The sequence below is a fragment of the Rhamphochromis longiceps genome, linkage group LG10 (assembly GCF_057381845.1).
Source record: "Rhamphochromis longiceps isolate RC_006_pf linkage group LG10, R_longiceps_female_GT1.1, whole genome shotgun sequence".
Taxonomy (NCBI): Eukaryota; Metazoa; Chordata; class Actinopteri; order Cichliformes; family Cichlidae; genus Rhamphochromis; species Rhamphochromis longiceps.
In genome coordinates this window covers 31,605,215-31,675,535 of record NC_140566.1, presented here as the reverse complement: position 1 = coordinate 31,675,535, position 70,321 = coordinate 31,605,215, and the positions used below count along the sequence as shown (strand labels likewise).

The 70,321-nt window shown below is 38.9% G+C and overlaps 5 protein-coding genes and 2 long non-coding RNA genes across 9 annotated transcripts; 2 read left to right on the top strand and 5 right to left on the bottom strand.

Moving 5' to 3' along the window:
- Positions 1 to 5,129: 5,129 nt before the first annotated feature.
- On the bottom strand, positions 5,130 to 9,118 carry LOC146661219 (cornifelin-like). The gene is made up of 4 exons (XM_085421316.1): positions 8,972 to 9,118; positions 8,551 to 8,664; positions 7,365 to 7,522; positions 5,130 to 5,456 (listed from the first exon to the last, which is right to left on the bottom strand). Exons 2-4 carry the CDS (start codon positions 8,654 to 8,656, stop codon positions 5,334 to 5,336), a joined length of 387 nt encoding a protein of 128 aa, XP_085277442.1. The 5' UTR covers positions 8,657 to 8,664; positions 8,972 to 9,118; the 3' UTR covers positions 5,130 to 5,333.
- A 2,127-nt stretch (positions 9,119 to 11,245) lies between these two features.
- Positions 11,246 to 13,776, top strand: LOC146661218 (uncharacterized). The gene is made up of 3 exons (XR_014913473.1): positions 11,246 to 11,381; positions 12,985 to 13,141; positions 13,402 to 13,776. It is a non-coding gene; the product is annotated as an uncharacterized LOC146661218 (long non-coding RNA).
- Positions 13,777 to 14,295: 519 nt separating this feature from the next.
- Positions 14,296 to 15,326, bottom strand: LOC146661217 (cornifelin homolog B-like). Its single transcript, XM_085419701.1, has 3 exons — positions 15,221 to 15,326; positions 14,979 to 15,136; positions 14,296 to 14,466 (listed from the first exon to the last, which is right to left on the bottom strand). The coding sequence occupies exons 1-3, from the start codon at positions 15,324 to 15,326 to the stop codon at positions 14,344 to 14,346; spliced, it is 387 nt and encodes a 128-aa protein (XP_085275827.1). The 3' UTR covers positions 14,296 to 14,343.
- A 9,275-nt stretch (positions 15,327 to 24,601) lies between these two features.
- LOC146661216 (uncharacterized) lies at positions 24,602 to 28,039 on the top strand. Of its 2 annotated transcripts, none has more exons than XR_014913582.1 (3): positions 24,602 to 24,769; positions 25,920 to 26,050; positions 27,399 to 28,039. It is a non-coding gene; the product is annotated as an uncharacterized LOC146661216 (long non-coding RNA). The 2 variants fall into 2 exon arrangements; XR_014913581.1 differs by having other exon boundaries at positions 24,613 to 24,769; positions 25,920 to 26,045.
- Positions 28,040 to 30,018: 1,979 nt separating this feature from the next.
- LOC146661215 (heterogeneous nuclear ribonucleoprotein A/B-like) lies at positions 30,019 to 36,700 on the bottom strand. The gene is made up of 9 exons (XM_085421315.1): positions 36,549 to 36,700; positions 34,870 to 35,060; positions 34,562 to 34,730; positions 34,202 to 34,360; positions 33,556 to 33,687; positions 33,081 to 33,186; positions 32,725 to 32,871; positions 31,205 to 31,295; positions 30,019 to 30,376 (listed from the first exon to the last, which is right to left on the bottom strand). Exons 2-8 carry the CDS (start codon positions 35,034 to 35,036, stop codon positions 31,225 to 31,227), a joined length of 951 nt encoding a protein of 316 aa, XP_085277441.1. The 5' UTR covers positions 35,037 to 35,060; positions 36,549 to 36,700; the 3' UTR covers positions 30,019 to 30,376; positions 31,205 to 31,224.
- A 5,665-nt stretch (positions 36,701 to 42,365) lies between these two features.
- Positions 42,366 to 48,952, bottom strand: btg4 (B-cell translocation gene 4). The gene is made up of 4 exons (XM_085421314.1): positions 46,404 to 48,952; positions 44,703 to 44,840; positions 43,451 to 43,730; positions 42,366 to 43,137 (listed from the first exon to the last, which is right to left on the bottom strand). The coding sequence occupies exons 1-4, from the start codon at positions 46,574 to 46,576 to the stop codon at positions 42,934 to 42,936; spliced, it is 795 nt and encodes a 264-aa protein (XP_085277440.1). The 5' UTR covers positions 46,577 to 48,952; the 3' UTR covers positions 42,366 to 42,933.
- Positions 48,953 to 50,145: 1,193 nt separating this feature from the next.
- slc25a14 (solute carrier family 25 member 14) lies at positions 50,146 to 68,149 on the bottom strand. 2 transcript variants are annotated; one of them, XM_085421313.1, is made up of 9 exons: positions 68,011 to 68,149; positions 67,313 to 67,417; positions 65,833 to 65,971; positions 62,769 to 62,863; positions 56,737 to 56,822; positions 56,412 to 56,507; positions 56,027 to 56,151; positions 55,728 to 55,941; positions 50,160 to 53,642 (listed from the first exon to the last, which is right to left on the bottom strand). In XM_085421313.1, the coding sequence occupies exons 2-9, from the start codon at positions 67,374 to 67,376 to the stop codon at positions 53,601 to 53,603; spliced, it is 861 nt and encodes a 286-aa protein (XP_085277439.1). In that variant the 5' UTR covers positions 67,377 to 67,417; positions 68,011 to 68,149; the 3' UTR covers positions 50,160 to 53,600. The 2 variants fall into 2 exon arrangements, with proteins under 2 accessions (XP_085277438.1, XP_085277439.1); XM_085421312.1 differs by lacking the exon at positions 68,011 to 68,149 and having other exon boundaries at positions 50,146 to 53,642; positions 67,313 to 67,546.
- Positions 68,150 to 70,321: the final 2,172 nt, after the last annotated feature.

Genomic DNA, 70,321 nt, shown 5'->3' with positions numbered 1-70,321 from the left:
TAGTTAACCTTACCTCCCTTTCATTGAACTCTCCTCTGCTGCTACACCTCCCACCTCTGCCTTCTCTCATTTATCTCTGTGTCACAGGCAAACGCGTGCATCTACATGTACGTGCACAGCACCGCCACACTTCTAAAATGAATTCAAACAACTTTGCATTAGATGAGAAAATCTGGAAGATTGATATAGCAGGCAGAAGGTTAATATTGAATATTTTATGGCTTCTTCTTTCTTTACTTAATCATTTGTCATTTTTATCTGCTAGTACAATCACCTGTTGCATGATTAGATTTATTTAAAACACATATATCTCTTACTTAGCTGCTATTCTATGAATCGTAATATGAACAATACCCAAAGCCAGCCCACCCCACCAATGTAGCCCCGACCGTTGATTTAACACACTGCTGTTTTCACTCTGAATGGTTAAGGGAGGAGGTCAGGGTGGCCGATCAGGTGCAACGAGTTACTTAAACACTGGAGACAGTTGTCGAGTTTCATGTTACTTTGAGTCGTGTAGATGAACTTACTTAAATTATGATTATACAAACAAACCAAAAGATGTGCACAGATAATGAGCTCGAGGGATCGGTGTGACTAAAACTTCTTTCAAATTTATTGATTTTCTGTAAGAGATGATGTTGGTGAAAGACACTGATCCAAAATTTAAATCCTATGATGTTATAATACAAAATGTAATTCAATACAATTTAAAAAAAAATCTGTATCCTGATTACACAGGTGATCTGGTTTCACACAAAAAAAGTCTGCTTTTTTTGTTTATATTTTTTTTATTTTATATTTTTTTATTTATATTGTTTCACAGTTTCTGTTCCTTGTGTTAATCATTACTCCACAATTAATAGTTCAATTTTTTTCATCTGTCTGTGTGTGTCTACAGACTCCAGTACAAACAGCAAATATAATGATGTGCTGTATTATTTAATAGCATAGAATAGCCCTTTATTATCACTGTACATGTACAACAAAATTGTGTTTTTTGTTTTTTTGTAGATTTATGTAAAATGTAACTGATGCCGTGTTCAGACATTAGTATCAGGAGAAAACACTCATCTTTTTTGCTTTTTGGTCATAAACAGGTGACATTTTGCTGGTGTACTCTTTTACTTTGAAAAGGATGTAAACTCACATTTCACGACAGATGGCACATGCTCTGAAGATACAAAAGCTATTTTAAAATAAGAAAGTAGTATAAAAGTATAAAAGATGTGGCTTCCTGTGTAGCTATCAGGGGAACTGCTGGAGCATCGAGTCTCCACCAAAACCCGAGTTGAAATTATCTTGGGACATTTAAGACACCGTGAAAACCACCACACACACATACACAGCCCTCTGATTTTAATGGACACTGAGACATTGAGATAATTCTTGCCCTGCAAGCCCCTTTGCCCCCTGTTACCTCCCCTACACACACTCCGAGACACACACTCCCGCCGCATCATCACCAGCCTCTACCTATCCGTCTCTCCCTATCAGCTGCTCCCTGCTGCCGTTGTTTTGAGAGGTCAGAGCTGTTTGTTTGCTCGGAGGCCCATCGTCTGATAGCACGTCGGACTACGCCTCCCCCTCCTGCCTCATCTTAACCTTAGCTGTTATCAGCCGACTCCCCGGGCAACTCCAACCTTGTCTTTTAAAAGGAACACTTCCCCAGGAAATTATAGAGAGACCCGGGCAGATAGACTAGGTCTCTATCTCTTATGGTGGAAACCCCGGGACAAACTGGATGACACTCGGCAGCTTCGGGCTGATTCCAGTTTGTCCAGGTTCAAATCCGTCTCATGACCTCTGATTGTCATCTCAGGTTCTGCCCTCCAAGGAGTCACTGATTGAGCATAACTGGAGATTATCTGTAGCCTCGGTTTTTTATAGATAACCTAACAAGTAGCCTGTCCAGCCCTGCTGGTTGCTCGGGCAGACAGATTATTACAGCCCATACTTGGATTTCATTGTGACAGCACCCTCTATTTTCCACAGTGACCAGAAAAGGAGGACGTGAGACCAATTTGTCAAGCCACAAAATTACAGTCATACTGCACCAAAGTAATTAAGTAAACAATTAGAATAAATTAATTAATAGATAAAAATTAAATGACAGTAAAAATTCCTGTTTTTTTCTTGATTTGCTAGTGAAATGTTTGTTTGTTTAATGAGCTCACAATAAAAGTTTCTGTGACCTAAAAAAAACCTTACATGACCATCTGAGCAATGAGCTACCAGGACCTTTTCTCCTGTAATTTCACACCTTTATTTCTTACAGTGTAAGTCCAAAAGAGTCCCATTTCTTTCATTTACTACAGCATGACTTCTTTATAGTGTAAGCTGTTCAAATTGCACTTCTTCATCTTATGAGATGAAGAAGATATGTGAGGGAATAAATGTGTAGTTAAACTTCTCAGAGGATTTTCACTCGTCCGGCCCAAGTGCCAGTGCAACAAAAATATTTCAGTCTGTTCCCAATAAAAATTTAAAAAACCAGCAGTTCCAGGAATTTTGTATAATATAAGAAAAGACCAAATCCAAAAAAAACTTTGCAAAGCAAAAGATAATCATCAGCATGTGAGGGCCCGAAGGCATTTGGTTAAAATAGAAACCAGTGCATGCTAAAATAAAAGTAATTTTCTTTAGTTTTGCTCATTTATTCAATATTTCGTAACATAAACAATGACTCTCTGACATAAATCCCCTTCTGGGGCTCAGAAACCTCTCCCTCGCTACAGCGCCAAGTCATCTGGCTCGTCACAACTGGATGTGCAACCATCCGTGTGGCCTTAAGAGAAGAAGGGGAAAAAACTGTGATAAAATTACTTCCCCAACACTGGATCAAACCCTGCAGAAAGGGGAGCACCAGCCACCTGATTAGGGAACACCGAGGAAATGAGAGAAGCAAAGAGGTCCATTCTCTTCAGGAGTGGGAGGGGAAAACTTGGAAGAAAGAATGGGAGGGGATGAACAGAGGGGAGTTGTAAGTGGGATAAGTTGTCTACATGTGTGTGTGTGTGTGTGTGTGTAGGGGGAAGTATAGGGTGTGTGGGGTTAAAGTCACAGATTTTAAATCAGTTCTTTGGCCTTTAACGGGCGCAACAGAAGCCCAGTATGAGAGAGCAGAACAAAGAGGGCAGCACTGCCCTCGACCAATTAACATTCCTGCAGCCTTTATGAGCCGCCTGGACCCGCCCCTTCACTCACACCTCATAAAAGTCACAAACATCAATTCTTGCAAACCATAACTGTCATTATAATCCCATTAAAAACAAACCACTGAGCAATTTACAGTGAACACCAGGGCCACGTTTGCCAGGAGTGGGGAAGGATTGTCCCTGCTGGAACACAAATGGGACTAAACAAGTGGGAAAGTTTATTGGGAGTAATTTGACAAAATATGACATGATAGACTCCACAACTGAAGCAAAAGGGGCTAAAGCGCTATTTCTTCATCCTCCTTTGAATGTAATTGGTCTTGGCAAACACCGAGGTGACCATGCAGTGCAGATGTCACAAGTTTAAAGCTGAATCAATCAATTTGGACACGTTTAGAGCAGAAAAAGACCAAAACAAGCTGCTAAATACAAGCTAAAATGCCCTTGTGATGCATTTTAGGTCCAGCATCCTCTCTGTTTTACTGCTGTCATTGTTCAGCTGTGTTTATCGACCTTTGAGAAAAATCATCTGTCTCTTTGGCTGCTAAATTGTCCGGCTTGTCCTGTGAAATTAAAACCAAACAACAATCTAAAGGAGACTAAAACACTCGCTAATGATTCCAGGAGCCATAAATAAAGACTAAAGAAAAATACAAAGCAGCTAAATTTTTTCTTTACCATGTACAGAAAGTAGTAGCACAGATCTATGACCTGCTAAAGTCAGGTGGTTTATCCATAAGGCCTTTAAATGGATAACACAACAACAAAAATGGTGCTTTTAAAGCCAAAATAACAGGATTAAAGAGACTAAAAGGTTTTCTGGATCCATGAAACACCTGTTCATGCTCAGCTCAAGGCAGAGAAAGCCTACATTTAACATTTAAAACAAAATGCTAACTTGTTAATGGTGTTAACTATGACAATGCAGAAACCCATTATCAGGCTTCAGAAGGGAAAAATTACACTGAGACTTTGGGAAGACAAAATTCCGAGATAATTCCAACCATCCATTTTAATCCGCTTATCCAACTCAAAGTCGTGGGTATGAGATCATTTATAAATACAATTTTTGATCAAGTAAATTAAAATTATATCATATCTGTAACATACAGGAGTGAAAAAAAATCACTAAAAACTTGTATTTGTGTTATTTTTCTGTTACCTGAAGAAATCTTGAGGCAAGGATCATTTTCAAGGAAAGTAACAGTTTAGTTTAAACTTGTAATATTGCATCTTTTCCTGTAGACAAGCAAAATTATTCTATTCTAAACTTTATCTTTATTCTACATTGACTTACTGACAGTGATGAAATTGCTTGCAGCTTCATTTCTGACTTCCACAACTTTGCAGAGGTAAAACAAAGATTTATCAACTACACTGAAATATCTTACATTGTGTGGTGTTTTTATGACGTGTTTCTCCTCCTGAACACACAGGTGGCACAGCTTGTAAGGTGAAACATGAGTGGCGATGCTGTAGTCAGTCTGATCCTGTGTGACCCACTTTGACCTCAGCCTTAACGAGCTGTTGGACTCATTGTAAAGAGTTTGACTCCCTCTAGTGGCCGTGTCACTTTTTTACAAGTGTTTAAAGGAGCCCGCGTCACCTTCCTGTGCAGTGTGTCTTTAGCCTGAGGTGGAGTCTTACCCAGGCGCAGAGGACATTCACAGAATTAACTGCTTTCTGAACATACTGTGGTTATTTTTTATTGGTGATAAACGCAAATAAATAAATAAAACCTCCATGCTCTCTTTTTATTTCTGTGCTATTTGTTTATTTAATTGCAAGCAGGATAAAAAAAATACATTCTTCAGTTTTTTATACAAATTTTTGAATCCCAGTGCTTATTGTGAACGTAGATTGTGACTTGTTAAATGCAACCATTAGTGTTGTGTATGTAAGCAAACTCACAAGAAAAAAAAAGATTAAAATTCAAGACAAAGGTCATTATATATTTTTAACATTTATTAAGAGATTTCTATAATGTTTTAGTCAGCAAGCCATGATCCCGTCTCCCTTTAATAAAGTCATATTTACAGACACGTTTCTGTCAGTGACGTGAACACTACTCTTCCTCAAAGAAGTCATCGGTGTAAAATGTTACTGACATTCCACGCAGATGGTGTTGTATTAAGTAACCAGCAGCCCAGGTGGTGATGATGAAGAGCGAAGAGGTTATGTGTTTTTGGCACCAACCATAACAACTGAAACATTCCTACTCTTCATTTCTCTGGACATCTGACACCAGCTGCAGGCGCAACAGAAAGTCGAAAGCACACAATCCCGACACATGGTGCCCTGCAGATAAAATACAGACACGTTTGGTAATAAACAGTCAATCTGATCAGTTTTTACATTAATATGGAAATGATTTTTCCTGTGAAAAGAGATGAATCAGGTTTTTTGATGTGCGGTTACAGTTTGGTTGTGTTTTAGCAGTTTGGACTGAAAAGTCTTGCATTTTTAACCTTTTGCTTTTCACTCTGTTGAATTGGTTTTGGAGTTATTGTTCCTTAAGGTGAGTTTTCTACAGTTCCTGATTATTATGCTGCAATACACTGTTTACCTTTACCAGACTGACCAACAAAAGTCATCAAAACTCAAAAAGTTTCATTGAATTGGCCAGCAATTGTACAATATTCCACTTTCTGACCTAAAAAAAAAAAAAAGAAAAACAGTGCCGATGTAACGGGTGTATTAAAAAATAATTTATATTTCACCAAAGATCCATCCTGCAGTGTTATCTCGCTTTGTCAGTATTGGTTATGTATATGTGTTTATTTATATATGTTTATTTTCTGTATTTATATTTTGGGAGCTTTTATTTTGTTTGTGTGACCTTTGACTTCCCACGAAGTCACTTCCTGCGCTATTTTCCTCAGTCGCCTAGAGGCCCCGCTGAGGAGAGGTGAGCGTACGCTAGTGTTCTCAGTTACAGAGCAAATAAACACAGTTAAAGTAACTAAAAGTAATTCAAACACTGCTCGTTCCCTTTGTGCATTTTGTCTCATAGTTCTGTTAGATGTTTTAGTGTGAATTATTGTTTCTCTGTCGAGTACAGCACTTTATTGTAACATGCTAGTTAGCATGTCTCAGATGAGAGCATAGGAGCATGCACGTGGCTTCTCATGTGGTCCGCTATCCTTCTCTCTCCCTTGAAGGTGTTCATGCAGAAGTCCAGTAAAGTGAAGTTGCTGTACTGTTTTGTTTTTATTTTAAACAGGTATGTGAGCTCCCTCTTTTATTTTTGTGTCATGTGAACTGGTTATATCTTCTGTTTGTTTGTGATTCATGTTCACTGTTTCAACTTACTGTAAATATGTAAAATTGCCACTGGTAAATGAAGTCTCCCTAAAGTATAATTTTGTTGATGAGGTAATTGTCACTATATGTTCACGATGCAGTGCATTTTTGTTTGTTATATATGAATATAAATACATTTTAGCAGTATTATTTGGTAATTGGATTTGTTGTAATGTTGCACCTCAGTCGCCTAGAGGCCCCGCTGAGGAGAGGTGTTCATGCAGAAGTCCAGTAAAGTGAAGTTACTGTACTGTTTTGTTTTTATTTTAAACAGTTCTGGGAGAATAAATCCACCCAGCTGGCAAAGTGAGAGCTGACTCCTCTGGTCATTCGCACAACACAACGCAGAGAACTAACGGCAATAAGAGTTTAAGGCCAGACCGGCTACACCCATCTTTAGGGTTGAGCACCATCCAATCTACTTTGTAACTCTGCACATTTCAACATCCAGCTGTTTAATGGGATCATGAGCTCTTCCGAGACTATTTCATGCTTTTTATTTTCTAGTCATTCTGCTCAGGATCATCTTTCCTTCTAATGTTCTTGCTATCTGTCAGATGGATTTGTTTTGTTTTTGTAGCTTTACCTATTAACATCCACCAGGTCAGCACTGACCTTTTCAAGATCATACCCAAACCGAAATCTGATACTAGAAGGACAAATGCAGGTTTCAGACTTGATTTGAAAGCAAATATATTCTAGTTTCTAAAACTCTGCTTATTTGGCTCAGTTCTAGCTATAAGACCATTACCATTGACTTAATGACTATTAATAGGTCACCTGCTGTTACCTGCTTAAAGAAAAAAAATCTCTCAAATGAAAGCTCAGGGTCTGATGTATTTAATTATATTGGTCCAAACATCTCGGGAACTAACTGTATAAAGCTGAAAACATTGGCCTTACCCTGATGCGATAGCGCTGTCGCATGTTGACCCTCATGGACATGGTGATTCCCGGGATAAAACCACTGAAAATCTCCAGCAGGGGGAGGCAGAGAGGCTCACCATAATCTCTCGAAGTTATGCAGGCAAAGCAGGGCAAGCACCAGAAAGCACAACAGCCTGAAAGAGGCAAAGATACAGAGAAAAGCAAATGATATGGACTGCGAAACCAGGAAAACACTCAACTACACACACTCACGTAAAACCCTGAAATGCTTAATAAAGAAAACAGGACAATAAGCCGCGCTATTTATGTAGAATGTGTTAGAAAGACGTCTGATTTAAATCTATTTAAGGAAGTAGTATTATTATTGATTTAAACTGAAAATAAAATGTCTTATAGTTGTCCTATCATCATTTCGGTTTGGCCATTTAAGTAATAACTCAGAAGAAATAAGATCTAACATCATTATGATGCTGAAATTATACAAGGACACAGTGAGTTAATGTAGAAAAGAAAAAAAGGCGAGCATGTGCTCTTAAAAGACGCTAATCGTTATTAGAATAGAAATTCCCTTTTGTAGAGAATGAAATGAAAATGAATGCCAAACAAATCAGATCTTTGAAAATAGTGTAAACGGGGTTATTATGTCTTTGGAAAAAATAAGTGTGAGTGCTATAGTTGTGCATGTGGGTATGTACAAGTTATGAGTTAAATTTGAAAATAACACCTAAGTATGACGGAAGTACAATTATCTTTTGTCCTTTTTTTGTCTGATTAAAACAACCAATCACATGACGCACACCACGTGTTTGAAAATACAAATGAAAATATGAGGATGTTAATAAATCCTTTTTTTCTTTCTTGGACCAATGCCTTTCTCACCACATTAAAAAAAAACATACTACGGCCTTAATTCTTATGTAGGTGTGGCTTCCTGGATTTCATCAGGAGGTTCAGGTCCAGAAAACAAAAAACACTCTTTGATTCATTTTTATGTTATTTATAGATAATGAAATACGAAAACAGCATTTTTGTTTGTTTGTTGTTTGTTTTGATTTTGTTTCCTACTGTTTTAAAAATTTGATTATTAGGAATAAATATTTTCCCTTCGAGTGAGCAAAATAAGTTCCTTTGTCACATGTGTGACGATCACTGCAGAGCAAAAGTCCTCTATAAACTTTGAAGATAATTAAGAGACTCTTACACCCTGGCACATCTTGACAGCAGTCACAGATCCCACTTGACCACTCATCAGACTCTTGGGTATACATCATAGGCTGAGGTTGCCGAACAACCATTTTAGAAGTCATGATGGCGCCTAAAAGAAAGAGCAAGGTGAAAAATTCCAACTGCAAGTCCTCTTACAATCAGGTGTGTATTTCAGGAAAGCTGGTAAATGTTCACTATACTCCCAGCCTTTCTCAATAACCATTAAAGAGCTCCTCTGCTTTTAAATTGTTACTTGTCAACATGTTGGTTATTAATAGGCCTATAATATCATTACTTTCTTAAATTAAAACAGTAAACTGCTGCTCGTTATATTTATAATTTTACTGTGGTTAATATATAAAGTCTGAGCTCATGTGGATGGGAACGAAACTAAACGAATAAATAAAATGTCTTACCTTTTGTGTTTGACGATTAGAAAGCTCTGAGGTGGATGTTCGGTCACAGCTGATCTCTGAAAGCTCCGAGAAGCTCTCATGTCTTAAATCCTTTTAGAAAACATGAGATCACCTGACAGAAGAATCCGGACGCACCGGTTCACTCCGCAACTTTGTGTTAATATTGAAGTGAAGGTGCGGCAACTGGAAAGGTCATTGTCTAATGCGGAAAAAAATGATCCCACACTGCTTTCACTTCACCGGGGAAATATATGTGGTATTGCTGCATACTGAGGACTCCCATTACTGACGGAACGGAAGCTTTCTCTATTCATATGCATGTATTTCATATTCATATACATGTCTCAAGTGTGTGTGTTTTTTCTTTAAAGTGAGCGTGTTGGGGTTTTTTGTTTGTTTGTTTGTTTTGTTGTTGTTGTTGTTGTTGTTTGCATTCTCCAGTGACCTCGTGCCCTCTGAACTAAAAAGCTGTGGGCAGAAAAACGACAGGTCAAGTTGCCCTAACCCAAAGTTCGCGCCAGGCAATTCACTGTAATTAACACCGAAAAAACAACAACAGTAACAATAGAGGTTTTATGTTCCTTTATGTGATTGTTATGATTTCCATTAGGAGTGGTCATGCATTTGGAATGTGCTATTGTGAGATGAAGTGAGGAACTGGCGTGCGTGGATGAGTCAACGTTGCGGGCGTGACGCCAAAGCGTTGGCTCTGTCCTCACCGAAACCTTTGGAATCAGAGCTCCACATCTTTCTGATTTTCAGTAACACTGACATTCTGATGAAACAGCGATGAGCATCGCTGTGAAGGAGGCGGGAAGAGGATCTTAATATAAGATGCAAAGATACGCCTTATATGGGTTATGACAGGCGCCAAGGGCGTAACATCTGACTGGGCGGCTGGACTGGGTGAGCCGGAACATTGGACTTATCTGGGAAGTCAAAAACTAAAACAATTTTTTCTGTTAGGATTTCAACTGTAATTTGGCACCTTACAATAATAATGTGCTTTTTCTTTTTGTCTGCTTTTTTGTAGAAAAGTAGTTATGAAAAGTCATCGATAACAATAATGATTACATTTTAGCATTACAAATATAATTGTCCATACTGGTAAATTAACCTTCAATGAAATATGAGAAATATTTTGGTAATGATCAATACTGTTAATGTAGGCCAGCTGTGACATAAACCTTATATTTGGTGGTGGTCAAATAAACTTGTTCTGTATTTTCTCAGTCATTTTACACTCAAATGATTAAAAGAGTGGATTAAAAATTTATGAAAAGGTTTGATGTCAGAGGAAATACACTGCTCAAAAAAATTCAAGAGACACTTCTAAACTTCTGGGATATTGATTTGGTCGGCTAAGTAGCAGAGGGGGTCATTAATCAGTTCCAGCTGCTCTGGTGCTGATGAAGTTAATAGCAGGTGCACTAGAGGATACAACCCCCAAAACAGGAATGGTTTTTCATCTTTACTGATTGTTTTTTCACTAATTTTGCATTTGGCTAGGGTCAGTGTCACTACTTGTAACATGAAATGATACTTAGATACGACAGAGGTTGCACAGGGAATCCAACTCCTCCAGGATGGCACATAAATACATGCCATTGCCAGAAGGTTTGCTGTGCCTCCCAGCACAGACAAATACAGTAGGAGAGCTAGACTGGGCCGTAGAAGGCCCTTAACCCATCAGCAGGACTGGTATCTGCTCCTTTGTCCAAGTAGGAACAGGAACATTACCAGAGTTACTAAATGACCACTGGTGTAAATGTCTCTGACCAAACAGTAAAACGCAGACTTTGTGAGGGTGGCTTGAGGGCCGAACATCTTCTACTTGGCCCTGTGCTCACTGCCTAGCACCATGGAGCCCAGTTGGCATTTGCCATAGAATACCAGAATTGGCAGATCCACCACTGGTGTTGATCAAAAGCTGGAATCATGTTATTAATATAGTTGATTATTACTATTCACTATCATCTTAGCATGAACTGTGTGCATGTATGTGTGAGAGAGAAAGAGAGACTTAGCTATGTACTCTTGTTTACTTTGGTGGTAGGTGAAAAAAAGACAGCGAAACATCTGCCCCTGGGCCTGTCACAGAGTTGTTAAACCTGTGCAGGCAGACATCTTGTGTTTTCCAGGAAGTTGACTGAAATCTGGCATTTCGGGTTTTAACCCCATTTCCACACAAAGATTGGTAAAGAATTAAAACACGACAGACTGGTTTTCTCATCCATCTGTTTCAAACCAAGTAGCGATGTCTCTCAAAATGCAGCAAATACTCAGGCTTCGATCTGAAGTGTGTCTGAGTAATATTTACTTTAATAAGTAACTACAACCTCCGAGGTACTCACGTGGCACACGATAGAACGGTAACTTTAATCAAACATGTTTGCGTCAAGATCTGATGGTAAGCTGTGTTTTTTCTTCCTTATGCCAGATAGATCAGCTGTTTTCAGATTGCGACATCACACCTTGGCACAATTTGTATTAAGGGAGGATGAGTCCCTATCAGTTTTGTCCAGAGAACAGCTGCAAAAACGTTTTAAAAAAAACATATCGATTCGGTTAGGAACATAAAACTTGTGCTATTTGGTAAGTAGATTGGTGGGATACCTGCATTGAAGCCGTTTGTTATGACCTAATATTTGTGCTGCTCTTGCTGGAATGATTGTTACTGGAATGAACTGACTGCATCTTTCTTTGTAGATCAGTGCATTGTTAGTAGGTTATCTACAGAACTCTCCACTCACATAAGTGCGTTTTTGTGATGACTGGATGTCTGTGTACAGTACCAGATAAAGGTCACTCTTTCGAGGAAGCCAGTGTTCACATTTTGGAATGAGAAGACAGGTGGTTTGAAAGAGTAGTGAAAGAAGCCGTCTACGTGCACTGTGAACGGCAGTCAGACTGGGTGGCTTACGACACCAACTGTCTGCTACCTACAATGCAATCTTGATGTCTCTTCCCAGGTGCCTCAACCCCCACTCACATCTTGCCTCAGGGGACCTCAATAGGTCAAATGATAGGGTGAGTCAAAGTTTCACAGTGGTTTCACATGAAAACTCTGATGATAATCTTGGTTCATTTGATTAGGCATATTATTAATAATGGGTCAACAATCCTCTAGTAGGGGGACACCCCCCTAGCACTAGGTTTAAAATACCTGGGACTATTTGCTTTTAGAACTGAAGAACCTTCTTAGATGAGACGTGAAACATATTCTGAAGAAGTCTAGTTGCTTTGTGCCCAAGCTCCTTAGACAGTGTTGACTGGATTTGTGGCTTTACCAAAACTCCAGTTCCTTCCATAAAAATATGACCACACTGCATTTCATTTTAAACCTGAAAATGAAATTTTATGAAATCTGGATGGCATGAAGTAAAACGAACTCACTTTAAAGTGAATTTCAAGTCCATACATTAAACTGAACATCTAACAATCCTGACGTATGAGTACGGTTTCTGTTAAGTGGAAATGGGGTTCCACTGGGTCTTAGTTAGCATAAGATAGCATTTTCTGATATTCTCCCCTTCTAACTTACAATACAAACAGCTGTTGCATGTATCCTGAAATCATCAATAAGACTTTTAGGGTCAGAAATACTAGACATGATGCCGCACTCCAAATAACCTACTTTTCCAATTCAGCGTCGCGGGGGTGCTGGTGCCTATCTCAGCTGCCATGGAGTGAGAACCAGGGTAGACCCTGGACAGGCCATCAGTCTGTCTACCACAGAGAGACAGACAACCATTCACATATAAAACAGCACAAGGAATGAAAATGAATAAAAGATAATAACCAGAAGACGAAATAAATCATGCCAAAGAATCACTCGCAAGTATATTTATAGCTCAAAAATGACAATAGGTGACTTTAATGCTCTGCTGGACCCCATAATGGATAGTCCTGGCACTGAAAATTGAAAACACTACATGCAAGATTACAGTATGTACTTTGCTCTTTGCTATAGATGGAGGCGATCAAGAAAAATCATCTTTTAACTTCCCCAGATATATCAGAGACACAAATCCTCTCAAGAACAATCAGCAACCATGCACCTGCCTCAAGCTAAATTAAAGGGAAAAAATCTCCAATGAAAGTCAACCACCAGATGGCGCTGTATCACATCTCTGTTAAAGGGCCAAGACTTTGATATTCGTTCAAAGAGTGAGTGAAATCCTTAATAGAAACACACACACACACACACTTTACATTTTAAACACTTTATCAATTTTCAGAATTGACTCCCGATGTGTGACATTGACAGCTCATAGTCTCTTAAGAACTTACAGTTAAAATTGATTATAGTATCAGAAACTGCGCTACATAACATAAGAGACTACAATACTCTCTGCATCTTATATACATCAATGCATGTCCTCATATACTGAATGAACAGTTTTTTTTCCCTTTGTTTTTTCTTACAGGTGCATCAGTTTGTGATACATTGTGCTTTTCCATCTGTGCTTTATCCTTTTGTTATAATTCTGATTGAAACCTGCCAGAAGGGACAGGATTTAAAAAAAAAAAAAAAACATCGCACTGTGGAAGAACCTTCTGTCAGGATCATACATCACTGATAAAATGTCAGCTTCCTTCAAACAGAAAACAGCTGAATTTACCAAAAATATCAATATCAGTAAATTAGCACATGCTAGTTTGAAGGACTGGCACCCAACTAATTTCTGCCATTACTACTTTTGCTACTACTACTATCAAAATTAATTATTAAAAAAAGAAGAAAACAATAAAAGAAGTGGCATCCAGTGTTGTGTTCTGAGGTGTTACACTTTTAAAGCACTTATTAAAGGTAACCAAACCCTTTTTCTTTTATGTATTTTTGAAATTCACTTTCATACACTTGTATGTTTACCATCTGTTAACAGCGTGCTGTATGAACACAGAAAAATAAGAGTCATGTGCCTTTCACTTAATTTTATTGACAAAAAATGAAAGAACAGTGTTTGGATTTTTATGTCATTTAAGTTTATCTGTTTAAAATTTTCATTATGCCAGATAAAAATAAAATACAAACCTGACTAAAGTATGTGAGATTACACAAAAACACACTTTTAACACCCCCTTTAAACTCAAGTTAAAGTATTCTTTGGTTAATAAGTGGTCATTATAAACCCCTCGGTGAAGAATTTTTGTTCTCAAAGGGAAAAATGTAAAATAAAATTTAAAAGGCACTATTTTAGATAGTTAATGATAGTTTAATTACATTAAAAACAGTTTCCTTTTACTTCATTTCAGTTTCCTAACTTCAATAAGCTTGGATGGCTACAGTTGGATTTCTGTTTAAAGTGTATTGTGCTGCTAAGACTCCATGAGGATGGTGGCCCCAGACATGATGAAGAAGGAAGAGGTTACACGTTTTTAGTAGCAACCATAACGACTGGGAGTGCTCGTTTCTTCATCTCTCTGGACATCTGACACCAGACACAGGACATACAGAATGTCGAAAGCACACAGTCGTTACACATGGTGCCCTAAAAACAAAACACAGTGACGTTTGGTCAGCAAGTGGCTAACCAGGCCAGTTTTTTATGTTAATATGTAAGAGCTGAAAGACCCCAATGGCTTAGGTAAGAAATAGTCTTAAGCACAGTTTTATAGATAAAGAGCAGATTGCATAATGTTGACAGAATACATGTTGATCTATAAAAATTATTCAGACACAGAATGATTTAAGAAAATACAGTTTCTTCCTTTAAAAATCCGAAATATGGTGATATACAATCTTTCTTTTGTTATAATTTGGTCATGTTATAAAGGTTGTTTTACAAGGCTGCGCGTTTTAAGGCTGTCAGTAGCCTACTGACAGCCTTAAAACGCGCAGTAGGCAAACGCGCAGTAGGCAAAGAAATAGTTAACACAAATAAAAGCAACTTTTAAAAAGTTGAAACAAACTCCTCTCAAAAGTATTAGTGCAACAGAGTGGCTGAAGGCTAAGTGAGTGAAATATAGATACATTAAAAAAAAAATCAAATTTTGGCCTTACGGTGATGCCATAGCGGTGTCGCATGGAGACCCTCATGGACATGGTGGCCGGCGGGATCATGCCGCTCACCCAGTCGGCCAGAGGGAGACAGAGATTTTCCCCGTAGTCTCTCGAAGTTTTACAGGCGAAGCAGGGTAAGCAAAAGTAAGCAAAAAGGCCTTAAAAAGGAGAAATGATAAGCACAGTGCATTGGCAGTGAATTAGTACTTGCTGTGGTATAGATATAAATCAGAGACACTTACACTCTGGCACATTTTCACAGAAGTCAAATAACCCAGATGACCATTCATCCGACCCTTGAACATATATCACAGGCTGAGGCTGCGTGACGACCATCGTATCAGTCATGATGGAGTCTAAAGGAGGAACCAGGTTGAAAGTTCATAAGATCACAAGGTTAAGCGCTACAAAAGGCTGTTGTGGAAGAGAGCAGCCACAACCCTTTATTAACCACACCTAACCAGTGCATTCAAAACTTGACAATATAATCAGATATTTCACTTATACAGATAATCACAATGGCAAATTTAAAAACAGAAATTTTGTTTGCTCAAATGAAATATTCATAGCGCGGCGAATGGTGTGGATAATTTTGCCGAAAAATATGGCAGACGGCTGAAGCGGAACGGCCGAAAAATAAACTTTCAAAAGTAAGTACTGAATATTATGTCACTTATTTATGTGCAAATGTTTAATAATGAAGAACATTAAAACATTACTGTTGGCCACATATCGGTAAAGTTATGTGACATTAGTGACGTTTGTACTAACTTGGTTTTAAAGCCTTTAAAAATATACACCGTTCAGTAGTTGACATTAATCCTACAGAGAATGTGATGATTTCATGGATAATTAAAGTCAGCTATGTTATATTGCTGCCTCTGTTCGGTGGTGTCGAGCCAAACGGACTTTAACGTGTGTTTGAACGAGCTGACGGTTCACTCGTTAAGCTGAAAGAAAGATGCTTTAATCACAGGAGTCACATGTGTCCACTGTACCATCTGGGAACTCTTCTTGTTTCGTAATAACACAAACACTAAATCCTCCTTCTCTTGTGCTGTTTTGTAGCAGTGTGTACACCTGAGACTGTCACCTGTCTGTCCTGCACTCTCTCTCTTTGTCTTTCTCTCTGACTGTGTAATAAAAGTATAAACATGTATTTATAAGTTACGCTTGTGTTTGAATCCTGCAGCTTATCATACATTTGATTACCATGTGTGACAACTGCAAGTGTCCAGAGTGAGGACAGACTGAGGGACCCACTGCTGCACATCATCTGTGAGGCTTTGCACCAATGTTCCCTTTAATTTTTCATGTGTCTGAGCAAACACACCCTTGGATCACTGTGAGCGACATTAGATGTGTGCACTGTGGTCACGCCAGCATCGAATCCATCCAAGTTACATGGTTTATTAAAATAATCAAATTACAGCGTTTACATTTATGTTAGACTACTTTTAATTAACTGCTTTAGCCCACTTACAATGAAAAAAATAAAAAAATCTTGTTCATGACCTGTGCAGTATGTTAACACTATTGGAAGTAAAAATAACTTGAACTCCAATTTTGAAAACACAACTTTATTTTTTAAACAAATATAAAGCTCTGACTTGTATTATGAGTCTGTGGTCTGGGTCCTGTAACTCTCTCTCTCTCTGCAAAATACAGTAAATAATGACCAATGTTGGGCAATTAATCATATAGTTCTTCAAAAAAAAGTAACTGAGTTTTGCAAACAACAAAGTTTTTTGCAGCTGTTTACCTAAAAATGCAGCCAAGGCGTTTTTTTAAATAAACATTTCAAACTATTTACAGAACAATCAGCTGTTCTGCATCAAATCTGATGCCACACAAATTATTTGTGGCACTCCAAATAATCATTTCTGTCCACTATGAGATAAAGGAGAACAACAGCCTGATACCTGCAGGCCTGACAACAGGAGATGTATCACTCCTGTAACACCTGTAACATTCAGCAGTCGCCTCTTTGTTCTGACACACACAACAAAACTATTGACTACACTACACACTAACTACACAAGATTTGCGCTAAACGTGGCAAATCTCTCACATCTCAAAACACCTCCGTCACTCCTAAAACCTCCCCCTTCCTAAACAGCTAAATGCCATGTTGCCATATCATTTTTTGATTGGTCGACATAGTACATTTTTCGACCAATGGGAAAGGGTGAGGGGTGTTTTGGTTTTGCTCACAGGCTTTCCAGCGTTTTCTTCCAGCAGTAAATATAAACAACGATAGTATTCAGGAAGAAAACCAAACATTGCAGATATTTTTATCGTAACTCTGGTTTTATGTGGCCGATCAACACAATTTAAAAACTGGTAGAAAGTCCACACTTTTTCCGTCAGTTGTTCCGTCTGTCCTGCTCACATCTCCAATGGTTGTACACTTTGTCATTAACGTGGCTTCACTCCACATCAGCCAGGCTGCTTTGTTCGCTAAAACACTGGTGTCGGCACATTGTCATAGCCTGTCAACGACGTTGATTAGCTGCGTATATACGAATGTGAATCGCATCAGTGGCTGGACTATGGGATAAGGTGGCATCGTTCTAATCCCATACTGGAGCAGCCAGTCAATAACTGACTAACACTGGAAAACAGAATTGTTAACATATTTACTTTAATTTCAATTCAGGTTAGATTTTTTTGTGCGCAACGCAGATTTTTTCTGTGCAGAGACCGTGCCAGCAGTGCGACACAGCCTGAGTGTTTCAGAAACTGCTGATCTGCTGGATTGCAAAAAACGAGAGAAAATATCTAGTGAGCAGCAGTTATCTGGGTGAAAATGCCTTGTTGATATCAGAGTTCAGAGGAGAAAGGCCAGACTGCTTTGAGTTGATTTAAAAAGCAACAGTAAGTCAAATAACCACTTATTACAACTAAAACTATGTAAGAGGATCTCTGAATACACAAAATGTCGAACCTATAAGCAGATGGACTACAACAGCAAGGAGACCACACTAGTTGCCACCCGTATCAGCAAAGAGGCGGCATACCGAAACAGGACGATAGAAGATTGGAAAAATGTTGCCTGGTCTGATGAGTCCTAATTTTTGCTGAGGCATTCAGATGGTATGATCAGAATCTGGCATAAAGAAAGTGAAAGAAAACCATTGTACTAATGGTTCAGGCTGCTGGTGCTGTGATGGTCTGGGGGATATTTTCTTGGCACCTTTTGCATCCCTTAGTACCAACTGGGCATCATTTAACCCTTTCATGCATAGTGGTCACTGCAGTGGACAGCTATTCAAAGGCTGTTTTCTTGTATTTGTGTCAGTGTTGATGGTATACATAAATGGCACATAAACCACTAAATTGGACACTGATTTGTCACTCCATACCCTGCCATCCACTGGTCAGTCAGTGTTGTCAAAGTGTACTTAAGTACGTGTTTAAAAAAGTGAACCTCAAAAATTGTTTTTTAATGCCTAAAGATGAATAAGAATACTTAAGAAAAAATTCCTAATTGCAGTTGTAATAGTTCATGTATGAAAGGGTTAACCACTACAGCCTAGCTGAGTGCTGACCATGTCCATCCCTTTATGACCACAGTGCGCCCGTCCTCTGATGGCTATTTCTAGCAAGATAACGCACCATGTCACGAATTTCTAATCATCTCAAACTCGTTTCTAGAACTTCTCAATGAGTTCCCTCCACCCAAATGCTATCCACAGCAACCAGATCTCAATGCAACATAGCATCTTTAGGATCTGGTAGAACAGAAGAGTCCTATCATGAATGTGCAGCTGACAAATCTGCAGCAGCTCGGTGATGCTATCATGTCAATATGAACCAAAATATCTGAGAAATGTTGCCAACACCTTGTTGAATCGATGCCATAAAGACTGTAGGCAGTTGTAAAAATAAAGGTGGGTCAAATCCAGTACTAGGCAGATGTACTTAATGAAGTGGCCAGTGAATAACTGTACACATATTTAATATGGCTGCAAAGGAATAAAAGTTTCAGTGCTCAGTTATCTAACTGCACACTGCTACAGCTATGACAGCACACATCACTGCACTGGAAACCTTTACACAATTCAGAAACCACATGCCAACCCAAAACTCTAACAGACTGATGACACACAATACTTTTTCAAATTAAAATCATACACTTTTCACGTCATTAATTGCATCATTAATGCATGAAAATGACCTTATGAGGATATAAGCAAAATAAAATAAAATGCCTTACCTTTTGTGTTTGAAGATAAGAAAGCTCTGAGTTCAATGTTGTGCAGGCACAGGTGATGTTTGCTTTCCGCAGCTCTTTTAAGCCCTTTTACACAAGCGATCACCTGACAGGACAATCCGGACACACCGGTTCACCATTTAAAAAAAATTTTTTTTGATATAGTTGTATTTTCCACTGGAACGCGCAGTGGATTAAAAGAAAAACACGGAAAAGAATATGTAACACTGCTTTAGTTCTTTAATTTTACTGAAAAGAAAAGTATAAACGTTAGTGGACTTTATAATAATAATAATAACAGGATGACATATTTCTCATTTTCCTGCAAGAATATTTACGCTGTTTGTAGGTAGAGACCAATTCCTACAAGAACATTTTAAAAACTGATACAGATGTAATGTAGGTTATTTTTTAAATAATTCAACTTTCTTGTTCCAACAGAAGGTAGACTTAGTTAAAGGAACAATTGGTGAAAATGACCACAAACCAAAACAGTATTTTCATTAGACCTGGAAGAAAATTGAAACCTTGGATTAACCTGTGATTAAGGTTTCGTTGCATTTTGATTATAAAGAAAAGTTTGTCTTTCAACAGCTGGATTAGCTGGATTGCAAAAGTCTAATTTAATTAAAAGTTTCTAGAAGAAGTTTCCTTCACTTTGTTTCCTGTGTATGTCAGGGCACAAGACCATGAATGTTCATCTTCAATAACTAGACAAACAAACATGACACAAAAAGTTGGCTTTGGCATCAAAAGGTCACCTCTTTGTTCCTTCCAAGGAACATAAGTACATAAACCTCTCCCAGACTCTATTCAGTATAACAATCACCATTAACTTTCCATTTAATGATACACATCATCATCTTTAAACAACAAACCACATTAAAGGAACACTAAAGAATGTACCGTGAATGTTAGGGAATGGTGTCCAGACCAAAACACTGTTGCGAAAATTTTTAAATAAAATTTTAGCAAGACAGACACTAAAGAAATGATTGGTGCTTTACGACTTTGCTCTTTGCCAACATACAAATGCCTGCCTGTAAATGCAGATCAACCTAAATAGCTTGAGAAATCCAAAACAACAAACAAAGGAATGGAAAAGGTTTTGACAATCATCTGTCCTTCTACCCTTCCTGCATAGCCCTGCATTCCTGTTGCACTTGAATACCACTGTCGCTGTTTTCTCAAACACAATGACAGGTTTAGTCAGAGTTTTGTACATCACTGTCTACATAGATGTCTGCATAGATGTTGTTTGCTTAAGGTCGACAATCAGCATCAGTACTTCCATCTTTCTTCAGTATAACTATCAGCTAGTTAACTTTTTGATAAGGCATTACATTATTACTATTACATTTTACATTATTGAGTGAGAATTTGAAAAGTTGAAAAGTTATGCTTTTAAACTTCTACTAGAATTTCTAAATATTTTTTTAACCTATTTAGAGTTTGCTGAATTTTGTTCTGCATCATCTAAACCAGGGATGGGCAACTCCAGGCCTCGAGGGCCGGTGTCCTGCAGGTTTTAGATCTCACCCTGGGTCAACACACCGAAATCAAACGATTAGTTCATTACCAGGCCTCTGGAGACCTTCAAGACATGTTGAAGAGGTCGTTCAGCCATTTAAATCAGCTGTGTTGGATCAAGGACACATCTAAAACCTGCAGGACACTGGCCCTCGAGACCTGGAGTTGCCCACCCCTGATCTAAACTATTTATTATCAGACAAAATGTATTACAAACACAACAAGAGGTGTCAAATTTTACATTTGCATTTATTAAATAGCTGGTGTACATCTGGTGTTCTTGTGGGTGCTTCCTGCAGAAAGTAACGTATGCGTGACTTTGTCACAATAAACATGTCCAACAAAAAGAAGGAATGCTTGATAGGAATTTAGAGCCGGTTCATAGCCGCCTGGTCCATCAAAAACAAACGTCATCAGATGCCCCAGTTTCATTTTGGTCACATATTTGTATGACAGTAGCTACTAATCATGTTAACGTCAACGAACGTTAGATTTTACACACCTGCAACACACAAAAGCCCTTTTCTCCTTTCTCTTTCTCCACAGACTGAGAGATCCTGAAATAGATGTGTTGATGGTGGTCTACTTTCTTTTTTCCCCCACACGCAGAAAATGAATGTGACATAAATCTCTGTACAATTGAATAAAATTGTACAAAGTCAAAGATAATACCAAGGTAGATGTAGATGAACAATAGACACAGTAAGGTCTGCAGAGCAACTACTTTGCTGTTCAATGACTGTTTTGCAGCATTGTCATTACCTTTCGCCTAGACTGATGGCCGCTCTGAGCCAGTGCAAACCCAGCAAACTGACCCTGATGGACTTCAATCATGGGTCTCTTCCATCCCACTCTGAACTTTGATTCTGCGAATATAATGAGTGGGGTACAAGGTTTCAGAGTGTGCAAATGCAGATTTCAGATGCCAGCAATCACTTCACTAAGTAGTTCGGAGCAGTTTCAACACCCTCTTTGTTCTCGACTTGTTCAACACCTGGAAACAGGCCAAGTGCATGCAGCAGAGGGAAAAGAATAAAAAGCTATGGGCTGTATGTTTAATGCCCAACATAAACAAGATGTTTCTTCTTTGTTTTAGTAGCCTTTTCTGAACTGTACAGACTTGTCAGCCTTGCTGCTTTCAAGTTTCTGAATTCCACCTTCACACTAGCACATGAGAGTTACCCAGCTGATCATGTGTACTTACAGTCACAACATACTAAATGATGAGACTGAAACAATACAACTTCAAATTTGTGGTAAACCTACAAACACTGTCTAAAATGGGGTTCACAACGTAAGGGAATAGTGAGAGTAAGATTGCTAAAGCAAAGAAGCGTTCAAATCCAAATCTGCCAAAGCAGCTATTGTGTGACAAGAAATAAATACAGCCTCTGTAGCAACCAGACATTAAAGATAATCAGAATTGTCTTTATTTGGACAAGTTTGTGCACACAAACAAAAAATCTAATTTCAGTTCCGGTTCAAAAAAAGAAAGGTTTTATTAAGAAAAGACAAATTGCAGAAAGTCTTAAGAAACTATATGTGCAAAACTAAGAAGTGCACTGTACATATGACCTGAATGATAGAGCAGTGGGTTATTTCACAGTGTTCATCAGAGAGACACCCTGAGGGAGGAAACCATCTCTGTGATGGCTGGTTTTAGTAAACAGTGCTCTGTAGCGCCTGCCTGAGGGCAGCAGGGTTAAATAGTTTATGTCTGGGATGTAAGGGCTCTGCAGAGATGTCTGTTTCCTAACCCTGAAAAGTACAGGTTCTGGATGGATGGAAGACCAGTGCCGGTGATTCTCTCTGTAGATCAGATTGTCCTTTGCAGAAATGCATTTCTTGTGCACCCTTGTAAAACATCCACAGGTTTTACTTATTAGGCCATAACTGATTTGGTGGGACTTGGAAGACAGGCTGGTCCTTTAAACTATGTGGTACGACTCAGAAACAATAGACTAGTCTAAGCAGCCAATCCATGATAGAGCTACAAGCTACATGATGGCTGCAAAGCAAATGAAACATCAAAACGTCCATCTTCTTCCACCAGACTTTACATGGACATGTACTTAACAATATTTAACGATTTTGTTTTCATCATCAGATTTGATAATGCAGTCGGTGTAGTTTTGGCAAAGCTTTCCCTTTGAAGGTTTGGTTGTAGCTAATCAGATTCCTCAAGTCCTTAAAGTCTGGTGGTTTTCCTGCTGTCCTGGTGACAGCCTGCCCAGATTACCATTTTGTCAATTCTTGATGTCAGTCAACTGTCACGAGTCCTTTATTCTGCAGTCTATCTTGTCCTTGATCTGCAGTTCTAATCTAATCTGAACCTGCAGCAGGTGTTGCCAGTTTGCTGAGCTCATCAAAGCAGCAGAGCAGAACAAGGACCACTATCAGCTGCAGTCCAACATGATGGATTCAAGTCACAAAACATATAGTATTATTTAGTTTTTTCAAAACAAACGCAAAAAAAAAAAAAAAAATGTCTGAGATCAAATCCGACTCTCTGAGAAACACTGCTGTCTGGGATGTTAGCAAAACTGGCACAACTCACTCAAAATCAAGATAAGAGACAAGAGGCAATCGAAAAGCATGTCTCATGCGGGCACAGATGCTCTGGGCCAAGCCAGACTGGCGCAAGAACGGGTTTTACAAAATGCCGTTGCTCAACAGAAACCAACATCCTGATTTCCAGCGGTCCTGCTACCGTGTTCACTCTGGCATGTTGTTATGTTGCATTAGTGCAAACAGAGAAGAAGACAGAAGTCCTGCACACTGAGATTAAAGTTCAGCCACCGTCACATAATGCTGACTTTTCTTTTTCTTTTTAATCAGCAATGCCAAACAGTCTTTCCAAGGTTGCTGAGTTAAGCAGAAGTCAAATCCTCAAGCATCTTTGGTTATAATTTTCAAACAGGCAATCTGTTGTGAAAGAAATGTAACATGCCTCTAAAGATGCTCTCTGTGAACGGTTCTTTATGGCTTTCACTGGCAACCAGTGTAAACAGCCTCTGCTCAACGAGGAGAAATAAAAACTTCTATGTTTAAAAACCGCAAAGCATATAAGATGTTCCCAGTTACTAAAGCCGTCTGCACTTCCAGTGGTACAGAGTAAAAGAATATCTGCACTTTTCTCAACTCCATCTTAGGTTTTTAGATTCTTTCTGCCAATCACATGTTGTGCTACTCTGAAAACCTTATTTCCAGTCACAGCAGGCAGCTCTTTTCAAACTGTGTCCTCCTTCCCAGCAGACAGAAAGTTTTAGCAAACAGCTTGTGAATTATGGATTTTGAATTCTGACGCTAATGCTATATTGAATGTAAATAAGGTGAGAAATATGCATTTTACATAATCTGAACTAAGTTATGGTGCTGAGTGGACTAATCTGACTGGTGAAAATAAGAAAGCACTCCAAGTATTTAATGTGCTTACACATCCTATTAAGTGGTTATATGCTTATGACATCTGTTTTTTGGGACATAGCCTAAAGAGCATTTGTTTTTGTTTTTACGAGTTGCCAACAGACTTACTTTCACTTTTACTATTTGCAACACTGAGCTGCAGTGTGACAGGGCTACGTGGTTTTGTGCATTGCTGTGCTAAAAATACAGATACGTGCAGGTTTAGCACCTGAGCAAGGACACGACGTAACCTTGAGTCCTGGTTTTCAGATCATTTTCTGCAACTTTCAGGTTTTAATGTAGAATGCAAACTGTGTGTTTATTAGTTTTTGTTTTTTCAGGGCTGTTCTTTTGCACAGTCAATATGTATGTATGTAAACACCTCATGCACTGTTACTTTTTAACGAAACTGTTTATAGTGCCACATTTCCTCTTATTTAAATTCTGTTAGTGGTAGTTGAGCTGCAGAGAGGAGGAGAGAACGAGTGGGAGTCAGCGAGAGAGAGAGAGAGAGAGAGAGAGAGAGAGAGAGAGAGAGGTGAAAAAGCGTTCAGATCGAGATTACGCAGAAGTGGATCAGTCAGTCCTGAGAAGACGAAGAAGAGCACAGAGAAAAATGAGGATCTTCGACTGAAATCTGGTATAACTTGAACCCACACCCACGTCATAGTTTGCATTAGTGTGCTTCTATGATAACTACATAACTGTCGATAATCTAAATATTTAAAGATGAATTATCACCTTTAAAGCAGCATGCTTTTGTACAGGTCTGGCTAGAGCTGATCATCATCATGCATTTCTTGTAGTCTGAGTTTCATTAATGTGGTTAAAAAAACAATACTCAGAGTTAAAGTTGAATTTGACTTTTGCATTATTAATATTAATTTCCCAGATTTTCTATTGAAATTTTATATTTTTCTCATGATTAATAATAACCTTGCTGTATGATTTTCACACTGTGTTTACGTCAAAAGTGAGGCTGAAAAAAATGGCACAGTCTGGACTGAAACAGTCTACTTAACAGCATGTTTTTATTTTAAGTTTCTTTACGGCTGGAAAAATCAAGTGTCTTTACATAAATGTACCTAAATATATTTGTTGTCTACGGTGAGTCAAATACTGAAAACCTCTGAAGTAATTTATTACTTTTGGCTGCATAATTCAGTCTTACTGAAAAATTCCAATGTCTTATCCAATGTTTGATATCAACTCAACTTTGATTGAGTTGCATACATGTATTGAATAATAAACAAATATACCGAGGCTTACAGGATTGCAAACACAGACCAATGTTGCAGGTTAGTTGGTCTGAAGGGAACATTTGAGTCCAAAACTTTTAAAGTGTTTTTTCTTTGCGACCACTGTGAATGAATTTTAAGGATTATATTGACTAAAAAGCGTAAAGCAGAAGAAAAATAACCCCTGAATTAACTGCAAAGTAAAAACTGCAAAGTACAGAGAACCTCTGCTTTCAGTGACAGTGCAGATCCAGCCAGTGTCCATAGGTCGCTTAGCAGAGAGTCCGGAGGTGACACTGTCAGTGTGGAGTTAGCTATTATTGCCAATATTGACAGAACTGTGGTGATGCTCCCAAAGTGACAGCATGTGCTTGTTGATCATTATACCATATATCATTTAATATTATATTTGATTATGACATTAAATATCTACTGAAGGTACAGGAATTTGTATCAGTCGTGCTTAAAAAGTGGTTCTTTGCTGGCATCAAGCCTTAAATCTTGTTTTCAGTTAATCTTTAAGTTCTATTATTTTGTTTTTTTTCTTCCAAGACTTTTTCCACCAGAGGTCCTGGGGGTCCATCTTTTAGCTTGCACACCCTGTACCCTCCTCCGCCTGGGCGGTGTGGCTGCTGTCAGCATCTCCAGGGCAGATCCATCCAGCTTCAGTAGCCTCCAGTAAGGTGAGCTTCACAACTTCAAGTAAAGTTCCCCACATTCTAGGAAAGGCTGCTTCAATGTGCCATTGTTATTGTCATGGTCTCACTTGCAGCTGCTCTTACAGACGTCTGCCTCCACCTCTTGGAGAATTAATGAAAACAAACTGCTTCAGCAGCAGCTGCATTAAAGCTATAAGATGCACCCTAGATAAGAGCCAGACAAGTTCAGATAAAAACATGTTTAACTGGGTCGAGTTGGCAGACAGAGATGCTCTGAGCCCTGCTAGTTTGGTACAAGAACCGTTTTTTAAAATTTGCTTGCTCAGCAGACACTAACATGAAATCGTGTTCACAGCAGATAAACCTGCTGAACTCCAAAAGTAAAGACCAGGGACCAAATATCAGTGCAATCAGTGCAAACAGCAAGGAAGGAAGAAGCCCTGGACACAATCCAGGTTACAGACCAGCCACTGTCAATGTAACACTGGCTTTTCTTTATCAGCAATACAAAACTGTATTGTCCAAGGTGACCGAGTTCAGCAGCAAACCAGAGCTTTTACCCCACATAATATCTGCTCAACAGGGGGAAAGGGAACCATATGGCTTTTAAGTTCGAGCACCACAATGCATTTGACATGTTTCTAACTACAAATGTTCTTTTTGATTGAAGAGAAATTTCAGCTAAGATTCATCTGAATGCTGCACAAGTAGAAAAGTTGTGCTACCACCAGCACCCTTTTTTTTTACCTCCAGATTAATACCTACATCCCTTTTGTGATGTTAAAGTGAGACGGAGTAAAAAGTATCTGCAGTTTCCTTCAGCACCAACAAAGATTCTTTCAGCCAATCACTTTGAAAATATTTGTCTAATCACAGCTTTAGTTTAGTTTTTATTAGTTTAGTTTTCCAAGTTCACAAAATTGCTTCAGTTTGTTTTTAATGTTTTTCAAGTCCAGTTTTTATTTTTATTTAAGTTTACTGAAATGTTTTTTCACATCTAGTTTTAGTTTACTTTTAGTTAATTACAAAAACCTTACTGGACACTTAATGACAGTGTTATAAAATAGCTTGTGAATTGTGGAGTGTCAGATTTCTGACACTATTGCTAATATTTGGACATGTCTATATTGGACGTAAATAGAGGTGATAAATATGACTTTTGTTATTTAATGTGGGTTTTTTTTTTTTTGTCTTTTTCAGTCTCCCATGTGTTCACTCCATAATTTATCATGCAGTGTGAACATAATTCAAAGAAAGTTACGAATAAACTGAAAGAATGCTGAGGTCACTCTTGGCTGAGAGTCAGTGTTTATGTCTTTGTGGAAGAGGCTACTCATAATGTTTTGGTGCATCTATACCTTCTGTATTACAGCAACAGAGGTGGCGACTTGTAACAACAGAAGGATGGTAGGCAGCAGTAAGCCAGCACCTTCTGACCGGGACACTAAGTTGGCCGTGCCCGGGCCGCCGCTGTCATACTGCTCTGAGATGCTGCACAGCCAGGCTGACTCCTTCCTCATGGCAGCCCGACTCGTCCGCAGAGGATGGCCCAATGAAGGGACCAAAACAAACAGGCAGCTTTCACAATCTGATGGTTCAGCACGTCAACCCATTTTCACCAGTTCAGAGGGGCATAAGACTCTAGTCAGGGTTAGGATTTGCCGTAAGGACCCCATGAGAAGTTGGACTCTTGATATGAGCAGTGGGGAGACATCCCTGGATGGAAAGACAGGCTTTGAAAAAGATGATAAAGCCAAAGAGACATCGGAAGGTGCAGCCTCACCAAACAGACCAGAAGAAAGACAGACAGGTGTAGTCTATGTTTGGAAGTCTAGTTGTCGCATCACATGCAGACAGACCAGAAGATTCAAGGCCCCGGTGCTACCAGCCATTGCTGAAGTCGAAGTTTAAAAGAAGACCTGTAATTGAATCTACAGGTGTATGAAGTACAGGGTTAATGGTGATTGTAAACTTGAATTAAAAAGTGCTAAAGTACCTGTGAGTTTGTTTTCGCTTCATATAAGTAATTTCATTTGCCATCAGTTCAGGAGTTTTACAGATGAAAACCTTTGTTTTTGTTCTTCATTCAACTGGAATTATCCACAATCAAGATGCTCTTAAAACACCAGAGTAATTCTAAAATGGACTTTCCACTGTTGACAGTGTCTGCAAAAGTTACACGACTATACATCTCGCAAAATCTGAACACTGAAGACAAAATCGACCAGAAAAGGATTTTTCTTTAAAATAAACTATAATAATTCATAAGTACATCAGCTCCCTAACTGGCAACTCCCGATATACCAGCAGACTAGTGAAACAGAAGGTTAGCTAATAATCTCTGGTGATTTAAGCTACATTAGCTAATGTTTTGAACGCCATTTAGAGAACAAAGATAATTCCAGAAAATAAACTAAGATACGGTGTTATTAACACTATTAATTAGTTGTTTTTAAGGGTGCTCTGATGAAAGGGTCTAAACTCGCCTGTGACTGAGAAACACGCTATGGTGTGAGCTGAGTTTAACAGCAGCGCCATCTAGTGGCTTTTAGTGGAAACAGCAACTTCATTAACAACACTTCCCAAAAGGATAGGATTTGATTTTAGTAAACTGTGCTTATTTTACTGTTTCATTTTAGGTATTTAAGCAAAGATGAGAAAAATAAAGTCGATAGCTCTGGGTGTTGCCCAGCTGTCTCCAATAAAAATGTGGTTATTATTCTAACTACAATTATTACCTGCAAGACGCTCATTATGGCTCATTTTTTTTCCAGGTATAACAAAGAATGAACACGGGAAAAACAAACAGACAAAATATACCAGCTTTGGGGGGGGGAAGGGAGTTATCAGCTGAAGTGCAAAAAGCACCACCCTGCCTTTGCCATCGTTGTTTAGTTGTAGCTCATGGAAGACGTCATTTTACCGTAGTGTACTTGCACTCTAGTCTCTTCATTCAGGCTTCAAAGAGAACGTCAGGTATTACTTTTCTTACCTGGAGTCCACAAAACATGGCAGTTTTTCCTTCAACTTCAGCCACATCTGAGCGATCATTGGGACAGGCCTGATTTTTTTTTTTTTTTTTTAAAACGCATTTATTTTGTTTGCGCACAGCCACATTTCAGTTCAAAGCCCCAACACCAAACTACAGAGACAACTGCAGAAACGCAAGGTGCATCCTTCATCATCATCACAGAATGCCACCTAATGCACCAAGCATCAATAGTGATGAATTTTAAAAAAAAAAAAAAAAAAGTAACGCATGAAGCATCTACGTGCACATAATGGTGCGGACAGAGGTCCAGGTGACATCCAGGGAACACAGACGTTTGGATTTGGGATTCCCTGGAATTGGCATGCTGAGGTCAAACTGGGATCAATCACAAATGACTGAAAAATAAAAACCGCAGGGGCTCAATTGTAGTTCAGTAGGAAACTTCCTTTTCCTTTTTGGACAGTTTCTATTGAAACAGTTTTATCTAATGACTTGGACCATTAACAGTAACATTAAGAATTAAAAATACAAAGATCATTACAAACCAGAATGTTTATTACTAATAAATGCCAGAGACACTGGCTGAGACGACGACACTGGCCCTCAAGTCCGTCAAGAAAAGAAGAAAAAGAAAAAAAGACATTTAACTTCAGAAACGGTCATTTCTAAAACCAACGGCGTATGAAGAACACGATCTAAAGTGACAAAACATTTCCCCTCCCAGCACATCCCACACACCCCGCAGGCTTCCAGATGTTGGGTTCAAACAGCCTGGAACAGTCTTTTAACCTGTGTTTTACAACTGATGAAATCTGGCAAGTTAAAAATCCTTCTTAGGTACACTGGAATCCATGTAAGGAGGGACAAAGAGGAAAGAAAGGGGGGGGAGGGGGGAAAAAAGAATTCCATAATCAACATTATCCTTGACATTTGAACTTTAATCCTAAACCCACTCAATGTTTCATATTCCTCCCCAAAACCTGGAAGCATCAGAACAAAATTTACTGAAAACTGTATTTATTTGTCAAAAAAGCTCCTTTACAGCGCCAAGATTTTCAACCTGTAAAGCCATCAAACATGTAAAATACAACCCTTACAATACAATAGAATCAAAACAGGTACCAAAAAGTACAGTAAAAATTACACTTCCGGTGGAAATGTGGAAGGGGACGAGGAAACAAAACAAAAACAAAAACACGAGGGAAAAATAAAAACTAAAACTGATAGGGTTTAAAAAACAAAAAAAGAAAAGAAAAAAGTTACATTTCTGGTGTTTTCTGTACAAATGGTCTTCTGTCATAAAAGAGGTCGAGTCTGGCCCAGTGTGTGTCCGTCCAGCCGTCGGTCTCACTGGATCACTGAGGGGTGAAACACATTAATGACACAGCTGGAACAAACCATTCAAAGTCTAATCTTTTCAAAGGGAAATTAAACTTTTAAAAAGACAGCTTTCTATGAGTATTTTAACTTGAAAACTTCAATCTGTTCTCCACTTACAGCAGCTATTAGTAGCTCAGTGCCAAGTGAAACATCTAAGTGCTCTCTATTTCACTTTCAACAGCAGAGATGCTCCTGGCAGCCAATTTACTCAAGTACAAATAGTTAGACTCTGACCCAAACAGATGCAGGAACTAACACGAGCATGAGGCTACAGGAGGACGTCCACATGTTCGCCAGTTTACTATGATCAAATACTCAGCTGAGAGACAGCGCCAACTGTAAATGTGTCCTCCAGGTGTTCAAATGGAGTTGCATTAAAAAGAAACCAAAAATAAAAACAAAAGAGCAACTAGTCATCAGTTATGTCTGCAGGCATCTGTGTCCAGCAGTAAAACAATCCTGAACAATGATATTTATGCTAACTGCAGTCAGTCAGCAGCAGGTGGCTGCCTAACAGCTAACATTTTGGGGACCTGTGTTCTATTATTAAAACACAATATTTAATCCAACTGCCTGGCATTTCTGGTGACGATTGGAAAGGAATGTTTTCCCATTTGGTGAAAGCCAGGACTGACCCCACAGCTATGTTTGGGACAATGACAGGTCAAATCAAAGGGGAACTCATGCGAACTTGAAATTACAACAGCAAGGTGTGAGTGGGGGTCTAATAAGTCTATCCACTGTTTAAACTGGAATACGTAGCACTAGGACACAGTCGCACATGTTGCGTTGTAGCAATGTCATACCTTGCACTGCCAAGTGACCATCAGTATGGCTTGTAGTTGGCCTGGTGTCCCCCCCGCCTTGGGGTTTTTCCATAGCTGGCATTGCCCTGGTCTGTGAAGGAGACGCAGTATTAAAGCAAGAGCTCAACATCTGACAGATGATGTTTGAGTGTTAAGTAAAGAGCAGGACAGGAACCCAGTTCTCCGGCTCCCCAAACTACACTCTAGAGGCTTGAGAAGAAAACATGGCACTCAATGATGTCTTAAACACTAAAGATGGGTGGCAGGAACGAGGCAAACTCCAAGAGTCAAACCAGGAAACGCGAGCCAGATGTGTTTTGGCAAATTTTAGGTTGTTAACCCTTTAGAGCCGGTCGGAGCGGGCACGCTCTGTTTTGCATAACTATTTTTAAATCCCGGTAGCTCTGCAACCACGTAAGCTAGCGCAATAATTTGTTTTGCATATGAAACCGGAGGAGTTGTACTTACATCTTATGCCATCAGCTTGTCCTCGGTCACAGTTTCCTCCCACATATAGCTTTACAAAAACTGCATAAAAAGCACTTGCAGCAACAAAAACATAATATTCCAGAAACACGCTTTGCCGATCAGCTGTTCATAACACTTCCTATGTTGGAATATACGTCAGCACGAACTTTTGCATGTCCGCCATTACCTGCCCGAAACCGGAAGCGACGTCATTTTCGTGGGTTTTTTTTTTTTTTTACCATCAGGGCCACAGGGCCTATACTGTTTTTAAAAGTTATCTTTGACTTTATGACTTTCTGTGTCGTTTCTGGGATGCTTAGGACTCATATTGCACTGCTGGAAATAGTTTATTTTGATGCATATGCTGCTTTTTTGCAAATTTGCAGTATAATATTTATTTTCGTTTTTCCTGCAGTGTATAAAAATTGGTGTATTTCAAAAATAAAACTATGAAGACACTCAAAATAAATTTCCTGTGGTGGGAAACTATTTTGTGCAACTTTTTTGTATTTACAGTTTTGAGGGATAAACCTCTTAAATTTCTCTAACTAGAAATATGTTAAAAAAGCAAAAACGATTTTCAATTTTTTTGTAGTTTATTGCACTTTATGTAATTACTATGCACTTAATGAATACATATTATTAAAATCTGGGCTATAACAGTTGTATTGATGTATAGCAACTTGAAATGCTCCCAAAAATGGCACTACACCATGTAAAAATATAATATAAGCTCTGGCGGACTTGGTTCTATGGTAGGTCTTAAAGGGTTAATGCAGCACCAACTTTATGCATCTATAGGAATATAACTGAGGGAAAAATGAACATCTTAAACGTTATGTTAGCAAGTTTATCAGAGCAAGTGGAACAGCTCAAAGGTCTAGAAGTACTGGCATGGCTACATCAAGCAGTTTACTCTTGTACTGTGGCTGTAGTGGGGGCGGGGTAAGGGGAAACAATGACAATCAGTACTGACGCGTACACCTCAGGTTTGGGCTTCGATGTGTTAACTGTTACTCCAAGTTACAACTCGTCTGCATGTTTGCACTTACTGTAATCGTATCCAGGACCATATCCGTAGTAACCAGAAGAGTAGTCATAGTTGCTGTAGTTGCCATATCCACCATAGCCATAGCCTTGGTTGCCATATCCTTGGTTCCAGTAGTTTCCATAGCCCTGGTTCCAGCCCTGGCTCTGACCTGAAACACAAAGTGCACATGAGTTTGGTCTAAACTTCAATATCATCCAACTCGAGAAGTACACGAGAAGTTCCAAATTACATATTAATACCCATTACCACTAAAACGTGCTGTCAACAGTGACCTAGCCTCTTAGCATTTACCCGATCATACAGATTCAAAACAAACAAGAAAATCCAGAAAGGAAGAGGGTGATCATCGTCATTTACCTCCACGGCCCCTGCCTCCTCGGCCTCCTCCATAGCCACCTCCACGCACTGTTCCGTACTGCTGCTGCTGGTACACCTCCTTTGGCTGAGCAATTTTCAGCTCACACTAAAAGAGATATACATACTGAAAAATCCATTCTCTCCTTTATGTGGCCTTTAAAACAAAACTAACGTTAAAACCGCCTTGCGATATTTATAAAAAACATTTGCAATTAAAGAGTGACCCACTTCCCATGTGTATACAGAGAAAACTCAAAGTTGTAAATTTCAAAAACATCTCAAGCATTAACTCAGGGTTTAACTACTGACTTGGTCAAACATCAGTTTGCAACAAGTTAATCTGTAGTGGCTTAATCTTTGTCACTCTTCACCAAAACAGATCACAGGTGAGGCTGCACTGTCCACCAGGTAGCTGATTAGAAGAATTTAAGCTGATTTCCAGCTGTACATCAGCACTTCTGGAATAACTGCTTACCCGGCCACCCTGGATGTTGTGGTATTTCTTCTCCAGACACTTCTTTACGCTGGTTTCCTCTTTGTATGTGATGAAGATGAATCCCCTCCTTTTCTTTGATTTGGGGTCAATTGGGAGCTCAATGGTTTCGATCTGAAAAAAAAGGGAGGATTGGAGAAAAGATTTTGATCAGAAACAACAAATACGGTGCATGTAGTATGACAGTCTGAGGAGTAAATTATCTCTGCTTTAAAAATGTCGGCCACATCATTTAGTCAAACTTCAAACACACAAACAAGTGCCAGAATATCTCAGTTATTATTTATCCTTAACAGGATGACTTCCTCAAATTAATCTACAACTTTGTTGTTTACTGGCCAGTGGTGATGTACATGTGGTTAATTTATGGCTTAGACCAGTTTAGCTGGTAAGAACAGGATTAAAACTGTAAATAATGTGTTGAATTGCATGAGTGTACAAAGTTGGGCAAGTCAGTGGCTCTCAAACATATCCACGGAGTTTGTACAGGAGAATAAAAATGATACTGCCATCTACCCAAGTTTAACTCTGGAAACACTTAACCAAGAAGACTCAACATACAAGAGAGATGCAGTGGTTGCTGCATTCTAACCGCAGATATTTAAAATACATTTTATTTGAAACCAACCTCTCCAAAGGCGCCGAAGTATTCCCTGATGGTTTCCTCAGTTGCTTCTGGGTTCAAACCCCCAACAAAGATCTTCTTGACAGGATCCTTCTTCATAGCCATCGCCCTCTTAGGGTCGATATTGCGTCCATCCAGTCTGTGTTCCTTCTGCTCGAGTACCTGTGGATACAGATATATTACCATTAACAGACAATAACAGCACAGAGATTAGAGTCATCATCACAGAGATGACTAATAATGCAGACAAGGCAGTGTGGCTGATTAGCATATGATTCATTTATATTACTAAGAACCGTTCTCCCATAAAAGCTTCTGGAGCCCGTTCGGGATGAAATTATGCTCAGTTACGAGGGGAGTCACCTTATCCACGCTGGCAGAGTCTTTGAAGAGAACGAAACCAAAGCCTCGGGATCGGCCAGTGTTTGAGTCCATCTTGATGGTGCAGTCTGACACCTCACCGAACTTACTGAAGTAATCCTTCAGGTCCTTTTTACTCGTATCCCAGCTGAGGCCGCCCACGAACATTTTCCTGTAAAATTACATGTAGACATTGCTAACATTTCTTCATTTACAAGGTTTCACAGTTTATTTTCCCAAGGCTCATCATGCCAGCACGAGATCCTCGCACACATCACATGTGGCCAACCACAGTCCAACCAGACACTCACCCAGCATCCTCCTCTCCTTTGCTAGCGTCGATCTTTCCGCCATCTGTGTTGTTGTCCTGCTCCTCGTCCCCGGCCATCTGCTCCAGCTCAGCTCCATTCTGCTCCTCCTCTCCCTCGTTGCCGTTCTGCTCTGATGTCTCCATGAGCAGGTTGTCAGCGTCTGCCATTCTGACGGTGGGATCTTCAAATGACTGAGATGGGACAGGACAAAGTTTGAGAGATTGGAGAAGTAGGTAGCAGACTACATTAAACCAACATTTATCAATTCACGCACAACACTAACTGGAAGCGGTATTGTTTTCTTTACGTTTTTGATGCTTTATAAATACTCTTCAACAAGGACAAGAAACCTTTTGTTCATATCACTACCTGATCCCATCTTTGCTCTCACTTGCTAATTTGTTCAAATAAGACTGATTAAAATTCAGCCACACTTATGCTGACTTTAAGTCGCTCTCACATTGGTTTTAAACTCACTCATACTTAAATGTACATTACATACTCTGCAACAGGCAGAACTTCTAAAATGCTGTTGATTTATTTACCAAAAGGATCCTCTATGATCTATTAACTGCAAAGTTTAACCAAAACAAAAAACGAGGCAGCACTTCCCATCTGAAAATACTGACGTTTAAACTACAGAATGGCTTTTACTAGCGTATAATAAATGTATGGTTTTAGTCCTATATTATTAGTTGATCTTCTGTGATCAACTAATAGTGTGTAGTATTTTAAACATTTGTTACTTTACATCTTAATTTCTAGTGATTTTTAGGATCCTACATTTTAAAATGTATAGTTTTAAAGGTCCTTTGTTAAAATAGTTAAACATAACCAATAGCATCATAACAAAACAACAGAATAGGCACATGGCTTTAAAAACACCCGGGATAAAAACTAATTAACTCTAAACAGATACACACAAAGAGTGTACTCATTTAAATTCAAGTAGCAATAGAAACTATTTTTTCCCAGAGTTTGGAAATTACTGTATAAGGAGAGCCGAAACACGGCCTAAAGATATTTCTATTCGTCCCTATTTTCAGAGAATATTGAGCATAAATCGGAATGCTAATAAAGAGCCGCATACATAATGCTAACTGAATGCTAATTTTAAGTTAAAGCGTTAGTCCGATCATTGCAATGGCGCCATATATCGGCAGGTTATTTATTATTTACACACCACCGACCATCATCAGTAATAAGACAGTTACACGCAGTTGTGCGTGCACCAGTGACCCCACAGCCGCGGTTGAAAGGAAAGAAAGAGCGTGAGTCTTCCATGTTGTCCAAACGTTTAAGCGGACCGCGCTTTGCTCCGTTACCGCTCGGGGCAGACAGCAGGCCCGGCTATCAGATGGGCAACCAACCAAACACAAAAACCGTTTAGATGATATAAAGTGCACTTAAAAACTGCCATTATGCACAACGGATGAGAATCATCAAGAGAACAAGAGACTCATAGCGTGCAAAAGCCGCGCTAACGCACATTAGCACGCTGCAGCTAACGAACTAGCCATGCTTACAGGCTAACAAGAAAACACCGCACACGAACAAAATGGTCGCCGCAGAAGAATCACGATGGAAATAAGCACGATATAAACCGGAACTCCTACAGTTTCTATTTACTACTCTTATATTTGCTATTACCCAAAATAACAATAAAAACGTGTTCTTACTTTGACTGAAAATACCGGGGACGCCGAGTGGCTGTTCAAAATGGACACGCTCCAAATTCGCCGCTAACTCGTGGCAACATATATATGACCGGATGTGACCAAGAAACAACCACGTCGTAATGTCGACATGCGTGATTGGACGAAAGCGACCCTTTTGAAGTTAAAGGCGTTGGATCATTGGTTGACTGTTCGCCCGCTGTGACAAAAGCCACATTCAGTAGCCAAACGTCCTTCCTGCTTCCTGTGTTCTGCTTTCTTTTTAGAGTGGCGTCTCAAAAGAAACGTTTTAAACATGCTAGGCTTAAAAGCGTGAATAATACTAATGTGTGTTTCCGTAGCTTCATTTTAGTCGGCTACAAATAGCTTTAAAAGTGAAACCGATGTTTGTACTGTAGCTTCGCTACATTGTTACGATCCTCTGCGACATCAGGGATTAAAGAAGACATTTTGTACTGTTCATATTTGTCACACTAACATGTTTCAGATCATCAATAATATTTTAATATTAGACAAAGATAACCTACGAAAAAACAAAAATACCGTTTTTAAATGGTGATTTTATTTATTAATGGGAAAAATGCCCCTATGAGAATTAGTAATCGCCCCCTAAACCTAATAACTGGTTGTACAACCCATGGTAGCGAGAACTAATAAGTCTTTCACATTGCTGTGGAGGTTTTTTTTTTGCCAATTATTATTTGTAGAATTAATAATAATAATACATTTTATTTGAAAGCGCCTTTCAAAAACACTCAAGGTCACGTACACCATAGGTGTCAAACTCTGGCCCGTGGGCCAAATTTGGCCCGCAACCTAATTACATTTGGCCCGCGAAGCCATACCAAATTACTATTAGAGCTGGCCTACTGGTATTATACAGCTAATATATATATTGTTTAGTATTAAGCTTTGCATGTTCCATATTCAGTTTTTCAGCAAAACGTGTTTGAGTCCATAAGAAAAGATTCATTCTTATATCTGGAGGAATAAATATATTTCAATAAATATTAACGTTAGCCCTGTTCCAGTTTTGAATTTTGGCCCACTGTGTATTTGAGTTTGACGCCCCTGCTGTACACAGCAGAATAAAAGCAACATAAAAGCAAGCAGTTTACAGCAGCGGTCCCCAACCCCCGGGCCTCGGACTGGTACCGGTCCTTGAGTCGTTTGGCACCGGGCCGCGAGAGTTGAGGCTCAGGTGTGAAATGTATAGTTTTCAGGGTTTTTATCGGTTTTCAGCGTTATTTTGTTATCGTTTTTATCGTTTACTCGGTTTTCCTGGGTCTTTTCACGTGTGTTATGAATAAATTTTCTTTTTTTCGGTACGGTACTAGTTTTATTTTGTTGTATTTATCCGCGACACCTTAAAGGCCGGTCCGTGAAAATATTGTCGGGCGTAAATCGGTCCGTGGCGCAAAAAAGGTTGGGGACCGCTGGTTTACAGAATTGTTTTAATGTAGTCAGATTGGAGGGTTTTTGAACCTGAATGTCCTGTTTACGGTCATGCCAAAGCACCTGAATCTGGTTTAAGTCTGAACTTTGACTACACACGCTTTGCCTTCTTCTTCTTCTTCTCCTTCTTTTTTAGCCTTTTAGAGGTGGACTTGCTGAGAATCAGAATCATCTGTCTTTGGCCAAGTTTGTGCACACACACACACACACACACACACACACACACACACACACACACACACACACACACACACACACACACACACAAATAGACAGTACATGCAGTATATATACAAACTATAGGTTTTTTATGGCAAGTCTTCCAGGTGCTGAAGCAGCAAAGTGACCCTAAACAATCACACTACCACCACGATGTTTGATTATTGGTATGATATTCTTTTTCTGAAATCTGTTAATTTTACACCAGATGTAACAGGTCTTAAACCTTCCAAAAAGTTCATCTTCTGTCTCCTCAATCCACAGAATGTTTTCCCAAACGTTTTGGGGATCATCAAGATGTTTTTGGCAAATGTGAGACGAGCCTTTGTGTTCTTTTGCAGTGGTTTCGTCTTGGAACTCTGCCATGGATAGCATTTTTGCCCCCAGTCTCTTTCTTATTGGTGAATGACGACCTGACCTTAACTGGGGGAAGTGAGGCCTTCAGTTCTTTAGAGGTTATTCTTGGTTCTTTTGTGACCTCCTCGATGACTCGTTGATGCTCTCTTGCAATAATTTTGGTGGACTGTCCGTCCACTTCCTGGGAAGGTTTTTTCATTTGTGGATCATGGCTGTTACTTATTGATGTGTTACACTAATGCAAATTTTAGCATTGATCCATATACAAATATAGGTCTAATATTGCTGATGCCAATACTTTTACCCTATAAAGGCAGCATATGTAGAGGAGAGCAGTGTGTCATGATTTATGAGATGAATCATCATTAATTAGACACGTATGTGAGAATGCTGTTTGTAGATTACAGCTCAGCATTCAATACCATCGTTCCCTCGAAGCCGGACAGGAAACTGCAGGATCTAGGACTGAGCAGCTCCCTCTGCAGCTGGATCCTTAACTTCCTGTCTGACAGACGCCAGGTGGTCAGACTGGGCAGCATCACCTCATCCCCCATCACACTGAACACTGGTGCTCCACAGGGGTGTGTACTGAGCCCTCTCCTGTACTCACTCTACACCTATGACTGCACGGCCACTAACAATTCCAACATCATTGTGAAGTTTGCGGACGACACTACAGTGGTGGGTCTTATCACCAACGGTGATGAGACGGCTTACAGGGAGGAGATCAGCGCACTGACCCACTGGCGCCTCCGGGAACGGTGCCCAATCGAGGAGGGCAGGGATAGCTCAGTAGGTAGAGTGGTTGGGGGTTGGGTCAAATGCAGAGAAAAACAAATAATTTCCCCACGGGGATCAATAAAGTATACACTATTATTATATATACACACACGTAGAAAAACATATTTAGTATACACATTCAGTAATGCATACACTCTTATATTGTACATATATTTATTCATATAACTCTCAGATTTAGCCATTCTTATATTTTGCTTGTTCTTATGGTATTGTATTTTTGCACACCTCTGTTGCTTGTGAAGCTCGCACACAAGAATTTCACTCGCATGTCCTGTACCAGTGTACCTGCACATGTGATGTGACAATAAAAGTGATTTGATTTGATTAAATTAGCAAATTCTGAACAAATTTTAATGACTACTGTATCACTGTCAATTTCCCCCACAATAATTCATTAATACAACAAAGCACACTTTTCAGCATTTGACACATCCCACACAAAAAAGCTCACATACAGAGAAAAATAATAGTGAACAGGACTCAGGTCAACTTATTCTTGCAGAACCTCCACAACAGCCCCAGGTTCTCATGCAACACCACCCCTGTGTTAAAGAAAATCTTTCCATTCAGGAGTTGTAATCTGTAGGAAATTGAGGGAAAGTAGGTTTAAACTATAGTTACAGGCCAGAGAGTGATTCTTCATTTACACCAGAGCCAAATAATGTGGGGTAGAAACAAATGTACTTAAAACACAAGAGTGCTGGGGATTTGTAAATAGGGCAAAACGTGCCAGTCCTGGTGGTCAGGACGACTGTTTACTGCTTTATCGGGCAAGTTGAGGCACGTACAACATGGGCACACACACACACACTCATACACACACACAGTAAAGGGTATCTGTGGAGACAGTTATGTTTCAGCAGTGGTCACTTGTAAACAGAACGAGAACTGCAGCAACGACAGGTAAGAACGCAGCACATTTTAAACATGACTAAATTCTTTCTTTTTCTACTTTTTTTCAGTAAAAATATTTTCCAAGTTTACTTAATCCATCCAGTTGTGTCAAAGTAATGATTATGCACTATACTAAATGTGTAACATGACTGACATGCCAGTTGAAGAGTTTGTTTTGGAAATGGAGGATGGAAAGGCCATCAGGCTCAAACCTCAACCCTTTTTGGATCTTCACTCAGCAATAATAATCTAATTAGAGCTTTATGTCCCTGTCTTCCTTTTCCCTGCAATGTGGATTTTCCAGATTTGTAGATGTGGATAAATAAAAAAGTTAAAAATCCTTAACTGGAGTGGGTATTGTTATTTAATTTTAACTAAAATTACGTATTAGACTTTGTCTTTACATCAAATATTAACTTTTTAAGAAGTCATTGCTTTATAGAAACAGATTAAAACATGACACAACCTGTTTCTTGCACATACGCACACACAAAAAGTATGGTTGTGGTGCTAAGGCCCATACGTTGTTACCAAAGACCAAGTATAAGAGTGAGAAAAGTTGTCTTAGACAGTGTGACTGCTTTTGTTGTTCTAATAATGATCTCTTACTGCATGTGACTCATTCAAACTTTTTTTTCCACGGCAAAAATGCATTAGAAGGCATAGACGTGGCTTTGCAAAGTGGTGACTTCACTCTTTTACAGAAGTATAGGACTAGTTTATTGAGCTCCCTCCTGGAGTGTCTGAAGGTTGCCTGGTAACTGCTCAGAGCTAATCACATGAAAAAAAGGCTTTTTGCACTTCTGCTTGTCGGGATTTATAAAGTGCGTATGGATTAAGTGGTGGATTTTGGATGTTTTGATAAACAGATCCGGCACCTTCTGGTCAGAACAGGGTTACAGATTCCCTGTTTTTCCAGTCTGAGTAATCTGCTCCCTGTACCCTTACATTTACTAAACATGAAAATGGCATTTGCTAATGCTTCAAGCTATTTTTGACACACACTATTACATTGTAAAACTGTGTTGTAATTTGCATGTACTCATTTGCCCTAAACAACATATTTAAGCTACTTCTGGCTGCTCCTTTGCCCAAAGGTTCACTACAGGAGCTCTGCAAGTTTGATTCAAATAGTTTTATGCCAGATACGCTTCATAATGAATAATGAAGACATTTTTGTCTTTGGCTGGAATTGAACCAGCAACAGTTTAATTGTAAAACATGTTAACCACCAGAACAACTTCCAGATAAACATAATCTGCTTTCTGGGATAACCACTGCACACCATTGGAGGATTTAAGAAAAAAAATCCTGTCAGAGGAAGCATTGGTTATTATAAGAGCTTGAAAAAAGTGGGCAGCTGGCTGCTTGAGATTGTGAAGACATTTCACTTTGTATCCAAAACACTTCTGTTCTAAAAATAAAAGGCAGACAGTCCCAGGTATTGGCAGCTCGTTGACCTGCTATTCATCATGCGAGTCATCACATGAGCCAAGGTCTGGGGGGAAAAAACAAAATCAACAAACAAAACAAAAACGAGTCATTACCGTCACTGGGGGTTAAAGGTGAAACCACTGTGAGACTTTGCCCCATCCCACGATGTGCTTTATTGATGTTACCTGAAGGAAGGTGTGAGTGGGGGGTTTTGTTTGTTTTTTTAAGAAGTGGGAAAATCACATGTGGTTCCATTTAACTGACTGAACTAAATTAAATACAAAGTTACAAAATATAACAAAAATTATAAAAATCTCAGAATATTACGCAGATTATATATATGATTGACATTGGAATTGTAACTATATAACTATTTTCACTGTAGAGGATGTGCAAATGTTAAGGTTGTGCATCTATTGCACGCTCTGCTTAGTTGGATGGGTTGCAGAGAGAGATGGCCGAATTCAGGAATGATTTCCTGTGCCGTTCAGTGATGCAGATGGGCAATCTCGTAAGGTATCAGAAACAAGGTTTATGCAAGAAAAGGGTCTCCTGCACTTCTGCTAAAAATATTGCAGGTGTGACACCAGGACCAGACACTGCACAAGGGCCTTCAATGAAGAGTAAAAATGAAACTGACAAAAGGCAAGCTAAAGGGGACAAAAATATACATTTTATTACAACAAGCATTTACTGCAAGATTACAAGTTTCTGATGGTCAGTGTGATTGGGGTGGCTGTATAGGCAGTGTCGTTAGCTGATTGTTCTTACACGCTAATCACTAACTACACTACCAGTACAACCACCACACACACCAGCGCAGCTGTATTTCCTTCCAGACTGACCCGCTTTACAGGTAAATATAGATTCAGTGTTTTTCAAAGAACTTTTGGATGTTTTATCTAAAAGTCCTAAATGTTAGGTTAACTAAAACTGTTTAAGAGAGGGAGAAAAAAAAACCAAAACAAGACATGTTATGGCCAGTAGAGCTGGCATGAATCTATTTCTTTTCAATGACAGGTCAATGTTACTTTATTCACACTTTAATTTAAAAAAGACAATTAGAGTGAAGAATTATTTAAAATATCAATTTTCACATCTTAAAAACATACTTAAACAGCATTACTTTAAATCAGGTACAAATAAGCTTATCCTTTAAAAGATGTACAAAGTGTGTGGCCTAAATCCGACATCAGCAGGAACCAGATTCTGGTTTGTAGCTTTAAGGCTAGGATCGCGATTTGCTGACCCAGTGGTACTTGTCAACACGAGGCCCAGTGAAGGTGAACGTGGCTCGATAGGATCTGAAGCCTTTCTGGCTTGAGAAGTGGGCTCCAGCAGGAGCGCCATGAGGTGGGAACATGTCTCCTGGAAAGCCTTTCCGCTTCTCCCTCAGCCAGCTCTGAGGGGCACCTGGAGAGAACTCGCTGAACTGAAGACAGGTACAACAAAGTCATTTAGAAAACCTGAGATCTCTTAGAGAAGTTACTAAAAATACTTTGCAAAGCTCTAGCTTTAAAAATGTTATTCAGCAGAATTACATTTTATTTATTTTTTTGGCTAAAAACCTGCTCCTGAAGATGGTCAATCAACTTGCACTTTCAGGAAGCCTACTTTTTCCAAGTCTCATGTTAATGAGCTTACAGAGAATGAATATGTTAAGATATAAAACACTACCATCATCATCGTCATAAAACAAGCTTGGGAGGCTTTAAATTGTCCTGCATTTCATATATTGAACTCACCCTGTAAACACTGTTGGGGTTGCTAACAGTCGGAATGGTTTTGGGTTCACTGTTCATGGGTGGGATTTGAGGGCAGAGGGTTGAAAGGCTGCTGCTGCTGGTACTCATGCTCATGCTGTTGTCTCCACCTCCATCTTCATCCTCATCTGATGAGCTTCCTGATGGGACCTCGAGACTCGCCCGTTCCACAGCTTCATGGATGCGGCGGGATAATTCCCCATCACCGCGCCGACAGTTGTCCACCACTGAGACGCAGAATGGACTGCTGTGTTCACCATACCTGCAGGGATTCAAAAGAAAATTAGAAACTGACGGCAAATTCAGGTTTCACGATTTCTTTGTACATGTACAATGACAATAAAGGGCTTTTCCATTATGAGGCCAGAAGTTCCACCTTAACACTGCTCTAAACATTTGTTCCCCCACCACTCCTTGTCCTAATGTTCTAGAAACCTGCCAGAGCTGTGACAACATCAGCCCGACTCATGTGCTTCACATATCTTTAGTTTAGTGGCAGGAAATCAGGACAAAAAAAGCTCCAGTAAGGAAGCCAAATCAGCCCTTTTCAGTCACAATCCATTCCTTCCCTTAGCAGCAATGATCAAGTACACAACTATGAATATATTAGTACATGCCCATGACAAACTTAATTACAAGTAATCCGATGCTTATTTGTAAAAATGAAATTACAACTATAGGTGTGGTAGATGCACAAGGTAAAATAGTTAACAAAAAACAGGTCATTTTATCTTCGTGCTAAATGGTTGTCAGCCAATGCAATGGTATATTGATATAGATAAGAACCTTCAGTTTGGCTGTTAACTCCTGGTGGTCTAGGAGAAGTTGAGATAAAGATTTTGTGTATTATAGAAAGACACTCGTTTTATTGATTCAACATTAGGTTTGTAACTCGCTGAACCACTTGTTAGCTCTAGCTTTGGCATGAAGACACTGCTAACTAATCATATCACCACCTGTTTGAGCCATATAAAAAAAAAGTTGATTAGACCAATTTATTTGCACTTTTCCTCAAGTCTTGTCACTGTGTGGATGATCAATAATTAGATTATAATTAAGCATTTACTTCAAACTCTGCTTTTAAACTGACATTAAAATAAATGGTTATTCATGTCTTAATGATATCACCATCTGGTTAGTAAGTTAGATGTGAAACCAAAAAGGACTGAGGACTTTGAAACAATGTAACCTGCAGCGTCGCACAAATGCAAGGTGACTAATGATTAAAGCAAACCTGCAGGACACCTCTCCAGGGTCGACCCACACTGTCAGCTCCTGGGGCAGGCCCAGGTCCTCGTACCTCACCCCGCTCCGCTCGCAGACCTGCTCCAGCACCGGGTCCTGTAGCCGAACACTGTTCATACGCAGACACCTGAAAAACACCGGGCAGCTCAAAGAAAGTTTTTTTTTTTTTTTTTTTTTAATAGTGTTGCAATTTCACATGTCACCAAGATATCAAGTCCAGTAAAAATCCAATTAAAATATAGATGGAAGAGTAGTAGTTGGTGCCAGTTAAAGGTGGTTTAAAGCCAGACAATTAGGAATAGCATCAGCACATTAGTTCTTTAAATGGTACAAAAACAAACTGAAGATCTCTTTCATGAATCCTAAAATTGTACGATTTCTTTATGTCCCGAATCAAATGAGAAAAAGCAGAATATTGAACTATAGAGTCGCCTGTAGTGTGCAATGCAAGCCCCATTTATTTTAATTAGAGCACAAAAAGAGGGGGGGGGGGGGTATTTCCCACGACAACACCTAATATTACAGGGTCTAGCACCACTCAAAGTGAGCAGTGGAACGCAACTTTGTGCATTTACTCCAGTACTTTACTTAAGCACAGCTGCAATGCAAATGTATTTCTATTGTGCTGGTTTCTACTCCCTGCACCACCGTAAGGAGTCTTGTACTTTGAGTCTTCAGACCTCTCCTTTGGTTGCTCAGATAAAGTGAGCAGATTCTAAGTCAAGCATTTTTCTGAGCAGCTGAGCAAAGCTTAAAATTAACCCGCCAACATTTAGATTGATATCCATTATATTCCTGTGAATAAACCTGAGAGCTGCAGTCCTGCTTCTTACTGAGGCCAGTAGAGTGGAGCATTACAAGTGTTTTTCCAGGTGTTTTGATCATTTACAAGGTTAAATAACTCAAGTATAACAGTTGGTATTTTAAGTAAAGAATCAATACTTTCAATTACAAAGTGGGTTCATAATATTTGTTGCATTTCTGAAGGCAGAAAGAGTTTCATAACCTTACAATTTTAAAGATTTGGATACTTTATAGCCAAGTACATTTAATACAATCAGCAGCTGCAACATTAAAGTGACATTCATTAAAAATAAAATCAGTAATTGTATCAAAATATACAAAATAACATAAAGTTACTAAAGCAAACATATTCATTAAGAATTGACTGAGAAACATTTATTATTTCAGCAGCGAGACCTTTACCTAAGGATAGATACTTTACAAAACAGCTGTTCACTACAAAAAGGTTCTCAGGCTCCAACTCAGCCACTTCATTTTTATCTATACAGCACCAAATCACAACAACAGTCACCTCAAGGCAGTTTATTTTCAAAGTTAACATGCCTGCAATAACACTCTGGATGCAGTACATGTACATAAGCCACCAGTCTGAAAAATACTTAAATCATTTTATTTTTAACCATTTATTTCTGATCAAATAATCTGATTTCCTGTGGGTCCCCGACCAACTTGTCTTATAGTAAATCCATACAACTTAAAAGGAGAGTGCCAAATGGATACACATTCAAGCTTTGAAACAAAGTTTTTCCTCTTAAATTTAATTGAGTTTTAATTTTTAATATTATGTTTGGTTAACTTTTCATTTTTAAAAGGGAAGCAGGACCTTCAGCCATTTTGAAACAACCAAAAATAAATTTAAAAAAAAAATTGCTTTTGGATTACTGACCTGTAGGCCTGACCCCTGGCGGGTGCACTTGGGTGCCAGTGGTTCTTGTAGTTCTCAAACAGAAGGGAGGTGAGGGAAGCAGCAAAGCGCTCTCTGCTGTCATTGTCCAGACATCCGTATCTCTTCACCAGCCGAGCCAAAAAGAACACAGCGGCAGCAATTTCCTCCTTCATGGCGACACACTTACCGAGCACAGCAAACTGAAACCGTAATTTTAAAAAAATTATCTCTTCAGATAAAACGCATGTAGGGATCCTAGTACCACAGAAAATAAAAACATCCAGAGCAAACTGGAAACCAAACCAAACAATTCAAGCAAACATATTTGCTGCTGAAGCTCAACAGAGAACTCAGCTTGAATTGTAAGGCAGCTTCATCAAAGACACCAAAACACAAATATATCCACATGCATCTAAATGTGCAAACGCAGCAGCACCCTTCTCAGCAGTGAAACCTCACTCAAATCAAATTCTAAAAGAGTTTTTAATAAAACCACCGTTCAGCTGTGCGACCAGCTGCCACAGCTGATGCTGATTTACTTAATGACTCCTCTCAGGGTTAAAATGTAAACAACGCCCTGTCTGCACTTCTTCAATGTTAAAATGCCCCAAATTCAATGAAATGTGTGAACAGTTCTGTGCAGCAGGAACAGACTTCTACATTAAATCTGTCCATAAAGCCCAAGCAGAGAGAATATTTACATTTCTCAGCTCATCAGCACATAAGAAGAGAGGCATTTCTGATGATGGTGCAAGACTGAAAAAGTTGTTTTTACAACTTATATTTATTTTGTTGAGTCAGTTTCATTTAAAATCACTTTCACTTATTTATGGTGATACTGTTGTGCAAGACGGTTCTGGGGCCGTTCTCTGTGGAGCTTGGATGTTCTATACCTGCACGTGTTCTCCGTGGTTCCTCCCACAGTCCAGAGACATACATGTTTCTAGAGTGATTCTAGAAATATGCATGATAGACTAGCAGCTCATCATAATCCTAGCAAGATATTTACCTCTGGAGTTGTTAGTCAGTGATTACATCGAGCCTATTTTGTATTTTAAATGTGACTCTAATCATGCTTGTAATTGATTATTTACTTTTATACAATAAATATGTAGCTTGCAAGGAAAAAGAACAATACATATATTTTTGTTATTCATTTGTTTGGCGTTCACGAACAGCCTATTTTGTCACCTGACTATATACGGTGATATGATGAAGATGAAAGGAATAACGTGATAAATTAACACGTCTGCCACGTCATGTCTTTTCATACATGAGCGAAGCAATTGTGCCACAGGCCTGGCAAAAACCATTACAGTGCACAGAAAGCCAGAGGCGGGGAACACAGCTGTGAGATACCAATGTAAGTTTTCCAAACAGTTTATCAGACAGGTCCAAGGTTGTTGCCTCAATTTGGGGAAAATGAGTGAAACAAACAGATCCTTTTTTTGTACACGCAAGTGAAACCTTCCTCTAAGTAGGCCTGGAAATTATTCTCTTGATAAACTGATTAATCGGTCAACTATCCTATTAACAAGGAAATCTGTTTGGGTTTTTTTCAGGTTTCAACATGACAAATAGTCATGCAATCTACTTCAAACACACATTTTTGCTTTTCCTTTTAACCTCACTAATAAAACAGGGATTGTCTCCTTGTTAGTTTTTTTCTGCTTCACTTACCCCATCCCTCATCCAGTCCTTGAACCTTGAAGATGTATCACTGGGGACCTAAGTAAGCTTCACAGTTGTGTGCATCACCATTGGGGTTTAGTCTTTTCCATGTTGCTGATCCTTTGATATTGCTCTCTTGCTCGCTATATAAATATCTCTTCTCATATGTGCAAAAGTTTTAGGAAGGTGTGAAAAAATGCTGTGAACAAAGAATGCTTTAAGAAATATAAATGATTGTTTATTGGCCCCAAATGTATTCTGCAGTAGGATGACAACTCCAAACAAACACCCAAAGCCATTAAGAACTATCTTCAGCATAAAGAAGAACAAGAAGTACTGGAAGTGATGGTACGGCCCCCACAGAGCCCTGATCTCATCATCGAGTGTGTCTGGGATTACATGAAGAGACAGAAGGATGCAAGGAAGCCTACATCCACAGAAGATCTGTGTTTAGTTCTCCAAGATGTTTGTAACAATCTACCAAACAAGTTTCTTCAAAAACGGTGTGCAAGTGTACCTAGAAGAATGCAAAGGGTGGTCACACCAAATATAGATTTGATGTAGATTTCTCTTTTGTTCCTTCACTGCATTTAGTTGATTAATGAAAATAAATGATTAACACTTCCATTTTTGAAAGCATTCTTTGTTTACAGCATTTTTCCCTCACCTGCCTAAAACTTTAAATATCTAAAAAAATCTCTCTATATAATTTTTAACTCTTAGATGTGGTATTAATGTGACAGCACATAACTTTTCTCCCCCAAGAGAACAAATGATATTTACCAATACTAATAAAAAGTTACTGTTATTTACTTATATCATCTACTTTTACATACATTTTTATTCATCATAAATTTTTTTAAAAATCCATGAAATAGATTTTATCAACTGACAAACACACAAAATTAATAATCACAGCTTATATTTTAATAATAAGTGAACAGTGAGTTTATATTCTGTCAAAAAAAAGAAAGAAAGGAAAGAAGAAAGAAAGATGTCTTTATACAGCAATGATACAAGCTAATCACAAATAAATGTGCAAATGATCAGTGGGAGTGAAGAGAACACTTACAAAATAAAGATTTTCTTCTGCTTTCAGACTTTAAAAGAAGACGAAAATTTGGCAGTTACAAAGTTTCATAATTAAGTTACTTTAAACAGTAAAATGATGAAATTTAAGTGTGTCCGGACCCATCAGGACAAGAAACATTGCCTTTAATAGATGAAATCCAGCCTTCAATTACATGTTTTCATGAAGTATGACTAAACAATAAAAACAATACACTACACTACGTGTCCAGAAAAACCCATTTCCCCTGCATCACAAAGATCATTGATGCCAAATGCTCAAAATTTAACACTAAATTATTGGCCGTTAAGTCAGTGTAACAGTGTTTTAGTTTTGTTAATAAGAGTAAAAATAAATAACAACATGGCACACACCGGTGGGAAAAATTACTAGGCCCGAAAATGTGAAATAATGTGGTTGACACATAGCACCTGAACAGTCTAAATAAAATCACCCAAACAAATAAAATAAACATGTCTTGACTTCAGGTTAACTGAAGACAGTCGAATAAATAGACAAATCTACAGATTGTCACATAAGATCAGCCAAAATAAAAAATAAAAAAATTGAAATGTCATCTTCAAACATAAAATGACCCTGTACAATCATGATTCTAAATATTTGACAATCAGAAAAGAAGAGAAACCTTTGGACATTTAAAAGCTGAACAGTTCACAGAACATTACAGTGAATTTCCAGCTCCGTGGTTTTACCGTTGGACTGTACTAGAGTGGATTTACACAGTTCTCAATTTCAAATGATCCCATTTATCTTAGACTGGACACTTGCTCAGCCCCTCAATTCATCCTGTGTCTGAATCAAACCCTCTAAATTGGCTGTCCCTGACACACACGCAGCATGTGGGTGGGGCCTCTGTGGTCACAGCCAGAGCCCTGTACCTAAGATGACCATATTTGGGGTATCCACCCTGAATGACATCATTCATTTAAATTTGAGGAGAACACCCCCCCCCCCCCCCCCCCCCCCCAAAAAAAAAAAAAAGACTTGAAACTTGCTGTTTAGAGCAATCTGAAGCCTGGGGTTTTGAATTACAGGGATTATTTCTATGTTGCTGATGTTTATTATGAGCATTCATCATCTGAACTGTAGACATATCACAGGGGAAACTGGAAAGCAGAAAAACAGGTTGAGCAGTAAGTGAATTACCCCACTGTGACATACATTTGTGGAAACATGAAATATGAGAGCGAATGTCAGTCAGCACTCCTGGTTTTACAGAACATTAGAAGGAGTGAGATGAAAACGTGTTCTGTAAATTTAAATGAGCTGACCTTCAACTGTTATTTATGAACAGAGCTGAACTGAACAAGTACACGACAGAAAGCCTCATCATTTACCTGTCCGAGTATCACAATCACATTTACATTCACAACAATGTGCAAAAAGTAGCCGTTATACTCAGATTTAATAAATAATTATGTTTTTGTGTACCATCCTTTACCCAAGTTAACAGCTTGAAAAGGTTTGTCCAAAGAGAATTAAAGTTAAAGTTCTTCAGTCCAAATGACAATTTGGTTTTCCAGTAATTTCATCATTTTAAAAAAAATATTAGTTTACATGTATCATGTTGAATGAATCGAAGACAATTGTATATTAACTAAATGTTCAATATTATCCACATTTACATGGATACATCTGAAAATGCTGTTTGCACATCAAAGGTTTCCATCCAAGAAAAGCATTATAAACATATACTGCAGCATATGTTTATAGTACTTCAGTATATTAATGGAAGTTATTGAGGAGGAAACAAAACAATTAAATTTAACAAACAAAACAAAAACCCAAGTTTGAAATCAGGCAGGTCTGCACTTTTTCCTTCTGCCTAGAATTCCCTGCTGATATTTTTTAATAAAAGAAATTATTAAACAGACTTAGAACTGCAGCATTGTTACTTAAGTGTGGACTGAAGCCAAAACTGAAGACACATCTTTGTTTTCAGATGTACCCATGTTATGAAAAACATCCCTGTGTAGCTGCATCTCCACCTGAGTCTTTAACCCACTCCGTGGATTAAACCTTGTACTCAGATTACCAGTGTGCAGACAAAAAATAAAACTGAAGTGCAAAAATCAGTATTCCGTACACTCAGTGCAGTGATGAGCTGTCAGAACAGGACTGGAAGAATATAATTACAGAATATCATCTCTAACAGGTGATTGATGTACAGTGTAAGGCTGTAACAGCACAACGCTCCCAGGACTCCCAGGAAAACCTATTTTAAAGTGACCTCTGAAAGCAGCACGTCACACTTAGACGTACAAAGACGCAAAGTGAAACGGCTCACTACAAACTCTGGAGCACAAACTGGAAAAGAAATTAAACGCTACAGCAGTTTGAGGACAGGTAAAACCTACCAACTCCTCCTCGGAAAACTTTATTCACCATTAGTCACTTTAAAAACTGTGCACAGGACGACAGCATTTACACTGGAAGACTGTCTGTTTTACTTAGGATTTTAAAGTCAGGCTCAATTAAGGAGAACATAGTGGGTACCATGTGCCCCGTTTGTTTGATTAGCATCATTAGAGTACACAGAGACCCAGGCTTAAGCAGGGCACTTAAACAGCTGCCTTTATGAAAATTGTGTTACGCAGTTAACAAATTGTTCCAATTAAACTACAAGATGCATAAAATTATGATCCTAATGCTCCTATGGAAGAGTGCTGCCCAAAGGTGTTTGAAAGAGACAAGCAAGCATGATAGAGAAGAGTTGAGATGCTGAGACAAAGTAAAGCGCTCTCAGGGGCAGATTATTAAGCACATGTAATTAAAGGGCAGGAAAGGAGGACTACTGTACGTAGTGCAAATGCAGCCTAAAAAAAACAAACAAACAAAAAACAAAACCCAGACATTTCTGCAGCCGCAATGATTCAGTACCAGTGGACACCGTGTGCGTCTTTTAATCAAAACTAGAGGAGACTGGGTGATGCAATTAGAAGAAACAGATTCACAAAATCCAATCAGGTTTTTTTTTTTAAGCATTTGAGAGAAAGATGGCACAGCTATGTGGATGAGTATGACCAACGTGGTGCTGGTTTATGAAATATTAGTCAAATATAACCTAAAGAGCACGGCTGCCTATAACAGTGCTGTTAAAGGATTTTGATAAATTAAGCAAAAAATAAATAAATAAATAAATAAACTGAATTTGACCAGCACCCAGACACAAAATGAGGAAGAAAAAAATGTTTATTTTAAATAAAATTTAAACAAGCAGTTAAAAATAAATGTAAATATGTCTGGTCTGTTTTACATGGGTGGAGTTCAGAGAATGTGATTTACAAATGTGCACATGTCACCGAGTAATCTACATCAACTACAGTGACTTATTACAAAGACCAAGTGCAAGTTCGGGACGGGACGCAATTTGGCACAGGAACTGAGGTTAAAAGAGGAACGATAAGGCCTTGTATGTACAGGAACATGCCTCAGGTAAAATACATCCACCTCTGAGTGTGAATGTGTCTGTACATACATTTACACTATGTACTGATTGTTCTCTTGTTTGTGTGGCAGCAAGCTCTCTGCCCACCACCGACTACATCCTGATACTGATTCAGATGGATGTGAACAGAACTGAAAAAAATAAACAAAACAACCTTTTTGTTAAGGATTGGCTGCTGCTTTGAATCAAGTACTTCTTAATAAGAGCTGATGTGCTATTTACTCTTCACAGGCTCAGATGGTTCAGATTTCTGACTGTAAAACAACAGAACAAATGAATAACAAAAACCTTTAGATGAACACAAAGCTCACTGGAAGAGCCATCATCTCTCTGTAACAGTGTCAACTCTGTTGTACCTTCATCTCTCTTATTACTGTGACTACCAGTAACAGTCACTTTGTCACGTGTACCACTCATTCGCGCCATTCCTCTGTTCAGCAGTTAAAATGAGATTTTCTGAGCAAATTTCATGCACCATCTTTCCCCTAATACAAAGCTTTCTACACATTCTTTTTAAAATCTAACACCCTTTTTCCTCCGTACGTGCATCAGCTGTGTCTAAGAATCCTGAGCAAATAATTAGAAATTTTCACTCTGTCCTCGGAAAGCCCAAGTTTAAAAATCCAGTCATGCAATCCACACTAATCTATTTCTCATCAGCTGAGAAAAACAAAACAAAACACATTGTCCTCTAAGCTTTCCCTCTTTTGCTAGAACTACGCATTTAGCTGCCTGAGGAGTGTGAAATGGTGAGCGAAATCATTAACCACAGCAGTCTTTAAAACAGAATCAGTAACAATAAAAAACAAACAAACAAACAAACAAAAAAAAACCACAAACAAACAAAAAAAACAACCTTGAAATGAAACTGGTTTTCGTTCAAAGGGAGTGTGAATATAGATTTGCCAAATCGCCTGGTGCCATGCTCATGCCCCACTTATCTCTGACACAGTCCAACCGACCCACACAGTCGCACTACCGGCTCTTGTTAAAATGGGAGCTTCTTCAGCTGCTCAAAGGTGATGAAGAACTGAGAAGTATGTTAAGGAAACAGACAGTGGATTGGCAGATACAAATACTTCAATGCATTTACCTTGCAAAAAAAGTTGGTATTCAAATTGCACCAATGAAAACACTGACAGAGAGCATCATTGCCAGCACTACGATGGTTCATGGGGTAGGCTGAACAAACTCACCAAGTCCATTACTTGATTGCCATACAAGTCAATTTAATTTGTACTGTGCAAAAGTCTCAAGCCTCCTTTAATTTCTTTATATTTTTCGTTCAAGGAGCCAGACTTTCTTTAAAAGTACAGCCAGTGGCCAGCCGTTACCAAAAAAAAAAAAAAAAGTTATTTAGCAATACAAAACAAACAAAAAGAAACATACTTCACTCATAAATATAAACTGATTAGTGTGTAATTATGTTCTCTAAGAAACTGATGCATTCTCATAAATGCATAAAATGAATCCAATAAAAATACATAGGAGTGGGCACTGGTTTTGAACAGTGGCTGAGATGGACATCATCCTTCTGCTTAATGGAGTAATGGAATGCAAAGGTCGAGGAGAGGAGAACTCATAGGCATTTATGTGACATGGAGGCAGTGAAATTAATTAAGTTGAGGATAAAATAAGCTTTCTATACATTTGAACCTTGAATACAGGAGGAGCGATGCAGTTTTCGTCCTGGTCGTGGAACACTGGACCAGCTCTTTATCCTCTCGAGGATACTCGAGGGCGCATGGGAGTTTGCCCAACCGGTCTACATGTGTTTTGTGGACTTGGAGAAGGCATTCGACCGTGTCCCTCGGGGGGTCCTGTGGAGGGTGCTCTGGCAGTATGGGGTGTCTGGCCCATTGCTATGGGCCATTCAGTCCTTATACGACCGTTGCAAGAGCTTGGTCCGCATAGCCGGCAATAAGTCTGACTCGTTCCTGGTGGGTGATGGGCTCCGCCAGGGCTGCCCTTTGTCTCCGGTTCTGTTCATAATTTTTATGGACAGAATTTCTAGGTGTAGCAAGTGGCGGAAGGCTTTCACTTCAGTGGTCTCAGGATCTCATCTCTGCTTTTTGCAGAGGATGTGGTTCTGTTGGCTTCATCAGGTGATGGCATCCAGCTCGCCTTGGAACGGTTTGCAGCCAAGTGTGAAGTTGTGGGAATGAGAATCAGCACCTCCAAATCTGAGGCCATGGTCCTCAGCCGGAAAAGGGTGGAGTGCCCACTCCGGGTCAGGGTCTCGTCCCTGACCTGGAGGGGTCTTGTTCATGAGTGACGGGAGAAGGGAGCCGGAGATCGACAGACGGATTGGTGTAGCGGTTGCAATGATGCGGACGCTGTACCGGTCTGTTGTGGTGAAGAGAGAGCTGAGTGTAAAAGCGAAGCTCTCAATTTACCGGTCGATCCACGTCCCTCCCCTCACCTATGGTCATGAGCTGTGGGTAGTGACCGAAAGAACGAGATCGCGAACACAAGCTGCGGAAATGGGCTTCCTCCGAAGGGTGGCTGGCCTCTCCCTTAGAGATAGGGTGATAAGTTCGGCCATTTGGGAGGGGCTCAGAGTAGAGCCACTGCTCCTCCACATCAAAAGGAGACAGTTGAGGTGGTTCGGGTATCTGAAAAGGATGCCTCCTGGGCGAGGTTTTCCAGGCATGTCCCACTGGGAAGAGGCCCCGGGGCAGACCCAGATCATGCTGGAGAGATTATATCTCTCGGCTGGCCTGGGAACGCCTGGGTGTTCCCCCAGATAAGCTGGAGGAGGTGACTATGGAGAGGGAGGTCTGGGCTTCTCTGCTTGGGCTGCTGCCCTCGCGACCCAGCCCCGGATAAGTGGAAGAAAATGGATGGATGGACAAAATAAGAAGTGGCAGGCCTAAAAACTGGAAGTCATGTCCACTGGGATTTATAACTACCCTGGTATACCATAACACCATGATATAGCCCGAGTCTAATAGGGATGGCCAAATGCTAAATTTTAAAGTACTAGCAGTTTTTTTCCATATTATATATCTAGATTTACTATTTCTGATCCTATTCCAGGTCTTTTATGGAATTAATTATTTTTCTAAGAACTAGAAATGATCCAAGTTCAAGTTTTGTTTACTTTAAAGGATACAATGATGTTCCAAGGTCCCAGTCGTAGCCAGTTAGGCCAAAATCCCTTGTAGAGAGCAAAGAAGCCTTCATTCCTCCACGTCTGCATCAGTCCATCCAATGTTCCTTTGTAAATGGGGTTTCCAGACAAAACTCGCTGGTTCATCATTCGAGTTCTGACCACATCTACAGGATTGGAGGCCAGTGCCCCCGCCAAGCCACATGCAAAACTTGAACTGCAGAAAAACACAGAATGCAGATTAACTACAGCTGTTGCCACTGCACAGCTAAAGACAGACTTTAAGAATAGTTTAAACTTACATGAAATGTGCTAAAATAGTGTCTCCCATGAGGCCGGAACGAAGGAGGTGCTTCTTTGTTATGTCATAGACAGGAAGTTCCACTCCGACAACAATAGCTGCTCGCTGTGCTGTGGGGATGACACCCTGAAGACGTGAAGGATGGAGAAAATGAATCAGACCGTAACACACTTACAGTGCAACTCAGTGAACAGAATGAAGCAAGATGGGTGCCTATTTTCCTTGGGGGCATAGAAAAGTTGCTTTTAGGCTTTGTGCTAAACTGTGGATAGATTGGACCAGATTAATTTGTAAAGAAATCACGTGAAGAGCTAGACCAGACCTTACTGTAACTTTTATGGTCAAAAACACCTTGACCTAGCTATACAGCGAAATGCAGCACTCACTCTCCACAGCCCTCTGGTGCCCTCTGTCTGGTAGATGTTGATGAAGTTGGACATCATGCTGCCTTGGAGCAGGCTGCCCTGTGCCTGCATTCTGATCTAAAACAAATGGAAACACAAAACAGTTGCTAAACTTTTGGCTCATGGATTAGGTTTAAAAACAGAAAAAGGTTCAACTATAAAGTTACTAGTATTATGTTTCATGAGTGAGTATTTCTCAGCATATCAGTGTCACAACTGCTGTTTAATAAATAATAAAGCAGTGCTTTGATATTGACAGCACACACATTCCAATATCCTAGGGCTTACTGCCAACATTAGTAGTCACCTTGAGAACATCTGTAGGGTTGGCCAAAGAGGACGACAGGACTCCAGACACGACACCGCAGAAGACGTTGATGACCATCGTCTCATCTGTCACAAAATTACACAAATTGAGTCAAGGCAGAGCCAAAACCAACCAGCAAACTAGCAAATACTAGATCATCCTATAATTAACTATGAATTGATGTCTAAAGGGTTATTTCTAGAGATAACGTAAATTTTATGAACACTTAATTCTTGCTTTGTGTATCAGTTTTGGTACACTATTGCATCTTCTCTGGGTCTAAACATCAGTGTAATTATTTAGAACAGCAACCGAGACAACTCAGTACAATTATTATTATTCTTCTTAATGTCTGTAGATTACAGAACAAAGTGTTAATTTTGCAAGGATCCAGTTACTGTATAGTGTATACAGTTTAAAATATAAATACAATTTCTTTAATGCAAACTAACTTAAAGTGTTGACTTTTTGTGACATTAACAAAAAAAAAAAAAAAACCCCACATATTGGCATTATTTTAGGGCCTGTTTTGAAACATCTGTTGAGGAAGAAAAGTTCAATTGTTTTTGCACCTTGTACTTTCAACATCTCACATCAACGTCTGATCACAATGAGAAAAATCGACATATCAAAGAATCAACCCTTTTAAATATCTTACATCCTTAAAAAATGACAAATCAAGAGTAGAGCTCAACTGATATATCAGTCTCTCTCATTTCAGCATTAGTGTAAATGTTGATGTTGTTGTTCACACTTTTTTACATTTCTTATAATGCTGAAAATAATCCTCATGAAAATGTATAAATGGTATTATCACAGTTCAGTGTTTACAGCTGTTTCTAGACAGATATGAGAGTTTTCTTGCAGTCCAACAGTACTAGCCATTAAAGTCTGAGCATGCGCTAAAAAGAAACGAAACCCAAAGTTGCCAAAAATAAATTTAAATTAAAAAAAGGAAATGGCCTGAAAACAACAACATAAAGCAGAATGGAGTAGGCAACACGGCTAAGCAGACAATGCATAGTCAAGTGACACCTTAATGGCAAGTTGCTAACTAACTTGTAAGATCTTTTGCTAGTAGGTGAGAACCTACCCAACCTCTGACTATTTTTCTCTTTAAATGCATACTACAGAATATTGTGTATCAACAGTAGCAAATGATACACTGGAATTATTTGAACTCCACAGAAATCATTATTAGCCTCAAAAAGAAACATTAGCCGTTAGCCTGTCTCTTAACTAGAGCCTGTCTGAAATGAAGTTCTCTTAATTTTGAGTAAAAGCTACAAAATTAGGATAGCTATTTCTGGAAGGTGGAAAGGTTAAAAATATGCTAAAAGGCACCAAGTTGAAATTACAGATTCCTATTCAGAGCTCTTATCAAGCACACAGTACTTCACAGTCAGTTTTAAGAGAAGAGAGAAGGAGAAAATCAAAGGCGTAACCATTGTTTGGCTTATCTAATTTTCTCATATTTTCTATAATCTACATTGTGCATACTGGCTTAAAAACATTCAGATGGTTGATCTCATTTGTAGTAACCAAATGTGGTGTCTACACTGGATCAAGGAATAGAAATCTGACATTAGCAGTACAACAGTGTAATCGCTGTGTTGCTTATTAAGGACAGAAATGTACACATTTCCCTGTGATTTGTGGTCTCAAATAAGGTCAGTGCAAGTACAAGCTGGCAAGTGTGCTGACAAATGCCATCTAAATTCAATTTTATTATATTTTATACTGACTTTTGTTATTTAGCATCAAACCACAACAACTATTGCCAAGGTGGCTGGGATGGTGCCTTCCCCCCCCCTCCCACTTATGTCTTTGGATGACAGTTACTTAAACTAAATTAGGCAGGTGCATAAATTTGGACACCCCAACAGAAAAATTACATCAATATTTAGTAGATCCTCCTTTTACAGAAATAACACCTCCAAACACTTCTTATAGCTTCCAATGAGAGTCTGGATTCTGGTTGAAGGTATTTTGGACCTTTTGTCTTTACAAAACATCTCCAGTTCAGTCGGGTTGATGGTTTCAGAGCATGGACAGCCCGCTTTAAGTCACACCATAGATTTTCAATAATATTCAGGTCTGGGGACTGAGATGGCCATTCCAGAACATTGTACTTGTTCCTCCTGCATTCGTCTCCCATACAGCATCTCCTTGTGCAAAGTGCGCTGAATAGTTGAACGATGGACAGTGACACCATCTGCAGGAAGATGATGTTGTAGGTCTTTGGAGCTGGTGTGTGGGTTGACTATGACCGTTCTCACCATCCTTTCCCTCTGCTTATCTAAGATTTTCCTTGACCTGTCACTTCCAGCCTCAATTACAATTGTGGTCTTCCATTTCCTCACTATGTTCCTCACAGTGGAAACTGACAGCTGAAATCTCCGAGATAGTTTTTTGTATACTTCCCCTAAACCATGATGTTGAACAATCTCTTTGAGAGTTGTTTTGAGGCTCCCATGTAGCCACTCTCAAGAGAAGATGCAAAGAGGAGAAAAACTTGCAATTGGCCACCCTAAATACCCTTTCTCGTGACTGGATTTACCTGTGTATGTAGGTCAAGGGTCAATGAGCTTACCAAACAAATTTTATGTTTCAATAATTAGTGCTAAAGGTATTCAAATCAATAAAACAACAAGGGTGCCCAAATTTATGCACCTGCCTAATTTAGTTTAAGTAACTATTGCACACTTTCTGTAAATCCTATAAACTTCATTTCACTTCTCAAATATCATTGTGTTTGTCTGCTATAAGATATATTTAAATGAAATTGCTGATCCAAACAACCAATGATTTATGAAGGAAAAACGTGAAAATTATCAGGGGTGCCCAAACTTTTGCATACCACAGTATATAAAAAGGAAGCCAATTTCAGTCTCAAACAACATCACTTTCCTTTTCTGGCAAAAAAAAAAAAAAAAAAAAAAAAAAAATTATGCAATTTTGTGCTGTGCACACTTAATATCAAATATATGTTTGACAAATGGATAAAGGCTTATCAGAGTATCAGTATCAAAACAGCCTCTTTCATAGTTTCCTGCCTTTTCCATCCCCACTCATCTTTCTGTCCCTTCCTTCCTTCCTTACTGGACGCACTTTGCCTGTTGTTTAGCTTGCAAATTACTGCCGGGATGTTAACTCACTCACTTCCAGATGGGTCAACACAGGTGTTGTACTGTCGCTCTATTCAGAGGAAATATGTTGGAAAAAAGAAATGTCCAACTTAACCTGGGTAAAATGTTGGGACCTCAGTGTGTGTTTATCAAGGCTGATTTTGATTTTTAACAAATAAAGGACATCCGCTCAGCTAAGGTGAATGTATTTTATTCATTACCAGGGGCAAATTATCATATAACTGCTTTACTTTCAACCATTTCCAACAAACATACAAACATCATTAACCTCTTTTCATCCACTTAATCTCAAACAAGTGACAACACAACATCCAATATTTTGCAATCCAAACAAGGAAGAAAAGATTTGCAAGGGGTTTTTTCATGTTTGATGCACAAAACTAGCATTGATTGCAAACAAAGAAAAAGAATGAGCATGAAAAAATGAAAAGCAAGAGAAGCACGGTCATGCACAATCAATTTTTGGTTCACCTGCCATGGAGACTTTTATAGTTATGAAACTGCACCAGCCCCAGATTTATCGAAGGCCAAGAGCATTTTAGAAGCCGAATTTTGTGTTAATTATTCCACACTACAATGTTAAATGACTCTGATATTCTGCTGTTTGGTTTGCTGTCCTAGAAATATGACTTGCATAGTAATAAAAAAAATAAAAAAATAAAAAAATACTGGCTTTAAGTCAAATTGAGGTAAATCAGTGCACTGCAGCTTTGGTTATGCTCTATTCCTTTTCAATGTCAGTATATCTTAATGATCAACTCAACACTTGGCAAGAAAGAAGAAATGGCTGTTGTGTCTCAGGGAGCCGTTAGAGAAGGACATTTATTGATATTCACTCTGGACTGTTTAACTGAGCTTCAAAGTTCGCCTTAAAGATCATGGCAGGCTTGTAAAGAGCTCGCTTTGTGTAGCAGAGTTTTTACCATTTAAAAAATAAATAAATAAACAGCAATATTAATCTTTTCCCCTTTCTCCTGTCTAATTCCATCATGCTTCTAGTGCTAACACCACAAACCTCTGTTACATCCGTGCCCGCACCACTAAATTAGATATTGTCAGACAGTGAATACTAGCGAAGAAGACGACGACGAAGAAGGATCGTCAATAATAATGATGCCGTTGCTGGGAAAAAAATGATCAAACATCTTAATGAGTGTAGTTGTAACACATTATCTTTGCCTTACTTGGTTCCCTGTTGCTGTGCATATGCAGAGCTGCCTACATTTTAACTGTGCTGATAAAGTCCAGCACAGAACCTGCGTGAGCAGAAAATAAGCAAAGGGAGTCTGTTTAAAAACAGTTTTTCTGGAGCATCTCTATTTCAACCTCATCTATGTTTGGCCTTTACCTTTGTGACAGATCCCTTTCCTCTCCTGTACTATATAAGCCAATAACATAGTATGTTTAAACCATTTGGAGTTCATTTTGTAAGCTTACTGATCCTCAAGATGCAATGCAATATTACTTCAAGTATTCCAACGGTGATTTGATTCCAGTTGGAAACACAAATCCCCTTTGGAGGGGTGTCAGAAAGGGCATCGGGCTCAAAACTCTGCCAGATCAAACCATGAGCTACTTGTTATGGTGAATCCTTGTAGAAAAGGAGCAGCCGAAATATCCATTTAGTCATCATTACTGGGTATGCTGAATGGAAGATGGTCCTTTAAAAAAACAAAACAAAAAAAACAACAACAACAACAACAAAAAAGAAAACCCTTTACAGCAGGGGTGGGTAACATAAGAAGGGGAGGGCTGCACCATAAACAGAACCCAGTTCAGCTTTTTAGCCTCCACAACAATCCCAGATTTAGACTTTTTGTTTTTATTTCACTTTATTTTCAGTTAGTTTACTTGTCTGTGTTCAGCTTTTAATTATTTGAAAATGTTTAGTTTTAGTTTTCTATTGTTTCAGTGGTAGTTTTAGACTTTCTCATTAGTACAGTTTGGAGGGTGTTTAGATATTTGGAGAAATTTAGAAAAAGAAAAAAAAAAAATCACAACAGACGTCACAATACAAATGCACCTCTGTGTAAAGCAGGGGTAGGCAACTCCAGGCCTCGAGGGCCAGTGTCCTGCAGGTTTTAGATATCACCCTGGGTCAACACACCTGAATCACATGATTAGTTCTTACCAGGCCTCTGGAGAACTACAAGACATGGTGAGGAGTTAATTTAGCCATTTGAATCAGCTGTGTTGGATCAAGGACATCTAAAACCTGCAGGACACCGGCCCTCAAGGACTGGAGTTGCCTATCAGTGCTGTAAAGAGATGACCAAAGTGCCACATAACTGCTTGGGTTTTCTTTTTTATTCCCCTCCCAAAAAGTCAAAGTTCTATTTATTGCACAGCCCAGTGTCTTTATATTAACACATTAACTAAAATGCTTTACATAGTTTTTCCATTTCATATGTTAAAGGGGTCAAAGATATGACTCTGAATAGCAGCATCAGTTAACCAGCTAAAATGCAAATGTAAGAAAATGACTCTCTGTCCGTTCTGTTTTTATTATGGAAGATCCAAGATAGCTTAAAAAGCATTTGCTTACTGTAATCTCTGGTTTTGGCTGAGCCCAAACTAAAATCTTACAAATCAAATGCATGTTAAAGGACATTGTATCAGTTTACTGTGAGGACAGAATAATTGTTATTCTAAATTTTATGCCGTATTAAAACACCTACATGGTTGGCCAGTTGTCTGGTTTAGCTGATTAGAGTAAATGTGAGAATACTATCAAGTTTTCAGCTGGGTTCTGTGTAACTAACTAATGAAACCCTGTGAATTAAAGACAGTCTAAAATTTGCCTTTTAAGGAGAACTTAGTAAAGGGACACAAAAAAAAAAAAAAAAAAAAAAGAATATTAGAGTTAGAAATAGTGGTACCAACCTTCTGGCTGACTGACAAATAGCCTCTTCAGAGAATTGTAGGTTCCTATCTTGATTGTCCCATAAGAAGCCTGTCTCAAAAGAGCCGGGGAAATTCTGTGAGGAGAAGATTAAAAAAAAAAAAGTTTGATTCAAGTCAGTTCCTAAAGCGAGTATATATATCAAGAACTTACTTGCGTGGCTATGAATGCAAGTCAATACCATTTCGGCCTTATTAAGGATTGTGAAATTCTAGCTATTGTCTGTTACACAGAAAGTGCTCTGAAAACACCTGAATGCTCTAAAAACAAAGAGAAGCTTGTTTTTAAATCTTTTTCAGAATGGATTGCATTACTTTCCCCACGGGGCTGTCAGCTGAATTCAGCTCAGCCGCCCACAAAGTGTAGCAGCTCTGCGTTCAGTCTTTATTACTGCATATTGTAGAGCACATCAAGGCTCCAGACTAATGTTCAATTTTTTTCCCTCCCCACATCAGTAAACGTAAAAGAGTATTCACAGTGTCTTATCATGTTCAAATAATCAGCCTTTACTTGTCATGAAGTTGTTGCTGTGGCACATTCTAAACTATTTGTTCTGATGATTGCAAACAGTTAAGAAAAACCACATGGTGAACAACCATCCAGCTTTTCTCCTTCAGAAGGTGAGTACCAAAGGGCTGAAGATGAGTGTGGCTGATAAATGAGAAGCGAATGAGTCCCACACTTTTTGCTTTTCTCAGACTGCAACATCCTCAACTTGTGTCTTATTCCACCCACGAGAAATGTGAGCAGAGGAGTGGAGGCAATATGAATTTAACAGAATGAGAACATATTTGCCTCTGCGCCTCAGTTAAAGAGGGCATGTGGTGCAGCTTCATCATAAATTGGTTTGTTACTGCCCACCTACTGATGTATGCTACGATCTCAGATGTAACAGCGCTCATGACATGGTACCATTTAGGACTTAGTTAAATTGAGAAGGGTGCAACATGACCAAATGTGAAATCATACACACAAGAGCAAAAAGTCTGATTAGCAGCTTCCCCTGTATGCCTGTTCTCTATGCTCTCCACACGAATTTTAAGAATTCAAACATTTTTCAGTATGGTGGAAAAAGACCGATTTCCTGGTCACTGGCAGGAGGATAGAGGACAGAAGAGACAAGGAGGCATAATTTAGAGAACTCAGAGGACTTTAGGCTTTACTTGGGCAGCCAACCCAAGTATATTATTAATTCTTCCCGCCTTGTGGTTTCCCTAACAGCTCGCCAGCTAGCTACTCTGGCAATCCATGATATTACTGACCTTCCACCAGCTCCAATCCAAGATAGTGGAGTTGGAGTTCATCCACAGGGTGAGAGACAGCTGACTACATTGTTCAGGTATTTATGGCCACAAAGTACTTCACAAATATTTCCACTGGAGAATTTATTAACTGTGTTATTCAATAACTCATTTAAGAAAATGTGTGCAAAGAAAGGAGTCACAAATGTGAACACAGGGTTGCTTAATTATGGGTTTTTTTGGTCAGTAAGACTATAGATATTCATCACGATCACTCAAAAGGAAGGGATTTATTGAATAAGAAAAGAGTTGTTTAACTAGATTTCCTATGAACCCGGACCTCGTGCATGTGTACAAGTGGCAAATAAAATATTTTATCTTCATCTTTCTTAAACTTTTATTATACCTTACCTAACAAAAGCTAAATAAACTAAACCAAACATACTGCAGCATGGCAGGGATTTTTATTAAGGGGTAAAAATCAAGGAAAGAGATGTGTTGAAGGCCAAAAGAGAAAATTATTTCAAAGTAGAAGCAGCACAAATATTGTTTAGGCTGAAATTCAAATTCATTTATTGCATAGCCCTGTGTACAGACCCCTTGCAGCTCATATAGTTATATTTTTTTGCATATCATATATTTTTACTATATTTCTCATATGCTGTCTTTATACATTTATTATTCCTTTAAATGATCACTTATTCTATTTCTCCATTTTATATGAGCATTTTTTGCATCTGTTGTGGACAGCAAAGGAAAAATTTAGTTGTACAGGGAAACATGTTGGGAAATATTTTGTTATATGCAGATATTTTGTGCATATGACAATAACACTTTGAAACTTCAATGTGAGAAACACTGACAGTGGTGAGTTTATTTTTAACCAGTGGAGTGCATTCATATTTACTGAGGTTCATATCCCGACCAACCTAAGCTGCTGACCACTCTAACCATACGTGACCCGACTCCCTTCTACCCCCCTTCCACAAAATATCATGAAGCTAAAATAGAATACTAAACTGCTTTAACAGAGCAGCCAGCAGCAGCCTGCGTCACCCATATATGATATCAGAAGTGAGTAGCAAGTAAGACTATTTGACTGCACAATGAGAGAAAAGAAAATGAGATCTCCCTGTCTTCTAGGAACAATAATTTACCTGGGACTGTATGCACACTCCCTGGAAATAAGAGCTGGTAGAACTGAAATTCTAAGGAAATCTTTATTCAAATAACCCCCACTTAAACTTACAGCGGAGTCTTATTTCAAAGTGTATTAGCTCTCAGTAAAGCTCAAATGAAAAACACTGGCGAGGGGGGCAGTCGCTTCTCTGCAGCACAAGCAATGTAGACAGGGAGATAGCAGAATTATTTATAACATTAGAGAAAATATTAAATACAAATGGACTTTCCTACATATAAGAAATGATGGAGCCAATCAATGAGGTTTTGGCATTCCACCAAAGAGATATAAACCAGATTTTTTAACATTGTTGCTACAGAGTTAAATTTATTAAGACTTTTCTGTACATCAAATGGCCCAGAAAATACAGGAAATGCTAAGACATCCGTTAGGTAAAGCAACACAGGCTCTTTGCCAACACTGCTTATGTGCACAGTCAGCCTACAAAGGCTCAGCTGAGTCAGAAAACAAAAACGTATTAAGCAAAGACAGGAATTTTTAAATCTTGATCAAGCAATAGCATTCATGTAAACTAGAGAGATGCATCACGGAAAACCTTTCTACAGTGAAACTATGACATGTTATGCAGATCAAATGAGTGGCCTAAAAGATAATATTCCATACCCAGAGTAGAGCGCCCGAATGCCCTCCTCCTTCCCGATCCTGAACAGAGCATGGAACATGCCTCTGTAGCGCACCTCTGTGTACTGAGACTGACCTTGGACCTGTAGTCTGGTCTTAGTAAGGTCAATGGGAAATGTGCCTGAGAATGAAAAATAATGATAAATAGGGATTAAAAACACATTTTATGTGGTTTATTATTTTATTTTATTTATTTTATTATTTTAAAAAGACTCAGAATACAGAAACAAATGTATATCATGTAGCTCTATGTTCATATCATATACAGTAAACATCAATCATGTTAAAAGAGAAATCTTCTACTGAAGTCAATAGATGAGTTCTACAAGAGGAAAGATAGTGGTAGAAGCATAACTTCCAGAAAGTTTATTTTTGGCGTTTAAAAAAAACAAACAAAAACAAACAAACAAAAAAAGATTAGTCTGAAATGAACGCCTCAAAATTACATATTGATTATGACAAAACTATTATTAACAGTTACTTTAATCAGCACTCAAACCACAGATTATTCAACAGAATTAAACATTTACTTATTGTTTATATTAAAAAGAAGCATGTATTTTTTAGTTGCAGAACTTCTCATTCAGTTGCAAAAAAATAAACAAACAGGTCCATGTAAAATGGACTAACCCTGCCAGAACCGAGCAGAGAGTAAATCTGAACTTTTATGGAGACACTTGAGTGAAAGAATATGATGGGCTGAAAGCCAAAGTGTTGTTAAAATTTAAGTTTGAATGCCTCCATGGCTCTTGCTACTGGTTACTTGCTCTTAGAATGTCATTGTGTTATTAGTTTTACAACCCAATTCTAAGCAACATGTATTTAAACACAGGAAATGTATTTTTCTTCATTCTTTAAGACTCTAAATAGAGCAACAGATGAAATGTTTTAATTTTGTCTCATGTTCTCTGGGGGGAAAAAAAAATAGAATAGCCCTTTATTGTCACTGTACATGTACAATGAAATTGGAGGTGCTCCACACCAACTGTACCGGAACAAAATATATAAATAGTAGACAATAGGATTAAATAGCAAAGAGTAGCTGATGAAGAGTGATTTAAATGGGCTTTTGCATGGAGCAAAAAATCTAAATATGATTTTGAATGTGATGATTGTGTGAGAGACACAAACTGAGGCTAAACACCAGACTTTTGTCAGCACTCAACAATCTGGACTGAACTTTGTGAATGCCACACACCTGCGATTGCAGAATGGGGAACACAATTATCACCAAATGGCTTTGACATTTTCTCTGCTACATGCACCATTTCCCTTTTTGGAGCCAGTGTTATCTGTAGTGATGCATTTTCCTACAATACTGGCGGTTAACCATTTGCATACAACGCGCTCTACTCGTGTTACATTAAAGCATATACCCCCGACTCCCAAAAAAATATATACAAAAAAACCCCCAAAAATACACCTGATGGTCAATGTGTGGATATTGCGGCGCACCACGTACCGAATTCTGCGACAATCGAGGCCATCCCTCCGTAGATAAACGGCTTCCAGTTCAAGTTGGCCATCTCCGTGGCGGCGGCTGCTGCTTCCACCTGCTGCAGCCCCGCTAAAAATAGAAGAAGACCACCCAGACAGAGGTCAACGCAGTGCTGCCACCTCAGACAATACAACATGTCGACAAACATTGAGGTAAAAGAGGATGCTACAGATCAACGAAGTGCCTCAGCATCAGCATCCCAGCATACTGCGCCGGAAAGAGACGCCCCGCAGTATCGAACGCGGTGAGGAGAGCCGTCATATTTGTTGTGACCCTACTATTGGCTTATAATAAAGTCAATAACATTTTCGGCGTCTTGATTGGCTGGGGTGCAAGAGGCGGGCACGGAATGCGTTACCGATAGCAACAGTGCCAAGAGAAATAAATGAAGTTATTTATTATTACTACTAGTCATAGAATGACAAAGAAGCTATTTTATTAATGAAATCTAAATCATATGATGATATATACAGTTTTAATCATTTTATAAAATGGTCTTTTTTTTTCTTTTTTTTTTACAGAGATGATCGCCCACCTGCTTCCAGCGTTCCGCCTCGAAACAGATGGCTGCTGCTAGGCTAAATGCTACTTCTAAAAAATTACTAGCCGGTCTGTTAGCAAATTTACCAACTGGCAACCAGTTACTGTCAAACTGAACGTACCTGTGCTGTAGATAAAGTCCGCGACCTTCTATGCAGCTTGGTTTCCCATGTGTCAGAGAATAACTATGCATTGACTTTAATAAAATGCCAGCGGAAAACTTCTCACCTTTCGTTAGCTTCCCATTTACGCTAGCGCCAACTGTGGCAGAATTTGTAAAAACAGGATTTCCGTTAACACTTTCAAAATAAAACGCCTTTTGTCTAACTAAAGTAATCAAGCAATGTAATTTATGTCGTTACGGTTAAAGCAGTGTTTACACAAATAAAACATAAATAAACAAAGTAATGCTAAATGTAATTTCAGGTGGCTAAAAATGAAAACAGTGATCTTAAAATAAAGTTTCATGGAATAAACAATTTTAAACTAGTGATTTAGCTAGGCTACTGATGGTTTACTGTTGTTGCACTTATTTCTAAATGTTTATTGGGTGTTCATCTATACAAATATATAATTAACCACCACAGCTGATAGATCTTCAGGAAAGCTGAATTTGTTTTATTGGAGTTGTACTGTGGAACAGGTCTTCCCCTGAACAGTGTGAAACACGCAGTCATACAAAAGTAAGAAAAGTACATAGTTTTCTAATATCTTTTCAGGTAGCACATTAAATTAAAATCCATCCACAGCATTCAAACTGTGATATATTTAATCACACCCTAGCGTTTTCATCATCATATTTCTTTAATGAACCCTTACTCCTTTATCTTTGTGCTCTCAGTTGTATGGCAACACATATTCGGCATTTTTTTTTTTCTTGCGTGTTTGCAACAGATGAGAGACTCCATTCTCAATAAAACATAAAATCGGCAACTTGAAACAATCCAAGTTTTTATTTTTTTCCGATTTCTTAATGAAATTGATTTTACATACGATGCAAAGTTTTCTTTCTTATTTTATTATGATTTCCTGTTGGATTCTTTCACACCTAACTGCTCTAATGCTAAAGTGTTTGTTTTCTTCTTCTTCTGGCTGCTCCAGAAGAAGCAGCTTGAGGTTGACATATCAGATCATCTGCCCCCATCTCACCTAATCCATATCCTCGTCTTTGACGCCAACCCTCTACACGTCCGCCTTCACTACCTCCTCTGCAGTCTTATTTCCCTCCTGCCTGGCAGCTCCATATTCAACATCCTTTGTCCAGTACTTGCACTATCCCTCCTCTGTACATGTCCAAACCATCTCAGCCTTCTCTTTGTAACTTTGTCTGAGCTGTCACTCTGATTTACTCATTTCTAATCCTTTCATTCCTGATGTAAATCTTCAGCTCTGCCTCCGGGCAGTGCTACCATTTCAAAACTGTACATCAGAGTAGGCCTCACTACCATCTTGTAAACCTTCCCTTTCACTCTTTTTGCTATCCTTTAGCCAAAAATCACCCCTGACAGTCATCTACGCCCACCTCCTCGACTCTGCCTGTGCTCTCTTCCTCACCTCTCTTGTGCATTGTCTAATGGCTGTTGGTTTGCATGGTTGACCCGTTGTATTTAAACTTACCCATGCAACCTAACTACCTTCACTACCTGCAAGTGTTACAAAATAAATTCACTCCCATTACTTTAGCATTAAAAAAAAGTACCCACCCCCCTCAAACTGCATCTGTTTGGTGCTTTAAGCACCTGAGAGTTGCTCATCAGGTAGCTGCACAGCATGAAAACATACTTCCATTAGGGACACAAATAAAAATGCTGTGCACAAATGACATTACCTTTCAAAATATGACACCTGAAATTTTTCATATGATGAAATGTTGATCTACAGTTTCACTTATGTAATAGGAGTAAAGGGCATAAGGGCAACATGGTTCAGCTAACATGTCTAAGGCTTATGTTTCTTGTACAACCGTGGCACATATTTGCAATGAATGAGCCAAGTGTTACTGCAGTGTTTAAGCTTTAGTAGTTAGTCCAGGTTGCATTCACTGGGTTTTGATTATGATCTACTGTCTTGTTTTTATCATTCTCTTTCCTTTTCAGGAGCATCATGCTCCTCTGTTTCTTGTGGATTTTCCTGCATTTTGAACCTGTGAAGACAGCACTTACATCACAGGATACAGTAGAAACAGAACACAAAAACAGCTCTTTGGTAGTTATTAGCAGAGGGAAGAAAGTTTGCGCTTGCATTTCAAACATTACAACTCACAGAGCCTCCCGGAATTTAAATCAGCAAATTTTTGGCTACCCAGATTCTTTTATGTAAATAAAAAAAAAAACTGCAGTAAACCCCTTAAATGCTTTTAAAAGAGGACTGCTGATGTCCTTTCCACATCACTCACATGTCAAACAGCAAATATCCACAATGCTAAACTTCATC

Excerpts from the sequence above, each read along its gene's own strand:
- LOC146661219 (XM_085421316.1), bottom strand. The coding sequence starts at position 8,656 with ATGACTTCTAAAATGGTTGTTCGGCAACCTCAGCCTATGATGTATACC. Across the intron at positions 7,523-8,550 it reads CTGTCAAGATGTGCCAGGGT|GCTGTTGTGCTTTCTGGTGC; the intron begins GTAAGAGTCTCT and ends TGCCTCTTTCAG. Across the intron at positions 5,457-7,364 it reads GACAGCGCTATCGCATCAGG|GGCACCATGTGTCGGGATTG; the intron begins GTAAGGCCAATG and ends TTTTATCTGCAG.
- LOC146661217 (XM_085419701.1), bottom strand. The coding sequence starts at position 15,326 with ATGACTGATACGATGGTCGTCACGCAGCCTCAGCCTGTGATATATGTT. Across the intron at positions 15,137-15,220 it reads CTGTGAAAATGTGCCAGAGT|GCCTTTTTGCTTACTTTTGC; the intron begins GTAAGTGTCTCT and ends CTCCTTTTTAAG. Across the intron at positions 14,467-14,978 it reads GACACCGCTATGGCATCACC|GGCACCATGTGTAACGACTG; the intron begins GTAAGGCCAAAA and ends TTTTGTTTTTAG.
- LOC146661215 (XM_085421315.1), bottom strand. The coding sequence starts at position 35,036 with ATGGCAGACGCTGACAACCTGCTCATGGAGACATCAGAGCAGAACGGC. Across the intron at positions 33,187-33,555 it reads ACAACATCCAGGGTGGCCGG|TGTGAGCTGAAAATTGCTCA; the intron begins GTAAGCAGTTAT and ends TATCTCTTTTAG. Across the intron at positions 31,296-32,724 it reads TGGTCCTGGATACGATTACA|ACCAGGGCAATGCCAGCTAT; the intron begins GTAAGTGCAAAC and ends TCTCCTTCACAG.
- btg4 (XM_085421314.1), bottom strand. The coding sequence starts at position 46,576 with ATGAAGGAGGAAATTGCTGCCGCTGTGTTCTTTTTGGCTCGGCTGGTG. Across the intron at positions 44,841-46,403 it reads GCCAGGGGTCAGGCCTACAG|GTGTCTGCGTATGAACAGTG; the intron begins GTCAGTAATCCA and ends GGTGTTTTTCAG. Across the intron at positions 43,731-44,702 it reads CCTGGAGAGGTGTCCTGCAG|GTATGGTGAACACAGCAGTC; the intron begins GTTTGCTTTAAT and ends GAATCCCTGCAG.
- slc25a14 (XM_085421312.1), bottom strand. The coding sequence starts at position 67,496 with ATGTTTGTCGACATGTTGTATTGTCTGAGGTGGCAGCACTGCGTTGAC. Across the intron at positions 55,942-56,026 it reads ACTATTTTAGCACATTTCAT|TTCAAGTTTTGCATGTGGCT; the intron begins GTAAGTTTAAAC and ends GTTTTTCTGCAG. Across the intron at positions 53,643-55,727 it reads TGGGACCTTGGAACATCATT|TTCTTCATCACCTTTGAGCA; the intron begins GTATCCTTTAAA and ends CATACTTCTCAG.